A 63,588-nucleotide genomic window follows, 5' to 3' on the forward strand; every position below is an offset into this window, starting at 1 on the left:
CTCCATCTAGTGGACATGTTGGTACATTACAGTTGTCCACAGATCAGTAGATACAGTCTACAAATGTAAACAGTGTTGTTACTCCATCTAGTGGACATGTTGGTACATTACAGTTGAAACAGATCAGTTGATACAGTCTACAAATGTAAACAGTGTTGTTGCTCCATCTAGTGGACATGTTGGTACATTACAGTTGTCCACAGATCAGTAGATACAGTCTACAAATGTAAACAGTGTTGTTGCTCCATCTAGTGGACATGTTGGTACATTACAGTTGAAACAGATCAGTTGATACAGTCTACAAATGTAAACAGTGTTGTTGCTCCATCTAGTGGACATGTTGGTACATTACAGTTGTCCACAGATCAGTAGATACAGTCTACAAATGTAAACAGTGTTGTTGCTCCATCTAGTGGACATGTTGGTACATTACAGTTGTCCACAGATCAGTAGATACAGTCTACAAATGTAAACAGTGTTGTTGCTCCATCTAGTGGACATGTTGGTACATTACAGTTGTCCACAGATCAGTAGATACAGTCTACAAATGTAAACAGTGTTGTTGCTCCATCTAGTGGACATGTTGGTACATTACAGTTGAAAAAGATCAGTTGATACAGTCTACAAATGTAAACAGTGTTGTTGCTCCATCTAGTGGACATGTTGGTACATTACAGTTGTCCACAGATCAGTAGATACAGTCTACAAATGTAAACAGTGTTGTTGCTCCATCTAGTGGACATGTTGGTACATTACAGTTGTCCACAGATCAGTAGATACAGTCTACAAATGTAAACAGTGTTGTTGCTCCATCTAGTGGACATGTTGGTACATTACAGTTGAAAAAGATCAGTTGATACAGTCTACAAATGTAAACAGTGTTGTTGCTCCATCTAGTGGACATGTTGGTACATTACAGTTGTCCACAGATCAGTAGATACAGTCTACAAATGTAAACAGTGTTGTTGCTCCATCTAGTGGACATGTTGGTACATTACAGTTGTCCACAGATCAGTAGATACAGTCTACAAATGTAAACAGTGTTGTTGCTCCATCTAGTGGACATGTTGGTACATTACAGTTGAAAAAGATCAGTTGATACAGTCTACAAATGTAAACAGTGTTGTTGCTCCATCTAGTGGACATGTTGGTACATTACAGTTGAAAAAGATCAGTTGATACAGTCTACAAATGTAAACAGTGTTGTTGCTCCATCTAGTGGACATGTTGGTACATTACAGTTGTCCACAGATCAGTAGATACAGTCTACAAATGTAAACAGTGTTGTTGCTCCATCTAGTGGACATGTTGGTACATTACAGTTGTCCACAGATCAGTTGATAATGTCTACAAATGTAAACAGTGTTGTTGCTCCATCTAGTGGACATGTTGGTACATTACAGTTGTCCACAGATCAGTAGATACAGTCTGCAAATGTAAACAGTGTTGTTGCTCCATCTAGTGGACATGTTGGTACATTACAGTTGAAATACATCAGTAGATACAGTCTACAAATGTAAACAGTGTTGGTGCTCCATCTAGTGGACATGTTGGTACATTACAGTTGTCCACACATCAGTAGATACTGTCTACAAATGTAAACAGTGTTGTTGCTCCATCTAGTGGACATGTTGGTACATTACAGTTGTCCACAGATCAGTAAATACAGTCTACAAATGTAAACAGTGTTGTTGCTCCATCTAGTGGACATGTTGGTACATTACAGTTGTCCACACATCAGTAGATACAGTCTACAAATGTAAACAGTGCTGTTGCTCCATCTAGTGGACATGTTGGTACATTACAGTTGAAAAAGATCAGTTGATACAGTCTACAAATGTAAACAGTGTTGTTGCTCCATCTAGTGGACATGTTGGTACATTACAGTTGTCCACAGATCAGTAGATACAGTCTACAAATGTAAACAGTGTTGTTGCTCCATCTAGTGGACATGTTGGTACATTACAGTTGTCCACAGATCAGTAGATACAGTCTACAAATGTAAACAGTGTTGTTGCTCCATCTAGTGGACATGTTGGTACATTACAGTTGAAAAAGATCAGTTGATACAGTCTACAAATGTAAACAGTGTTGTTGCTCCATCTAGTGGACATGTTGGTACATTACAGTTGTCCACAGATCAGTAGATACAGTCTACAAATGTAAACAGTGTTGTTGCTCCATCTAGTGGACATGTTGGTACATTACAGTTGTCCACAGATCAGTAGATACAGTCTACAAATGTAAACAGTGTTGTTGCTCCATCTAGTGGACATGTTGGTACATTACAGTTGTCCACAGATCAGTAGATACAGTCTACAAATGTAAACAGTGTTGTTGCTCCATCTAGTGGACATGTTGGTACATTACAGTTGTCCACAGATCAGTAGATACAGTCTACAAATGTAAACAGTGTTGTTGCTCCATCTAGTGGACATGTTGGTACATTACAGTTGAAAAAGATCAGTTGATACAGTCTACAAATGTAAACAGTGTTGTTGCTCCATCTAGTGGACATGTTGGTACATTACAGTTGAAAAAGATCAGTTGATACAGTCTACAAATGTAAACAGTGTTGTTGCTCCATCTAGTGGACATGTTGGTACATTACAGTTGTCCACAGATCAGTAGATACAGTCTACAAATGTAAACAGTGTTGTTGCTCCATCTAGTGGACATGTTGGTACATTACAGTTGTCCACAGATCAGTTGATAATGTCTACAAATGTAAACAGTGTTGTTGCTCCATCTAGTGGACATGTTGGTACATTACAGTTGTCCACAGATCAGTAGATACAGTCTACAAATGTAAACAGTGTTGTTGCTCCATCTAGTGGACATGTTGGTACATTACAGTTGAAATACATCAGTAGATACAGTCTACAAATGTAAACAGTGTTGGTGCTCCATCTAGTGGACATGTTGGTACATTACAGTTGTCCACACATCAGTAGATACTGTCTACAAATGTAAACAGTGTTGTTGCTCCATCTAGTGGACATGTTGGTACATTACAGTTGTCCACAGATCAGTAGATACAGTCTACAAATGTAAACAGTGTTGTTGCTCCATCTAGTGGACATGTTGGTACATTACAGTTGTCCACACATCAGTAGATACAGTCTACAAATGTAAACAGTGCTGTTGCTTCATCTAGTGGACATGTTGGTACATTACAGTTGTCCACAGATCAGTAGATACAGTCTACAAATGTAAACAGTGTTGTTGCTCCATCTAGTGGACATGTTGGTACATTACAGTTGTCCACAGATCAGTAGTTACAGTCTACAAATGTAAACAGTGTTGTTGCTCCATCTAGTGGACATGTTGGTACATTACAGTTGTCCACAGATCAGTAGATACAGTCTACAAATGTAAACAGTGTTGTTGCTCCATCTAGTGGACATGTTGGTACATTACAGTTGAAAAAGATCAGTTGATACAGTCTACAAATGTAAACAGTGTTGTTGCTCCATCTAGTGGACATGTTGGTACATTACAGTTGTCCACAGATCAGTTGATAATGTCTACAAATGTAAACAGTGTTGTTGCTCCATCTAGTGGACATGTTGGTACATTACAGTTGTCCACAGATCAGTAGATACAGTCTACAAATGTAAACAGTGTTGTTGCTCCATCTAGTGGACATGTTGGTACATTACAGTTGAAATACATCAGTAGATACAGTCTACAAATGTAAACAGTGTTGGTGCTCCATCTAGTGGACATGTTGGTACATTACAGTTGTCCACACATCAGTAGATACTGTCTACAAATGTAAACAGTGTTGTTGCTCCATCTAGTGGACATGTTGGTACATTACAGTTGTCCACAGATCAGTAGATACAGTCTACAAATGTAAACAGTGTTGTTGCTCCATCTAGTGGACATGTTGGTACATTACAGTTGTCCACACATCAGTAGATACAGTCTACAAATGTAAACAGTGCTGTTGCTCCATCTAGTGGACATGTTGGTACATTACAGTTGAAAAAGATCAGTTGATACAGTCTACAAATGTAAACAGTGTTGTTGCTCCATCTAGTGGACATGTTGGTACATTACAGTTGTCCACAAATCAGTAGATACAGTCTACAAATGTAAACAGTGTTGTTGCTCCATCTAGTGGACATGTTGGTACATTACAGTTGTCCATAGATCAGTAGATACAGTCTACAAATGTAAACAGTGTTGTTGCTCCATCTAGTGGACATGTTGGTACATTACAGTTGTCCACAGATCAGTAGATACAGTCTACAAATGTAAACAGTGTTGTTGCTCCATCTAGTGGACATGTTGGTACATTACAGTTGAAAAAGATCAGTTGATACAGTCTACAAATGTAAACAGTGTTGTTGCTCCATCTAGTGGACATGTTGGTACATTACAGTTGAAAAAGATCAGTTGATACAGTCTACAAATGTAAACAGTGTTGTTGCTCCATCTAGTGGACATGTTGGTACATTACAGTTGAAAAAGATCAGTTGATACAGTCTACAAATGTAAACAGTGTTGTTGCTCCATCTAGTGGACATGTTGGTACATTACAGTTGTCCACAGATCAGTTGATAATGTCTACAAATGTAAACAGTGTTGTTGCTCCATCTAGTGGACATGTTGGTACATTACAGTTGTCCACAGATCAGTAGATACAGTCTACAAATGTAAACAGTGTTGTTGCTCCATCTAGTGGACATGTATGTACATTACAGTTGAAATACATCAGTAGATACAGTCTACAAATGTAAACAGTGTTGGTGCTCCATCTAGTGGACATGTTGGTACATTACAGTTGTCCACACATCAGTAGATACTGTCTACAAATGTAAACAGTGTTGTTGCTCCATCTAGTGGACATGTTGGTACATTACAGTTGTCCACAGATCAGTAGATACAGTCTACAAATGTAAACAGTGTTGTTGCTCCATCTAGTGGACATGTTGGTACATTACAGTTGTCCACACATCAGTAGATACAGTCTACAAATGTAAACAGTGCTGTTGCTCCATCTAGTGGACATGTTGGTACATTACAGTTGAAAAAGATCAGTTGATACAGTCTACAAATGTAAACAGTGTTGTTGCTCCATCTAGTGGACATGTTGGTACATTACAGTTGTCCACAAATCAGTAGATACAGTCTACAAATGTAAACAGTGTTGTTGCTCCATCTAGTGGACATGTTGGTACATTACAGTTGTCCATAGATCAGTAGATACAGTCTACAAATGTAAACAGTGTTGTTGCTCCATCTAGTGGACATGTTGGTACATTACAGTTGAAAAAGATCAGTTGATACAGTCTACAAATGTAAACAGTGTTGTTGCTCCATCTAGTGGACATGTTGGTACATTACAGTTGTCCACAGATCAGTTGATAATGTCTACAAATGTAAACAGTGTTGTTGCTCCATCTAGTGGACATGTTGGTACATTACAGTTGAAATACATCAGTAGATACAGTCTACAAATGTAAACAGTGTTGGTGCTCCATCTAGTGGACATGTTGGTACATTACAGTTGTCCACACATCAGTAGATACTGTCTACAAATGTAAACAGTGTTGTTGCTCCATCTAGTGGACATGTTGGTACATTACAGGTGTCCACAGATCAGTAGATACAGTCTACAAATGTAAACAGTGTTGTTGCTCCATCTAGTGGACATGTTGGTACATTACAGTTGTCCACACATCAGTAGATACTGTCTACAAATGTAAACAGTGTTGTTGCTCCATCTAGTGGACATGTTGGTACATTACAGGTGTCCACAGATCAGTAGATACAGTCTACAAATGTAAACAGTGCTGTTGCTCCATCTAGTGGACATGTTGGTACATTACAGTTGAAAAAGATCAGTTGATACGGTCTACAAATGTAAACAGTGTTGTTGCTCCATCTAGTGGACATGTTGGTACATTACAGTTGTCCACAGATCAGTAGATACAGTCTACAAATGTAAACAGTGTTGTTGCTCCATCTAGTGGACATGTTGGTACATTACAGTTGTCCACACATCAGTAGATAAAGTCTACAAATGTAAACAGTGTTGGTGCTCCATCTAGTGGACATGTTGGTACATTACAGTTGTCCACACATCAGTAGATACAGTCTACAAATGTAAACAGTGTTGTTGCTCCATCTAGTGGACATGTTGGTACATTACAGGTGTCCACAGATCAGTAGATACAGTCTACAAATGTAAACAGTGCTGTTGCTCCATCTAGTGGACATGTTGGTACATTACAGTTGAAAAAGATCAGTTGATACAGTCTACAAATGTAAACAGTGTTGTTGCTCCATCTAGTGGACATGTTGGTACATTACAGTTGTCCACAGATCAGTAGATACAGTCTACAAATGTAAACAGTGTTGTTGCTCCATCTAGTGGACATGTTGGTACATTACAGTTGTCCACAGATCAGTAGATACAGTCTACAAATGTAAACAGTGTTGTTGCTCCATCTAGTGGACATGTTGGTACATTACAGTTGTCCACAGATCAGTAGATACAGTCTACAAATGTAAACAGTGTTGTTGCTCCATCTAGTGGACATGTTGGTACATTACAGTTGAAAAAGATCAGTTGATACAGTCTACAAATGTAAACAGTGCTGTTGCTCCATCTAGTGGACATGTTGGTACATTACAGTTGAAAAAGATCAGTTGATACAGTCTACAAATGTAAACAGTGTTGTTGCTCCATCTAGTGGACATGTTGGTACATTACAGTTGTCCACAGATCAGTAGATACAGTCCACAAATGTAAACAGTGTTGTTGCTCCATCTAGTGGACATGTTGGTACATTACAGTTGTCCACAGATCAGTAGATACAGTCTACAAATGTAAACAGTGTTGTTGCTCCATCTAGTGGACATGTTGGTACATTACAGTTGTCCACAGATCAGTAGATACAGTCTAGAAATGTAAACAGTGTTGTTGCGCCTTCTAGTGACATGTTGGTACGTTGACTTCCGGTTCCGGGTCAACGTGAATGACTGCTCGCTGACTGCTCTTGTTGCAAAAAAAACAAGTATCGTTCTATCTGTGTGATTTTAACTGTTTTGCAGCTTTATTTACAACTTCTCGAACATATTTAATAGTTCAATTTAACTTGCAAATCACCCGATCTCTGTCTCACCACTTCGCCCTCAGCTAGCTAGCTGCTAAGCTAACGAGGCTAGCGGAGAAAGGCAGCGCCGGTCTGAAGGAAGCTTCTCCCCCGCCACCGTGACCATCACTTCCCGAAGACAGCTGGCACTCCACTCGGCGACGGAAAGTTTCTGTGAGTATGGCTTCCTGCGCTTCGTGCACTTTACTCATGGATAGGTTGGCTATGCTAGAGAGCCGTGTCCGCCAGTTAGAGCAGTGTAATTTCGTAACTTTAGATGTTGCGGACACATCTGCTAGCGTTAGCTGTAGCGAGCTAACTAGCCCAGCTTGTAGCAGCCCTAAGCGGCCTACAAGCTACGGTGTACCGGTTGAGACGCATAATAGATTTAGCCCTTTAGCTAGTCCTACACCCCAGTCTACCGGGCACCACACTTTAGTCATAGGGGACTACATCACCCGAAACATAAAGCTTAGCAAACCAGCCACAATTAAGTGTATTCCCGGGGGCAGAGCACCTGACATTGAAGCTAATCTTAAGGAGCTGACTCGCAACAGGTCTAGTAAACACGTACGGCAGGCTAACCGCACCACTAGTTATGCGAATATAGTAATACACGTTGGCTCCAATGATGTTAGGATGAGACAATCAGAGATTACAAAGAGAAACATAGCCAGGGCTTGTAATCTCGCCAGAAAGATGTCCAGGCATCGAGTAATTGTCTCTGGCCCCCTGCCTGGGAGAGGCAATGATGAGAGATATAGCAGATTAGTCTCTCTTAACAGGTGGCTGGATAGCTTCTGTAGACAACAGGGATTTACGTTTATTGATAATTAGCCCTCTTTCTGGGGCAAACCTGGCTTGCTGAGGAGAGACGGCCTTCACCCTAACCAGGAAGGTGCTATCCTCTTGTCTCGGAACATAGATTTCGCATTGAGCCACATTTGACTAACTGCACTAGAGCAAGCCCGGTCACAGGCAATTACAGAGCCTGCTAGCCTGGGTATGGAGTCAGTTAAGCTGGAACTAGCCAGCGCCAGGCTGGATGATCCTTGTACACATAGCAATTTTCGTAGAATAATACACAACTCACAAAATGTTTTTTCTACTGTGTCTATGACTACGTCAGAGTTAGACATGCGTTCTACTGAGGTGGCAAATTATGATGCGTTCAGTTTATCGCAGCGCCAAGTAGACAATCTGAAAATTCCCGTCATATCAATTCCTAGATATGGTCGTAATTATTTTAAGTACACTGCGCATAATAAACGCAACATTATTAATATTGCTACTACGGATAATTTCATCAACAACTCCTTAAAACAGCCCACTACCTATAATATGGGCTTTCTAAACATCAGATCTTTGTCTCCCAAAACGTTGTTAGTCAATGAGGTCATTAGAGACAACAACCTTAACGTCATCGGTCTTAGCGAAACCTGGCTTAAACCAGACGACTTTTTTGCGATAAATGAGGCATCCCCTCCTAACTATACGAATGCGCATATTGCCCGTCACCTCAAAAGGGGAGGGGGTGTCGCACTAATATACAACGAAAACTTTAACTTTAGTCCTAACTTAAATAATAAATATAAATCGTTTGAGGTGCTTACTATGAGGTCTGCCACACCTCTGCCTCTGTGCCTGGCCGTTATCTACCGCCCCCCAGGGCCCTATTCGAACTTTATTAGTGAATTCTCAGAGTTTGTTGCTGATCTAGTGACGCACGCCGAAATTTTAATTATAATGGGGGACTTTAATATCCATATGAATACCCCATCGGACCCACCGTGCGTGGCGCTCCAGACTATAATTGATAGCTGTGGACTTACACAAATAATAAATGAACCGACGCATCACAGCGGTAATACGATAGACCTAGTGCTTGTCAGAGGTATCACCGTTTCCAAAGTTATGATACTCCCGTATACTAAAGTAATGTCCGATCATTACCTTATAAAATTCGAAGTTCAGACTCATGTTCGGCAAGCTAATAATAATAATAACTGCTATAGCAGCCGCAACATTAATGCTGCCACGACAACTCTTGCTGACCTACTGCCCTCGGTAATGGCACCATTCCCAAAGTATGTGGGCTCTATTGATAACCTCACTAACAACTTTAACCACGCCCTGCGCGAAACCATTGATAACATAGCACCGCTAAAGTTAAAAAAGGCTCCAAAAAGGCGTACTCCGTGGTTTACAGAAGAAACTAGAGCTCAGAAATTATTATGTAGAAAGCTGGAACGCAAATGGCGCACGACTAAACTTGAGGTGCACCATCAAGCATGGAGTGATAGTTTAATAACTTATAAACGCATGCTTACCTTAGCTAAAGCTAAATATTACTCAAATCTCATCCGCATTAATAAAAACGATCCAAAATTTTTGTTTAGTACAGTAGCATCGCTAACCCAACAAGGGACTCCTTCCAGTAGCTCCACCCATTCGGCAGATGACTTTATGAAGTTCTTTAATAAGAAAATTGAACTTATTAGAAAGGAGATTAAAGACAATGCGTCCCAACTACAACGGGGTTCTATTAACACTGACACGATTGTATATACGGCGGATACTGCAAATATCAGAAATAGTTTCTCTCGTTTTGATGAAATAACATTAGAAGAATTGTTACAACGTGTAAATGGAATAAAACACTTAGCGTCTAACAATCTATGTGAAACCTTTCAATCCGGTTTCAGGGCAAATCACTCGACCGAGACAGCCCTCGCAAAATTGACTAATGATCTATTGCTAACGATGGATTCTGATGCGTCATCTATGTTGCTGCTCCTCCATCTTAGCGCTGCTTTCGATGCCGTCGATCATAATATTTTATTAGAGCGTATCAAAACACGAATTGGTATGTCAGACTCAGCCCTGTCTTGGTTTAACTCTTATCTTACTGATAGGATGCAGTGTGTCTCCCATAACAGTGTGACCTCGGACTACGTTAAGGTAACGTGTGGAGTTCCCCAGGGTTCGGTCCTTGGCCCTGCACTCTTCAGCATCTACATGCTGCCGCTAGGTGACATCATACGCAAATACGGTGTTAGCTTTCACTGTTATGCTAATGACACCCAACTCTACATGCCCCTAAAGCTGACCAACACGCCGGATTGTAGTCAGCTGGAGGCGTGTCTTAATGAAATTAAACAATGGATGTCCGCTAACTTTTTGCAACTCAACGCCAAAAAAACGGAAATGCTGATTATCGGTCCTGCTAGACACCGAACTCTATTTAATAATACAACTCTAACATTTGACAACCAAACAATTAAACAAGGCGACTCGGTAAAGAATCTGGGTATTATCTTCGACCCAACTCTCTCCTTTGAGGCACACATTAAAAGCGTTACTAAAACGGCCTTCTTTCATCTCCGTAATATCGCTAAATGTCGCTCCATTTTGTCCACTAAAGACGCTGAGATCATTATCCATGCGTTTGTTACGTCTCGTCTCGATTACTGTAACGTATTATTTTGGGGTCTCCCCATGTCTAGCATTAAAAGATTACAGTTGGTATAAAATGCGGCTGCTAGACTTTTGACAAGAACAAGAAAGTTTGATCACATTACGCCTGTACTGTATATACCTTTATATACATATATACATACATATATACCTATACTGTATATACCTTTATATACATATATACATACATATATACCTATACTGTATATACCTTTATATACATATATACATACATATATACCTATACTGTATATACCTTTATATACATATATACATACATATATACCTATACTGTATATACCTTTATATACATATATACATACATATATACCTATACTGTATATACCTTTATATACATATATACATACATATATACCTATACTGTATATACCTTTATATGCATATATACATACATATATACCTATACTGTATATACCTTTATATACATATATACATACATATATACCTATACTGTATATACCTTTATATACATATATACATACATATATACCTATACTGTATATACCTTTATATACATATATACATACATATATACCTATACTGTATATACCTTTATATGCATATATACATACATATATACCTATACTGGCTCACCTGCACTGGCTTCCTGTGCACTTAAGATGTGACTTTAAGGTTTTACTACTTACGTATAAAATACTACACGGTCTAGCTCCATCCTATCTTGCCGATTGTATTGTACCATATGTCCCGGCAAGAAATCTGCGTTCAAAAGACTCCGGCTTATTAGTGATTCCTAGAGCCCAAAAAAAGTCTGCGGGCTATAGAGCGTTTTCCGTTCGGGCTCCAGTACTCTGGAATGCCCTCCCGGTAACAGTTGGAGATGCTACCTCAGTAGAAGCATTTAAGTCTCACCTTAAAACTCATCTGTATACTCTAGCCTTTAAATAGACCTCCTATTTAGACCAGTTGATCTGCCGCTTCTTTTCTTTCTCCTATGTCCCCCCCTCCCTTGTGGAGGGGGTCCGGTCCGATGACCATGGATGAAGTACTGGCTGTCCAGAGTCGAGACCCAGGATGGACCGCTCGTCGGGACCCTGGATGGACCCCTCGCCTGTATCGGTTGGGGACATCTCTACGCTGCTGATCCGCCTCCGCTTGAGATGGTCTCCTGTGCACGGGACTCTCGCTGCTGTCTTGGATCCGCTTGAACTGAACTCTCGCGGCTGTGTTGGAGCCACTATGGATTGAACTTTCACAGTATCATGTTAGACCCGCTCCACATCCATTGCTTTCGGTCCCCTAGAGGGGGGGGGGGGGTTGCCCACATCTGAGGTCCTCTCCAAGGTTTCTCATAGTCAGCATTGTCACTGGCGTCCCACTGGATGTGAATTCTCTCTGCCCACTGGGTGTGAGTTTTCCTTGCCCTTTTGTGGGTTCTTCCGACGATGTTGTAGTCGTAATGATTTGTGCAGTCCTTTGAGACATTTGTGATTTAGGGCTATATAAATAAATATTGATTGATTGATTGATTACAGTTGTCCACAGATCAGTAGATACAGTCTACAAATGTAAATAGTGCTGTTGCTCCATCTAGTGGACATGTTGGTACATTACAGTTGAAAAAGATCAGTTGATACAGTCTACAAATGTAAACAGTGTTGTTGCTCCATCTAGTGGACATGTTGGTACATTACAGTTGTCCACACATCAGTAGATACAGTCTACAAATGTAAACAGTGTTGTTGCTCCATCTAGTGGACATGTTGGTACATTACAGTTGAAACACATCAGTAGATACAGTCTACAAATGTAAATAGTGCTGTTGCTCCATCTAGTGGACATGTTGGTACATTACAGTTGAAACACATCAGTAGATACAGTCTACAAATGTAAACAGTGTTGTTGCTCCATCTAGTGGACATGTTGGTACATTACAGTTGTCCACACATCAGTAGATACAGTCTACAAATGTAAACAGTGCTGGTGCTCCATCTAGTGGACATGTTGGTACATTACAGTTGAAAAAGATCAGTTGATACAGTCTACAAATGTAAACAGTGTTGTTGCTCCATCTAGTGGACATGTTGGTACATTACAGTTGTCCACAGATAGGTAGATACAGTCTACAAATGTAAACAGTGTTGTTGCTCCATCTAGTGGACATGTTGGTACATTACAGTTGTCCACAGATCTGGAGATACTGTCTACAAATGTAAACAGTGCTGGTGCTCCATCTAGTGGACATGTTGGTACATTACAGTTGTCCACAGATCAGTAGATACAGTCTACAAATGTAAACAGTGTTGTTGCTCCATCTAGTGGACATGTTGGTACATTACAGTTGTCCACACATCAGTAGATACAGTCTACAAATGTAAACAGTGCTGTTGCTCCATCTAGTGGACATGTTGGTACATTACAGTTGTCCACAGATCTGGAGATACTGTCTACAAATGTAAACAGTGTTGTTGCTCCATCTAGTGGACATGTTGGTACATTACAGTTGAAAAAGATCAGTTGATACAGTCTACAAATGTAAACTGTGTTGTTGCTCCATTGAGTGGACATGTTGGTACATTACAGTTGTCCACAGATCTGGAGATACTGTCTACAAATGTAAACAGTGTTGTTGCTCCATCTAGTGGACATGTTGGTACATTACAGGTGTCCACAGATCAGTAGATACAGTCTACAAATGTAAACAGTGCTGGTGCTCCATCTAGTGGACATGTTGGTACATTACAGTTGTCCACAGATCAGTAGATACAGTCTACAAATGTAAACAGTGTTGTTGCTCCATCTAGTGGACATGTTGGTACATTACAGTTGAAACACATCAGTAGATACAGTCTACAAATGTAAACAGTGCTGGTGCTCCATCTAGTGGACATGTTGGTACATTACAGTTGTCCACAGATCAGTAGATACAGTCTACAAATGTAAACAGTGTTGTTGCTCCATCTAGTGGACATGTTGGTACATTACAGTTGTCCACAGATCTGGAGATACAGTCTACAAATGTAAACAGTGTTGTTGCTCCATCTAGTGGACATGTTGGTACATTACAGTTGTCCACAGATCTGGAGATACAGTCTACAAATGTAAACAGTGTTGTTGCTCCATCTAGTGGACATGTTGGTACATTACAGTTGTCCACAGATCAGTAGATACAGTCTACAAATGTAAACAGTGCTGGTGCTCCATCTAGTGGACATGTTGGTACATTACAGTTGTCCACAGATCAGTAGATACAGTCTACAAATGTAAACAGTGTTGTTGCTCCATCTAGTGGACATGTTGGTACATTACAGTTGTCCACACATCAGTAGATACAGTCTACAAATGTAAACAGTGCTGTTGCTCCATCTAGTGGACATGTTGGTACATTACAGTTGTCCACAGATCTGGAGATACTGTCTACAAATGTAAACAGTGTTGTTGCTCCATCTAGTGGACATGTTGGTACATTACAGTTGAAAAAGATCAGTTGATACAGTCTACAAATGTAAACTGTGTTGTTGCTCCATCTAGTGGACATGTTGGTACATTACAGTTGTCCACAGATCTGGAGATACTGTCTACAAATGTAAACAGTGTTGTTGCTCCATCTAGTGGACATGTTGGTACATTACAGGTGTCCACAGATCAGTAGATACAGTCTACAAATGTAAACAGTGCTGGTGCTCCATCTAGTGGACATGTTGGTACATTACAGTTGTCCACAGATCAGTAGATACAGTCTACAAATGTAAACAGTGTTGTTGCTCCATCTAGTGGACATGTTGGTACATTACAGTTGTCCACAGATCAGTAGATACAGTCTACAAATGTAAACAGTGTTGTTGCTCCATCTAGTGGACATGTTGGTACATTACAGTTGTCCACAGATCTGGAGATACAGTCTACAAATGTAAACAGTGTTGTTGCTCCATCTAGTGGACATGTTGGTACATTACAGTTGTCCACAGATCTGGAGATACAGTCTACAAATGTAAACAGTGTTGTTGCTCCATCTAGTGGACATGTTGGTACATTACAGTTGTCCACAGATCAGTAGATACAGTCTACAAATGTAAACAGTGTTGTTGCTCCATCTAGTGGACATGTTGGTACATTACAGTTGAAACACATCAGTAGATACAGTCTACAAATGTAAACAGTGTTGTTGCTCCATCTAGTGGACATGTTGGTACATTACAGTTGTCCACAGATCTGGAGATACAGTCTACAAATGTAAACAGTGTTGTTGCTCCATCTAGTGGACATGTTGGTACATTACAGTTGTCCACACATCAGTAGATACAGTCTACAAATGTAAACAGTGTTGTTGCTCCATCTAGTGGACATGTTGGTACATTACAGTTGTCCACACATCAGTAGATACTGTCTACAATTGTAAACAGGGTTGTTGCTCCATCTAGTGGACATGTTGGTACATTACAGTTGTCCACAGATCAGTAGATACAGTCTACAAATGTAAACAGTGTTGTTGCTCCATCTAGTGGACATGTTGGCACATTACAGTTGTCCACACATCAGTAGATACAGTCTACAAATGTAAACGGTGTTGTTGCTCCATCTAGTGGACATGTTGGTACATTACAGTTGTCCACACATCAGTAGATACAGTCTACAAATGTAAACAGTGTTGTTGCTCCATCTAGTGGACATGTTGGTACATTACAGTTGAAAAAGATCAGTTGATACAGTCTACAAATGTAAACTGTGTTGTTGCTCCATCTAGTGGACATGTTGGTACATTACAGTTGTCCACAGATCTGGAGATACTGTCTACAAATGTAAACAGTGTTGTTGCTCCATCTAGTGGACATGTTGGTACATTACAGGTGTCCACAGATCAGTAGATACAGTCTACAAATGTAAACAGTGCTGGTGCTCCATCTAGTGGACATGTTGGTACATTACAGTTGTCCACAGATCAGTAGATACAGTCTACAAATGTAAACAGTGTTGTTGCTCCATCTAGTGGACATGTTGGTACATTACAGTTGTCCACAGATCAGTAGATACAGTCTACAAATGTAAACAGTGTTGTTGCTCCATCTAGTGGACATGTTGGTACATTACAGTTGTCCACAGATCTGGAGATACAGTCTACAAATGTAAACAGTGTTGTTGCTCCATCTAGTGGACATGTTGGTACATTACAGTTGTCCACAGATCTGGAGATACAGTCTACAAATGTAAACAGTGTTGTTGCTCCATCTAGTGGACATGTTGGTACATTACAGTTGTCCACAGATCAGTAGATACAGTCTACAAATGTAAACAGTGTTGTTGCTCCATCTAGTGGACATGTTGGTACATTACAGTTGAAACACATCAGTAGATACAGTCTACAAATGTAAACAGTGTTGTTGCTCCATCTAGTGGACATGTTGGTACATTACAGTTGTCCACAGATCTGGAGATACAGTCTACAAATGTAAACAGTGTTGTTGCTCCATCTAGTGGACATGTTGGTACATTACAGTTGTCCACACATCAGTAGATACAGTCTACAAATGTAAACAGTGTTGTTGCTCCATCTAGTGGACATGTTGGTACATTACAGTTGTCCACACATCAGTAGATACTGTCTACAAATGTAAACAGGGTTGTTGCTCCATCTAGTGGACATGTTGGTACATTACAGTTGTCCACAGATCAGTAGATACAGTCTACAAATGTAAACAGTGTTGTTGCTCCATCTAGTGGACATGTTGGTACATTACAGTTGTCCACACATCAGTAGATACAGTCTACAAATGTAAACGGTGTTGTTGCTCCATCTAGTGGACATGTTGGTACATTACAGTTGTCCACAGATCAGTAGATACAGTCTACAAATGTAAACAGTGTTGTTGCTCCATCTAGTGGACATGTTGGTACATTACAGTTGTCCACACATCAGTAGATACTGTCTACAAATGTAAACAGTGTTGTTGCTCCATCTAGTGGACATGTTGGTACATTACAGTTGTCCACACATCAGTAGATACAGTCTACAAATGTAAACAGTGTTGTTGCTCCATCTAGTGGACATGTTGGTACATTACAGTTGTCCACAGATCAGTAGATACAGTCTACAAATGTAAACAGTGTTGTTGCTCCATCTAGTGGACATGTTGGTACATTACAGTTGTCCACAGATCAGTAGATACAGTCTACAAATGTAAACAGTGTTGTTGCTCCATCTAGTGGACATGTTGGTACATTACAGGTGTCCACACATCAGTAGATACAGTCTACAAATGTAAACAGTGTTGTTGCTCCATCTAGTGGACATGTTGGTACATTACAGTTGTCCACAGATCAGTAGATACAGTCTACAAATGTAAACAGTGTTGTTGCTCCATCTAGTGGACATGTTGGTACATTACATTTGTCCACACATCAGTAGATACAGTCTACAAATGTAAACAGTGTTGTTGCTCCATCTAGTGGACATGTTGGTACATTACAGGTGTCCACACATCAGTAGATACAGTCTACAAATGTAAACAGTGTTGTTGCTCCATCTAGTGGACATGTTGGTACATTACAGTTGTCCACAGATCAGTAGATACAGTCTACAAATGTAAACAGTGTTGTTGCTCCATCTAGTGGACATGTTGGTACATTACAGTTGTCCACAGATCAGTAGATACAGTCTACAAATGTAAACAGTGTTGTTGCTCCATCTAGTGGACATGTTGGTACATTACAGTTGTCCACAGATCAGTAGATACAGTCTACAAATGTAAACAGTGTTGTTGCTCCATCTAGTGGACATGTTGGTACATTACAGGTGTCCACACATCAGTTGATACAGTCTACAAATGTAAACAGTGCTGTTGCTCCATCTAGTGGACATGTTGGTACATTACAGTTGTCCACACATCAGTAGATACAGTCTACAAATGTAAACAGTGTTGTTGCTCCATCTAGTGGACATGTTGGTACATTACAGTTGTCCACAGATCTGGAGATACAGTCTACAAATGTAAACAGTGTTGTTGCTCCATCTAGTGGACATGTTGGTACATTACAGTTGTCCACACATCAGTAGATACAGTCTACAAATGTAAACAGTGTTGTTGCTCCATCTAGTGGACATGTTGGTACATTACAGTTGTCCACACATCAGTAGATACTGTCTACAAATGTAAACAGGGTTGTTGCTCCATCTAGTGGACATGTTGGTACATTACAGTTGTCCACAGATCAGTAGATACAGTCTACAAATGTAAACAGTGTTGTTGCTCCATCTAGTGGACATGTTGGTACATTACAGTTGTCCACACATCAGTAGATACAGTCTACAAATGTAAACGGTGTTGTTGCTCCATCTAGTGGACATGTTGGTACATTACAGTTGTCCACACATCAGTAGATACAGTCTACAAATGTAAACAGTGTTGTTGCTCCATCTAGTGGACATGTTGGTACATTACAGTTGAAAAAGATCAGTTGATACAGTCTACAAATGTAAACTGTGTTGTTGCTCCATCTAGTGGACATGTTGGTACATTACAGTTGTCCACAGATCTGGAGATACTGTCTACAAATGTAAACAGTGTTGTTGCTCCATCTAGTGGACATGTTGGTACATTACAGGTGTCCACAGATCAGTAGATACAGTCTACAAATGTAAACAGTGCTGGTGCTCCATCTAGTGGACATGTTGGTACATTACAGTTGTCCACAGATCAGTAGATACAGTCTACAAATGTAAACAGTGTTGTTGCTCCATCTAGTGGACATGTTGGTACATTACAGTTGTCCACAGATCAGTAGATACAGTCTACAAATGTAAACAGTGTTGTTGCTCCATCTAGTGGACATGTTGGTACATTACAGTTGTCCACAGATCTGGAGATACAGTCTACAAATGTAAACAGTGTTGTTGCTCCATCTAGTGGACATGTTGGTACATTACAGTTGTCCACAGATCTGGAGATACAGTCTACAAATGTAAACAGTGTTGTTGCTCCATCTAGTGGACATGTTGGTACATTACAGTTGTTCACAGATCAGTAGATACAGTCTACAAATGTAAACAGTGTTGTTGCTCCATCTAGTGGACATGTTGGTACATTACAGTTGAAACACATCAGTAGATACAGTCTACAAATGTAAACAGTGTTGTTGCTCCATCTAGTGGACATGTTGGTACATTACAGTTGTCCACAGATCTGGAGATACAGTCTACAAATGTAAACAGTGTTGTTGCTCCATCTAGTGGACATGTTGGTACATTACAGTTGTCCACACATCAGTAGATACAGTCTACAAATGTAAACAGTGTTGTTGCTCCATCTAGTGGACATGTTGGTACATTACAGTTGTCCACACATCAGTAGATACTGTCTACAAATGTAAACAGGGTTGTTGCTCCATCTAGTGGACATGTTGGTACATTACAGTTGTCCACAGATCAGTAGATACAGTCTACAAATGTAAACAGTGTTGTTGCTCCATCTAGTGGACATGTTGGTACATTACAGTTGTCCACACATCAGTAGATACAGTCTACAAATGTAAACGGTGTTGTTGCTCCATCTAGTGGACATGTTGGTACATTACAGTTGTCCACAGATCAGTAGATACAGTCTACAAATGTAAACAGTGTTGTTGCTCCATCTAGTGGACATGTTGGTACATTACAGTTGTCCACACATCAGTAGATACTGTCTACAAATGTAAACAGTGTTGTTGCTCCATCTAGTGGACATGTTGGTACATTACAGTTGTCCACAGATCAGTAGATACAGTCTACAAATGTAAACAGTGTTGTTGCTCCATCTAGTGGACATGTTGGTACATTACAGTTGTCCACAGATCAGTAGATACAGTCTACAAATGTAAACAGTGTTGTTGCTCCATCTAGTGGACATGTTGGTACATTACAGTTGTCCACAGATCAGTAGATACAGTCTACAAATGTAAACAGTGTTGTTGCTCCATCTAGTGGACATGTTGGTACATTACAGTTGTCCACAGATCAGTAGATACAGTCTACAAATGTAAACAGTGTTGTTGCTCCATCTAGTGGACATGTTGGTACATTACAGTTGTCCACACATCAGTAGATACAGTCTACAAATGTAAACAGTGTTGTTGCTCCATCTAGTGGACATGTTGGTACATTACAGTTGTCCACAGATCAGTAGATACAGTCTACAAATGTAAACAGTGTTGTTGCTCCATCTAGTGGACATGTTGGTACATTACAGGTGTCCACACATCAGTAGATACAGTCTACAAATGTAAACAGTGTTGTTGCTCCATCTAGTGGACATGTTGGTACATTACAGTTGTCCACAGATCAGTAGATACAGTCTACAAATGTAAACAGTGTTGTTGCTCCATCTAGTGGACATGTTGGTACATTACAGTTGTCCACACATCAGTAGATACAGTCTACAAATGTAAACAGTGTTGTTGCTCCATCTAGTGGACATGTTGGTACATTACAGTTGTCCACAGATCAGTAGATACAGTCTACAAATGTAAACAGTGTTGTTGCTCCATCTAGTGGACATGTTGGTACATTACAGTTGTCCACACATCAGTAGATACAGTCTACAAATGTAAACAGTGTTGTTGCTCCATCTAGTGGACATGTTGGTACATTACAGGTGTCCACACATCAGTTGATACAGTCTACAAATGTAAACAGTGCTGTTGCTCCATCTAGTGGACATGTTGGTACATTACAGTTGTCCACACATCAGTAGATACTGTCTACAAATGTAAACAGTGTTGTTGGTGAGACACCGGTCGGTAGTTTACCATGAGGTCAGGATCGAGGTTAGGTCTTTTAAGGAGAGGATGAATAACCGCTTTTTTGAATGAAAGGTATGTGGTCAGGTTTAGGCCTGCCTCAGGGAAGAGGACGTCCCTGCCATGCACAGTCCACCACAGGTACCGGTGGAGGTGCGACAGGCTTAAGGCCCACGACAAGACCACCTTGCTGTAAAAAACTTGCCAAGGGACATATAACCGTTTTACTTACATGTCCCTTGGCAAGTTTCACTGCAATGAGGCTCTTTTGGTAGCCATCCACAAGCTTCTGGTAAGCTTCTGCTCCAATGTTTCAGCTAGATTTGTTGGATTTCTGACATGGACTTGTTTCTTCAGCATTGTCCACACCTTTAAGTCAGGACTTTGGGAAATCCCCACTAAGATGGCTGCCACATAGGCACGTCCCCACTGAGATGGGCGCTACACAGGCAGGTCTGACATATCTCCATGTGCTGCGTTCAAGTTACCTGGGAAGATAGAAGTCGGAGCTGGGAATGAGGTCTCAGCAGACTTGTGACATTCAAGATGGCCTCATCCACAAAAACTAATTTTGCACTTGCCAAATGTGTAAAGTATGAAGAACTTATTGGAAAATATGCAGTCTTTCGGTTGGATGGAGAAGGTGTCGACACGACAGTATGGTTAGCATACAGTATGCAAACACGACAGTATGGTTAGCATACAGTATGCAAACACGACAGTATGGTTAGCATACAGTATGCAAACACGACAGTATGGTTAGCATACAGTATGCAAACACGACAGTATGGTTAGCATACAGTATGCAAACACGACAGTATGGTTAGCATACAGTATGCAAACACGACAGTATGGTTAGCATACAGTATGCAAACACGACAGTATGGTTAGCATACAGTATGCAAACACGACAGTATGGTTAGCATACAGTATGCAAACACGACAGTATGGTTAGCATACAGTATGCAAACACGACAGTATGGTTAGCATACAGTATGCAAACAATACATATCTCATGGAGGGCCCCAAAAACTTATCAGAGTTACTGTAACGGAAATAATGTGTTTGTTTATATTTAGATGAGTCTTCTTTAAAAACAACTCGGGTGTGATGGGAATGAGGAAACCCGGCCTCAGGGGCGTTCCAGTAGAAAATAGACAACAGTAACGTGGAAATTCCTGCTAACGTTAGCATGATAGCATGGACATTTTTTAAAAATGTTGACACCGTACAACTCATATTCATACAACTTGCCATGTGACATGCGAGTACTTTGGTAATTGTCAAGTAATTTGGTACTTGACATATGATAACTGTTGGCATGTAAACACTAGCATGATAGGATGCTAACATTTTTAGCAAATTTTGCTGCCGTACAGTCATAACTTGGTACGTGACGTACATCATCTGTTAGCATAGATCTATGATTCAAACCTCGAGAGGCGTCCCAGTTGAAACTTCCAACTCGGAAGTCGGAAATTCCGACTTCCCAATATAAATGGAATGCATTATAACTTGCTAATTGACACATGCTAACTGTTGGCCTTTTAACGTTAGCATAATGCTAACTGCTGGCCTTCCAACGTTAGCATGATGCCATGCTAAGTTTTGTGCCATATTTGCTGCCGTACCCCTCAGTCATACAACTTGGTATATGCTAACTGTTGGCATGCCATTGTTAGCATGATAACTTGCTAACATTTACACCAAACTCACTTTTATTTACACCAAACTCACTTTTATTCACTCCGGCTTTATTTTGACAACCAGAAAAAAAACATTTTGAGGGCTAACCTGACATCCACAAGAAGAAAAGACAAGAAATGTGTTTTTTTCTGACATGTCCCAGATTGTTTTTCATCAACACAAGAAAGGTTTCTCTTGGAGTTGACAAAATAAGAGAAGTAGCAAAGCGGATGCTGCAGCATGTTGGTGAGTAGTTAGCAACATTGCTACAAGTAAAGAATGTGCTTATATTCAACCTTCTTCTTCGTTTAAGTCCTCAAGCGCTTTAGTTGGCCTTCATAACTCAGGTTTGATTCTTTCAGCAGGTGTCTGTGCTCACTGGCAAATTGTCTGCCAAGAAAGCAAGCAGGCGATTGCAGGAAAAGTAAAGCAGGACATGAGCGTTGACGCCAAGCAACAGTTAAACATCTGGCCTGCTGCTGGAGCCACTTGAGGAAAAGTCAAACATCTGGCCTGCTGCTCATGGTCCTGCTGGAGCCACTCTGCACGACCTTGAGGAAAAGGGCGTCTGCGTAGAGAAGAACTGTCAGGAGTGAGGTCAGGAACAACAATCAGGGGACAACTCACCGTTCCTGAAGCTTCCCACGTCCGATTGCTGCACAGAAGACAAAACATGGAGTTAAATAGTCACCGGTCTACTCAGATCCAAACATGGTCTGTACTATTAGTTAGCCTGTGATTTACTAAGACCAGGTACAACTCGGAGCGCCTTACTTAAATGAAGCTTTTGTGTGGGCTTCGCCATGGAAACACTCATTTACTGCACATGCATGTAATCATGCTGTGGAGTTGTATTGTTTCTAAACATGCAGGAGACATTTACCACTTTTTGTGGACATTTTAGAAGCACACTTTCAGTGCAGCTACAATTTATTTTTATTACCGCGAATGGTGCGCTAGACACATTTCTAAATACCTCCCTTTTTGCATTGCTTTCAAACTACTAAACTATGATACCCCCCATGGACCAAACTAGCAGAAGTTGTGTTACCTGGCCCGGAGGAGGGCCGAGCTTGTCAGCTCAGCGAGCATCTGGTCGACGGGCTAGCCACGGATCCCGGCCGGGCTCAGCCCGAAGAAGCTACTTGGACACACAATTTTCTCCGCCACGTGGGCCTAACACCCACAGTCGGAACCAGTGGGGTCAGGTGCGCTGCCAATTGGACGGCAGTGAAAGTGGAGGCTCCAGACGGACCAATTCGGGGCAGCAGAGGCTGAGTTTTGGGACGTGGAACATCTTGACCCTGGTGGAGAAGGAGCCTGAGCTGGTGCGCTACCGGTTGGATCTGGTAGGGCTTACCTCTATGCATCGCAGGTGCTCTGAAACCCCAGTCCTGGACAAGGGCTGGATCTTGTTCACTTCTAGAGTTGCTCAGGGTGTGAGGGCCCAGGCGGTTGTGGAGATATCCACGAGTCCCCGGCTGAGTGCCTGTACGTTGGAGTTTACCCCGGAAGACAGGAAGGTCACATCCCTTCGCCTTAGGGTTGGTGGGGGGGAAATTCTGACTGTTGTTTGTGTGTACGCACCAAAAAAGAGTTCAGAGTATTTGGCTTTCTTGGATACCTTGCGTGGGGTCCTGTATGGGGTGCTGGTAGGATATTCTATAGTTTTCCTGGGGGGCTTCGCATGTGGGCATTGACAGTGATACTTGGACTGGCGTGATTGGGAAGAACGGTCTCCCTGATCTGAACCTGAGTGGTGGATTGTTATTGGACTTCTGTGCTACTCATGGACTTGTGATAACAAACACCACGTTCAAGCATAAGGATGCTCATAGGTGTACCTAGTACCAGAGCACCCTAGGCCAAAGATCAATGATCTATTTTGTAATCGTATCAGCTGATCTGAGGCCGTATGTTTTGGACACTCAGGTGAGGAGAGGGGCTGAACTGTCAACTGATCACCATCTGGTGGCGGGTTGGGTCAGATGGAAGGGGAAACCTCTGGACAGACCTGGCAAACCCAAGCGTGTAGTGTTGGTGAACTGGGAATGTTTGGAGAGTCCTTTGTTCGGAGTGACTTCAACTCCCACCTCCGACGGGACTTTTCTGCCATCCCTGTGGAGGTGGGAGACATTGAACAGGACTGGGGAATGTTCAAAGCCTCTTTTGCTAAAGCTGAGAGCTGTGGCCAGGAGGTCTTAGGTGCCTAAAGGGGCGGTAACCCTCAAACACCCTGGTGGACAGCGGTGGTCAGTGAAGCAATCCTACTGAAGTATGTTATCCCGGGGGACTCTGGAGGCAGTCGCAAGGTACCGACAGGACAGTGGCTGTGGCTGTGGACGAGGCTAAGGGTGTGGGAGCAGTTCAGGGAGTCCATGGAGACGGATTATCGGGCGGAATCAAAACTGTCTGGGAAGACCATACCCCACCTCAGAAGGGTGAAGCAGGGAACCATCCAAGCTATGTACAGCAAGAATGGGACTCTGCTGACTTCAAGTGAGGAAGTCGTGGGGCGTTGGAAAGAGCACTTTGAGGAACTCCTGAACCCAACTATATCAGACACACTCTCTGACAGGAGCGTAGCCTGAGGATGATGGGGGATTGACATCGATCTCTCGGAGTGAAGTCACTGAGGTAGATGGACAACTCCACAGGTGCAAAGTTCCGGGGGTTGACGAGATTCGTCCAGAAATGCTGAAGGCTCTGGGTGTTGAGGGACTGTCATGGTTGATACGCCTTTACAACATTGCGTGGACGTCTGGGACAGTGCCGAGAGAGTGGCAGACTTGGGTGGTGGTTCTTCTATTCAAAAAGGGGGACCAGAGGGTCATCCAATCTCTGTACAACCAAAGCGAGAGTTGTGTCTCTGTTACCTATCCTGTTTGTGATTTTCATTGTCAGCATTTCTAGGCAGAGTTGTGACCATGGCGGAGAGGGGATGCGTCTCGGGGGGTATAAGGTTGTGTCACTGCTGTTTGCAGAGGATGTGGCACCATCGGTTTGTGAACTTTGACTCTCACTGGATGGTTTCGCAGCCGAGTGAAGGAAAGATGGAAAAGGAAATCAGTCAGAGAATGGGAGCAGCTAGGGCAGTATTGCAGTCCATCTGCCGCGTTGGTGTGACCAAACGAGAGCTGAGCCAGAAGGCAAAGCTCTCGGTCTACTGAGCTATGTACATTCCTACTCTCACCTACGGTCATGAAATGTGGGTCATGAATGTGGGTCCAAATAATAAAATGGCGGATACAAGCGGCCGAAATGAGTTTCACCAGAAGGGTGGCTGGCATCTCCCTTAGCGATAGGGTGAGAAGTTCAGTCACCCGAGAGAGACTCGGAGTAGAGCCGCTGCTCCTTCGCCTGGAAAGGAGTCAGCTTAGGCGGTGCGGGCATCTTGTGCGGATACCTCAACAGCGTCTCTCTGGGTAGGTCCTCCTTGCACGTCCCACTGGGAGGGGCCCCCACTGCAGGCCCAGGACCGGATGGGGGGATTACATCTCCTTTCTGGCCTGGAAACGCTTGGGAATCCCCCAGGAGGAAGTTGCTAATGTTGCTCTGGAGAGGCAAGTCTGGGGGTCTCTGCTGGAGCTGTTGTCCCCACCACCACATTCCAGATAAGTGGTTGAAGATGGATGGATGGATCCTGCATGTGCTAAATAAATGGGTTGTACTTGTATAGCGCTTTTCTACCTTCAAGGTACTCAAAGCGCTTTGATCATGATGTTTTCCTCCCAGTGTTGTGGGCTTTTCTATGTTTGCACATGCTAAATGAAATACTAACTAGTGCTGACAAAACAATGTAATAAATCACATTGCGTGTGCAAAATCATGATATTTTCCTCCCAGTATTGTGGGCCTTTCCACGATCAGCAAATATTTGCCATATTTCTGTAGATAGGTTGTTTGGCAACACTAAATGGTCCCTAGTGTGTGAATGTTGTCTATCTGTGTTGGCCCTGCCATGAGGTGGCGACTTGTCCAGGGTGTACCCCGCCTTCCGCCCGATTGTAGCTGAGATAGGCACCAGCGACCCCAAAAGGGAATAAGCGGTAGAAATGGATGGATGTAGACAGAGGCAAGATGGATTGCATGCCTTATTTTGCTCACTTAACAGATCCTCTGCTCACGAGTTAAGTAGATCATCAGGTGATTTAGTACATGCAAACATTTAGCAGCTCAGTGTTTGAGTCATGTATCAAGTATTTAAAAACCTGTGCAAAGTGTCAAGCAGGCTTTTATGTACATGCATAACAACCAAGCTGCAGCCACTTTGCAGAGGAACTACTTTTTGTGGCGCAGTCACACCAAGCTTAATTAGCTACTGTGTTGCCTTCCAGTTTGGAATGTTCATGCGAGTCCAGACCTGGACCAAACAGGGTCCACAGGCCACATGCAGCCCATTAAGCTTGTGGATGCGGCCCGCAGGACGTTCTTGTTTTACATCTTTAACATGAAAAGTGTATTGGTCGTCATGATGTGCAGTCTGGTTTGGAAATGACTAAGACTTGAAATAGACTAAGTATATCAATGGTTGAAGTCTGCACTTTCCATCCATCCATCCATCCATCTTCTTCCACTCACCCGAGGTCGGGTCGCGGGGGCAGCAGCCTAAGCAGGGATGCCCAGACTTCTCTCTCCCCAGCCACTTGGTCCAGCTCTTCCCGGGGGATCCCGAGGCGTTCCCAGGCCAGCCGGGAGACATAGTCTTCCCAACATGTCCTGGGTCTTCCCCGTGGCCTCCTACCGTTCGGACGTGCCCTAAACACCTCCTTAGGGAGGCGTTCGGGTGGCATCCTGAGCAGATGGCCAAACCACCTCATCTGGCTCCTCTCCACGTGGAGGAGCAGCGGCTTTACTTTGAGTTCCTCCCGGATGGCAGAGCTTCTCACCCTATCTCTAAGGGAGAGACCTGGAAACTCATTTGGGCCGCTTGTACCCGTGATCTTGTCCTTTCGGTCATGACCCACAGCTCATGACCATAGGTGAGGATGGGAACGTAGATCGACCGGTAAATAGTTGAAGACTAAGGTGAGATCATTAGAAGAAAATGTCATAACGGTAGCTACAGTGTTGATGTTCAAGATGTAAAAAATGATGTAGAATATCTGACGGGTCAGCTTGAAAAGCTTAATGGACTTAACTAGTCCAGGTGTGGACTAAAAGATTAGGACTTGTCTTGGGGCGTGTGGTGGGTGGTGGGTGTTGCGTTCAAGGTCTCACCCTGGCCGGCCCGTCAGCTTGTTCTGGGTCCACCTTGGGAGCTGCAAACAGACATACTGTATGACCTCATGTTGGCTGATGTCCAAACAGGAAGTGAAAGTTGGACTCACGCAGTGGCTTGACCATGCTGTCCATGCCGTGAACCACGCCGTTGGTGGCCATCAGGTCAGCGTGTGCCACCGCCACTCGGTTGACAAAGACCGTGTAGTTTTTCTGAAGGGGGGGGATGGGGGGGTCATGAGTGTGGACCAGCATTTAGGACCAATGCTGGATGAAGTGTGACCACTGACCACGCCCAACTCCAACCTGTCACCCTGCAGAGGTTTGACTCGGGTGTGAGACCCCACCCCGCCGCTGACCAGCATCCCGTCGCCAAGATGGTATCTGAGGGTGGCCGCCAGCTGCTCGCCGTTTCCTGGTGAGGACAACAGCACTTGAAACATTCTCCTTCCCGCTGATGACATTTCACTTCTTTATACGTTAGTAAACATTCTCCTTCCCGCTGATGACATCTAACTTGTTTATACGTTAGTAAACATTCTCCTTCCCGCTGATGACATCTAACTTCTTTATACGTTAGTAAACATTCTCCTTCCCGCTGATGACATTTCACTTCTTTATACGTTAGTAAACATTCTCCTTCCTGGAGGGAAATGTTTTCCAACACTTGAAGAAGGTCACAGCCAAAGAAGGAGACACTTTGCTATCTTAAAGAAGAAGAGTCACACATCTTGTTGAGCACAATCCACAGAAACTTAGCTGGACTTTCTTGTCATGGGCCACAATGAGGGCAATATGTAGTAGTATGAATACTAGCACACCATGTCTCAGGTGTGCTAGTCAGGAACACATGTGTTTGGGGCTGAAAACAAGCCACGCCTACTCTGCTGTCTTCCTGGTGTGAGCTGCTGTGACCTAGATTACAGTAATAACTAGATTACAGTAATAACTAGATTACAGTAATAACTAGATCACAGTAATAACTAGATTACAGTAATAACTAGATTACAGTAATAACTGGATTACAGTAATAACTAGATTACAGTAATAACTAGATTACAGTAATAACTAGATTACAGTAATAACTGGATTACAGTAATAACTAGATTACAGTAATAACTAGATTACAGTAATAACTAGATTACAGTAATAACTGGATTACAGTAATAACTAGATTACAGTAATAACTAGATTACAGTAATAACTAGATCACAGTAATAACTAGATTACAGTAATAACTAGATCACAGTAATAACTAGATTACAGTAATAACTAGATTACAGTAATAACTAGATCACAGTAATAACTACATTACAGTAATAACTAGATTACAGTAATAACTAGATTACAGTAATAACTGGATTACAGTAATAACTAGATTACAGTAATAACTAGATCACAGTAATAACTAGATTACAGTAATAACTAGATTACAGTAATAACTAGATTACAGTAATAACTAGATCACAGTAATAACTAGATTACAGTAATAACTAGATTACAGTAATAACTGGATTACAGTAATAACTGGATTACAGTAATAACTAGATTACAGTAATAACTAGATTACAGTAATAACTATATTACAGTAATAACTAGATCACAGTAATAACTAGATTACAGTAATAACTAGATTACAGTAATAACTGGATTACAGTAATAACTGGATTACAGTAATAACTAGATTACAGTAATAACTAGATCACAGTAATAACTATATTACAGTAGTAACTCCTGTAAAAGTGCTGACTTCAACCATTGATATACTTAGTCTAGTTCAAGACTTACTCATTTCAAACCAAGACTGCACATCATGACGACAAATACACTTTTCATGTAAAAGGTGTGTGTGTCAATCAATCAATCAATCAATCAATGTTTACTTCTATAACCCTGAATCATGAGGGTCTTAAAGGGCTGCACAAATAAAGATAATAATGTAGAACGAACGAAAATGTTAACGGGCTGCATGTGGCCCTCGTATTTTGCCCAGGTCTGTAAAATTAGCAAAAAAGCAAGCATGGGAATATCAGAATGCTAACAACAGGCCGTGCATGCATGCAGTCTAAAAATGAACAAGATTGTGCATGCATTCAGTCTAAAAGGAGCAAGATTGTGCATGCATGCAGTCTAAAATGAGCAAGATTGTGCATGCATGCAGTCTAAAATGAGCAAGATTGTGCATGCATGCAGTCTAAAAGGAGCAAGATTGTGCATGCAGTCTAAAATGAACAAGATTGTGCATGCATTCAGTCTAAAATGAGCAAGATTGTGCATGCATGCAGTCTAAAAGGAGCAAGATTGTGCATGCATGCAGTCTAAAATGAGCAAGATTGTGCATGCATGCAGTCTAAAATGAGCAAGATTGTGCATGCATGCAGTCTAAAAGGAGCAAGATTGTGCATGCAGTCTAAAATGAGCAAGATTGTGCATGCATTCAGTCTAAAATGAGCAAGATTGTGCATGCATGCAGTCTAAAATGAGCAAGATTGTGCATGCATGCAGTCTAAAATGAGCAAGATTGTGCATGCATGCAGTCTAAAATGAGCAAGATTGTGCATGCAGTCTAAAATGAGCAAGATTGTGCATGCAAGCAGTCTAAAATGAGCAAGATTGTGCATGCATGCAGTCTAAAGTGAGCAAGATTGTGCATGCATGCAGTCTAAAAGGAGCAAGATTGTGCATGCATGCAGTCTAAAAGGAGCAAGATTGTGCATGCATGCAGTCTAAAAGGAGCAAGATTGTGGATGCATGCAGTCTAAAATGAGCAAGATTGTGCATGCAGTCTAAAATGAGCAAGATTGTGCATGCATGCAGTCTAAAATGAGCCAGATTGTGCATGCAGTCTAAAATGAGCAAGATTGTGCATGCAGTCTAAAATGAGCAAGATTGTGCATGCATGCAGTCTAAAATGAGCCAGATTGTGCATGCAGTCTAAAATGAGCAAGATTGTGCATGCAGTCTAAAATGAGCAAGATTGTGCAAGCATGCAGTCTAAAATGAGCAAGATTGTGCATGCATGCAGTCTAAAATGAGCAAGATTGTGCATGCAGTCTAAAATGAGCAAGATTGTGCATGCATGCAGTCTAAAATGAGCAAGATTGTGCATGCATGCAGTCTAAAGTGAGCAAGATTGTGCATGCATGCAGTCTAAAAGGAGCAAGATTGTGCATGCATGCAGTCTAAAATGAGCAAGATTGTGCATGCATGCAGTCTAAAAGGAGCAAGATTGTGGATGCATGCAGTCTAAAATGAGCAAGATTGTGGATGCATGCAGTCTAAAATGAGCAAGATTGTGCATGCATGCAGTCTAAAATGAGCAAGATTGTGCATGCATGCAGTCTAAAATGAGCAAGATTGTGCATGCATGCAGTCTAAAATGAGCAAGATTGTGCATGCATGCAGTCTAAAAGGAGCAAGATTGTGCATGCATGCAGTCTAAAATGAGCAAGATTGTGCATGCATGCAGTCTAAAAGGAGCAAGATTGTGGATGCATGCAGTCTAAAATGAGCAAGATTGTGGATGCATGCAGTCTAAAATGAGCAAGATTGTGCATGCATGCAGTCTAAAATGAGCAAGATTGTGCATGCATGCAGTCTAAAATGAGCAAGATTGTGCATTCATGCAGTCTAAAAGGAGCAAGATTGTGCATGCATGCAGTCTAAAATGAGCAAAAATTGTGCATGCATGCAGTCTAAAATGAGCAAGATTGTGCATGCATGCAGTCTAAAATGAGCAAGATTGTGCATGCATGCAGTCTAAAATGAGCTAGATTGTGCATGCATGCAGTCTAAAGTGAGCAAGATTGTGCATGCATGCAGTCTAAAATGAGCAAGATTGTGCATGCATGCAGTCTAAAATGAGCAAGATTGTGCATGCATGCAGTCTAAAGTGAGCAAGATTGTGCATGCATGCAGTCTAAAAGGAGCAAGATTGTGCATGCATGCAGTCTAAAATGAGCAAGATTGTGCATGCATTCAGTCTAAAAGGAGCAAGATTGTGCATGCATGCAGTCTAAAATGAGCTAGATTGTGCATGCATGCAGTCTAAAATGAGCAAGATTGTGCATGCATGCAGTCTAAAGTGAGCAAGATTGTGCATGCATGCAGTCTAAAAGGAGCAAGATTGTCCATGCATGCAGTCTAAAATGAGCTAGATTGTGCATGCATGCAGTCTAAAATGAGCAAGATTGTGCATGCATGCAGTCTAAAGTGAGCAAGATTGTGCATGCATGCAGTCTAAAATGAGCAAGATTGTGCATGCATGCAGTCTAAAATGAGCAAGATTGTGCATACATGCAGTCTAAAAGGAGCAAGATTGTGCATGCATGCAGTCTAAAAGGAGCTAGATTGTGCATGCATGCAGTCTAAAATGAGCAAGATTGTGCATATATGCAGTCTAAAGTGAGCAAGATTGTGCATGCATGCAGTCTAAAAGGAGCAAGATTGTGCATGCATGCAGTCTAAAATGAGCAAGATTGTGCATGCATGCAGTCTAAAAGGAGCAAGATTGTGCATGCATGCAGTCTAAAATGAGCTAGATTGTGCATGCATGCAGTCTAAAATGAGCAAGATTGTGCATGCATGCAGTCTAAAGTGAGCAAGATTGTGCATGCATGCAGTCTAAAGTGAGCAAGATTGTGCATGCATGCAGTCTAAAAGGAGCAAGATTGTCCATGCATGCAGTCTAAAATGAGCTAGATTGTGCATGCATGCAGTCTAAAATGAGCAAGATTGTGCATGCATGCAGTCTAAAGTGAGCAAGATTGTGCATGCATGCAGTCTAAAGTGAGCAAGATTGTGCATGCATGCAGTCTAAAGTGAGCAAGATTGTGCATGCATGCAGTCTAAAAGGAGCAAGATTGTGCATGCATGCAGTCTAAAAGGAGCAAGATTGTGCATGCATGCAGTCTAAAAGGAGCAAGATTGTGCATGCATGCAGTCTAAAACGAGCTAGACTGTGCATGCATGCAGTCTAAAATGAGCAAGATTGTGCATGCATGCAGTCTAAAATGAGCAAGATTGTGCATGCATGCAGTCTAAAATGAGCAAGATTGTGCATGCATGCAGTCTAAAGTGAGCAAGATTGTGCATGCATGCAGTCTAAAAGGAGCAAGATTGTGCATGCATGCAGTGTAAAATGAGCAAGATTGTGCATGCATGCAGTCTAAAATGAGCTAGATTGTGCATGCATGCAGTCTAAAAGGAGCAAGATTGTGCATGCATGCAGTCTAAAGTGAGCAAGATTGTGCATGCATGCAGTCTAAAAGGAGCAAGATTGTGCATGCATGCAGTCTAAAATGAGCAAGATTGTGCATGCATGCAGTCTAAAAGGAGCAAGATTGTGGATGCATGCAGTCTAAAATGAGCAAGATTGTGGATGCATGCAGTCTAAAATGAGCAAGATTGTGCATGCATGCAGTCTAAAATGAGCAAGATTGTGCATGCATGCAGTCTAAAATGAGCAAGATTGTGCATTCATGCAGTCTAAAAGGAGCAAGATTGTGCATGCATGCAGTCTAAAATGAGCAAAAATTGTGCATGCATGCAGTCTAAAATGAGCAAGATTGTGCATGCATGCAGTCTAAAATGAGCAAGATTGTGCATGCATGCAGTCTAAAATGAGCTAGATTGTGCATGCATGCAGTCTAAAGTGAGCAAGATTGTGCATGCATGCAGTCTAAAATGAGCAAGATTGTGCATGCATGCAGTCTAAAATGAGCAAGATTGTGCATGCATGCAGTCTAAAGTGAGCAAGATTGTGCATGCATGCAGTCTAAAAGGAGCAAGATTGTGCATGCATGCAGTCTAAAATGAGCAAGATTGTGCATGCATTCAGTCTAAAAGGAGCAAGATTGTGCATGCATGCAGTCTAAAATGAGCTAGATTGTGCATGCATGCAGTCTAAAATGAGCAAGATTGTGCATGCATGCAGTCTAAAGTGAGCAAGATTGTGCATGCATGCAGTCTAAAAGGAGCAAGATTGTCCATGCATGCAGTCTAAAATGAGCTAGATTGTGCATGCATGCAGTCTAAAATGAGCAAGATTGTGCATGCATGCAGTCTAAAGTGAGCAAGATTGTGCATGCATGCAGTCTAAAATGAGCAAGATTGTGCATGCATGCAGTCTAAAATGAGCAAGATTGTGCATACATGCAGTCTAAAAGGAGCAAGATTGTGCATGCATGCAGTCTAAAAGGAGCTAGATTGTGCATGCATGCAGTCTAAAATGAGCAAGATTGTGCATATATGCAGTCTAAAGTGAGCAAGATTGTGCATGCATGCAGTCTAAAAGGAGCAAGATTGTGCATGCATGCAGTCTAAAATGAGCAAGATTGTGCATGCATGCAGTCTAAAAGGAGCAAGATTGTGCATGCATGCAGTCTAAAATGAGCTAGATTGTGCATGCATGCAGTCTAAAATGAGCAAGATTGTGCATGCATGCAGTCTAAAGTGAGCAAGATTGTGCATGCATGCAGTCTAAAGTGAGCAAGATTGTGCATGCATGCAGTCTAAAAGGAGCAAGATTGTCCATGCATGCAGTCTAAAATGAGCTAGATTGTGCATGCATGCAGTCTAAAATGAGCAAGATTGTGCATGCATGCAGTCTAAAGTGAGCAAGATTGTGCATGCATGCAGTCTAAAGTGAGCAAGATTGTGCATGCATGCAGTCTAAAGTGAGCAAGATTGTGCATGCATGCAGTCTAAAAGGAGCAAGATTGTGCATGCATGCAGTCTAAAAGGAGCAAGATTGTGCATGCATGCAGTCTAAAAGGAGCAAGATTGTGCATGCATGCAGTCTAAAACGAGCTAGACTGTGCATGCATGCAGTCTAAAATGAGCAAGATTGTGCATGCATGCAGTCTAAAATGAGCAAGATTGTGCATGCATGCAGTCTAAAATGAGCAAGATTGTGCATGCATGCAGTCTAAAGTGAGCAAGATTGTGCATGCATGCAGTCTAAAAGGAGCAAGATTGTGCATGCATGCAGTGTAAAATGAGCAAGATTGTGCATGCATGCAGTCTAAAATGAGCTAGATTGTGCATGCATGCAGTCTAAAAGGAGCAAGATTGTGCATGCATGCAGTCTAAAATTAGCAAGATTGTGCATGCATGCAGTCTAAAGTGAGCAAGATTGTGCATGCATGCAGTCTAAAATGAGCAAGATTGTGCATGCATGCAGTCTAAAGTGAGCAAGATTGTGCATGCATGCAGTCTAAAAGGAGCAAGATTGTGCATGCATGCAGTCTAAAACGAGCTAGACTGTGCATGCATGCAGTCTAAAATGAGCAAGATTGTGCATGCATGCAGTCTAAAATGAGCAAGATTGTGCATGCGTGCAGTCTAAAATGAGCAAGATTGTGCATGCATGCAGTCTAAAGTGAGCAAGATTGTGCATGCATGCAGTGTAAAATGAGCAAGATTGTGCATGCATGCAGTCTAAAATGAGCTAGATTGTGCATGCATGCAGTCTAAAAGGAGCAAGATTGTGCATGCATGCAGTCTAAAATGAGCAAGATTGTGCATGCATGCAGTCTAAAGTGAGCAAGATTGTGCATGCATGCAGTCTAAAAGGGGCAAGATTGTGCATGCATGCAGTCTAAAATGAGCTAGATTGTGCATGCATGCAGTCTAAAAGGAGCAAGATTGTGCATGCATGCAGTCTAAAAGGAGCAAGATTGTGCATGCATGCAGTCTAAAATGAGCTAGATTGTGCATGCATGCAGTGTAAAATGAGCAAGATTGTGCATGCATGCAGTCTAAAATGAGCTAGATTGTGCATGCATGCAGTCTAAAAGGAGCAAGATTGTGTATGCATGCAGTCTAAAATGAGCAAGATTGTGCATGCATGCAGTCTAAAATGAGCTAGATTGTGCATGCAGTGTAAAATGAGCAAGAGAACCTGATTTCCTTCAAGGTAGGTAAAACTACTTTGATGGATGAAGATGGACTTGGTGTTTAGTGGAGGCTCCACATTCCAACATGGGACGAGGACTCACGCATCATCTGGCTGACTTCTGTCTGCGGCAGGGCGTTGAATGCGTGGTTGGTTGGGGCGAAGAAGGTCAACGCTCCGGGCTGGTTGAGCATCTCCGTCATTCCGGCCGTCTGGATGGCTCCCACCAGAAGGCTGAAAGACAGCGCTTGTGGACGTCTCCTCGCTGGCCGTGCAGCTAAGTGTTTCGTGCTCACCTGAAGCGGTCGTCCGCCTTCAAGACGTCCATGACGGTCCCCATGGGCGGAGTCACCACTTTGTCCACGGTCAACATGGTCCCGTAGCGCCCGGTCTTGTCGTGGGCAGCGAGGCAGGCGTTCTCGATGCACAAGTTCTACACAATATCCATCAAGGAGTAAATGAGTTAGGGTCAGAGGCTCCAATGTTGAAGTGAAATGCTGACACAAAGCAGCATGAACGGAGGCATACTTGCACTTCTCCTAACATGCTCACTGCTGCCTACTTTCTCTTCTTATATTTTACCCTCGTATTTGTATTCTTATTGTTATATTTTTTATACCCCTATTATTAGGGACCGATGTCCCTTTGGGACAGAGGACTCTATTGAATTTCTAGTGTTTTATTATTCTTTATTATTATTATTATACCGCCGCCTCTTTGAGCTGTAATTTGACCGCCTTAGCGTGCTTCAAAACTCTGTTAGACCTATATTTCATAGCCTAATACCCCCCAGCTAAAATCAACAAGAAGTTTGCAATTCCCCCTTCAATAATAACAAAAGTTGGCTAACAAAATGTCGCTTTTTTTCAAACATGATCTCCTCTGAGGCCGTTTGTCGTTTCAGCTTCAAATAAACACAGAAAAGAGATTAAACCCTTCTGATTAAAAGTTAAAGAAAGAGTTTAAATTAATACCCCGGTTTGGATTTAATGAGCCCGCAAAGAACCGCTGCGCTGGTGCTGTTGTGCTACTTCTGTCACAAAATGGCGGCTTCCTAATCAAACAAAACTGCTTGTAACTCACTGTAGGACTGTCATCTACACATGAAACAAAAACCTCAATGTAGGTCTCACTGAGACCTATATTTTTACTTGACCCTCTTCCTGGGAAACTGATCAAGGAGCTCTTTGTATTATTAGGTCCATCAGTGCTAAATATTATAAACTTATCACTTTCCTCGGGCACTGTTCCCCTAGCATTCAAAAAAGCGGTTATTCATCCTCTTCTTAAAAGACCTAACCTCGATCCTGACCTCATGGTAAACTACCGACCGGTGTCTCACCTTCCCTTTATTTCAAACATCCTCGAAAAAATTGTTGCGGGGCAGTTAAATGAACACTTAGTGTCTAACAATCTATGTGAAACCTTTCAATCCGGTTTCAGGGCAAATCACTCGACCGAGACAGCCCTCGCAAAAATGACTAATGATCTATTGCTAACGATGGATTCTGATGCGTCATCTATGTTGCTGCTCCTCCATCTTAGCGCTGCTTTCGATACAGTCGATCATAATATTTTATTAGAACGTATCAAAACACGAATTGGTAAGTCAGACTTAGCCCTGTCTTGGTTTAACTCTTATCTTACTGATAGGATGCAGTGTGTCTCCCATAACAGTGTGACCTCGGACTATGTTAAGGTAACGTGTGGAGTTCCCCAGGGTTCGGTCCTTGGCCCTGCACTCTTCAGCATCTACATGCTGCCGCTAGGTGACATCATACGCAAATACGGTGTTAGCTTTCACTGTTATGCTGATGACACCCAACTCTACATGCCCCTAAAGCTGACCAACACGCCGGATTGTAGTCAGCTGGAGGCGTGTCTTAATGAAATTAAACAATGGATGTGTTGTGGGACATGCGCATTCTGCGTCTCCCTCCGCTACGAGTCCAACCTGAGGACCCGCTGACAGCGCATTCCAGACACGCTCCTGCACTCATCAAGCGGACCGCGCCCACTCTTTGCCGCAGCACACCTGTGACTGATGACGAGGAGCTGCTTAAGAGACCAGTGGACCTAGGGATCCTTGCGGGAACTTAGTTCTCTGTTGAAGTACAGTAAGCGATCATCCTGCATTATGCAAATCCTGTTTTCCTTGTGTTCAAGTCTCTCCGTGGTTCTCAGTGTCTTTTCCCGTGTCCCCGCAGAACTCTCCGTCACCTGCAAAGTGAGCTGTGCATCTCACTCTTCCCCGGATCTCCTTCGTCCTCGGATTGCTTCCTTCGTCCCTCGACTCCTCGCTTCCTTGCACGGACTGCCCTGCCTGTCTTGCCCTTATTGGACTGCATCGCTTCTCTCAACACGCACCTCCAACACTTTGGTAAGACACTCCAGTTAACCTACACACATAGCCTCACACCACATACACTTTTGAATCTATAGTTCACTTTCCATTCCCTTAGTTCGTTTTCTATTGTTTGATTATTATAGATATGTGATTTAACATTTATATATATATATATTAAATCTCTGTACACTACTGCCACCTGGTGTCCGTTTGCCGTCACGTCCTTAGTAAACCATAACAGGATGTCCGCTAACTTTTTGCAACTCAACGCCAAAAAAACGGAAATGCTGATTATCGGTCCTGCTAGACACTGACCTCTATTTAATAATACAACTCTAACATTTGACAACCAAACAATTAAACAAGGCGACACGGTAAAGAATCTGGGTATTATCTTCGACCCAACTCTCTCCTTTGAGGCACACATTAAAAGCGTTACTAAAACGGCCTTCTTTCATCTCTGCAATATCGCTAAAATTCGCTCCATTTTGTCCACTAAAGACGCTGAGATCATTATCCATGCGTTTGTTACGTCTCGTCTCGATTACTGTAACGTATTATTTTGGGGTCTCCCCATGTCTAGCATTAAAAGATTACAGTTGGTACAAAATGCGGCTGCTAGACTTTTGACAAGAACAAGAAAGTTTGATCACATTACGCCTGTACTGTATATACCTTTATATACATATATACATACATATATACCTATACTGTATATACCTTTATATACATATATACATACATATATACCTATACTGTATATACCTTTATATACATATATACATACATATATACCTATACTGTATATACCTTTATATACATATATACATACATATATACCTATACTGTATATACCTTTATATACATATATACATACATATATACCTATACTGTATATACCTTTATATACATATATACATACATATATACCTATACTGGCTCACCTGCACTGGCTTCCTGTGCACTTAAGATGTGACTTTAAGGTTTTACTACTTACGTATAAAATACTACACGGTCTAGCTCCATCCTATCTTGCCGATTGTATTGTACCATATGTCCCGGCAAGAAATCTGCCTTCAAAGGACTCCGGCTTATTAGTGATTCCCAAAGCCCAAAAAAAGTCTGCGGGCTATAGAGCGTTTTCTGTTCGGGCTCCAGTACTCTGGAATGCCCTCCTGGTAAAAGTTCGAGATGCTACCTCAGTAGAAGCATTTAAGTCTCACCTTAAAACTCATTTGTATACTCTAGCCTTTAAATAGACCTCCTTTGTAGACCAGTTGATCTGCCGTTTCTTTTCTTTTTTCTCCTATGTCCCACTCTCCCTTGTGGAGGGGGTCCGGTCCGATCCGGTGGCCATGTACTGCTTGCCTGTGTATCGGCTGGGGACATCTCTGCGCTGCTGATCCGCCTCCGCTTGGGATGGTTTCCTGCTGGCTCCGCTGTGAACGGGACTCTCGCTGCTGTGTTGGATCCACTTTGGACTGGACTCTCGCGGCTGTATTGGATCCATTATGGATTGAACTTTCACAGTATCATGTTAGACCCGCTCGACATCCATTGCTTTCGTCCTCTCCAAGGTTTCTCATAGTCATCATTGTCACCGACGTCCCACTGGGTGTGAGTTTTCCTTGCCCTTATGTGGGCCTACCGAGGATGTCGTAGTGGTTTGTGCAGCCCTTTGAGACACTAGTGATTTAGGGCTATATAAGTAAACATTGATTGATTGATATTTCATCCACTGACCACCCCCAACTAAAATCAACAGGAATTTTGCTATTCCCCCTTCAATACAACAGCTGCATTCCTTTCACAATGCATTAGAGTCTCAAAATGGCGTCCTTCTAAAATGCCCAAGCCACTTTACAACTGTTATTGCTATGAGACTGATGTATAACACATGTGTATACAACTTTTTCTCTGTGTAATAATCCATCCATCCAACCATCCATCTTTTACCGCTTATCCGGGCTTGGGTCGCGGGGGCAGCAGCCCAAGTGGTCCCATCCATCGCTGCTTGCAGCTTTAATTGACTTTTTAAATCCGATCTCAATTCTGTACACTGCTGCTGGAATATTAATCTTAATTTTGCTGAGGGAACTTTCCAGAAGGGACCAATACGGTACTATCTGTTTACCGAGCAATGTTGGAAGGTTGAACAGTTCGCATTTCCAGGAAAAACGGAATTTGGTTTGGAACTTGTGAAAGTGTTGGATGAGTGGAATGTGTTGATGTTGGAATGCTTTGAATAGCTTGAAAAATGTGGCAATTGTGCAACTTGGAAAAATGTCCCATTCATTTCAATGGAAACTTCCTGGAAATTTGGGAAAAGCGTGATTTTTTTGAAAATGATTAGGAGCACGAATGTCCTGAATGAGCTGCTGCCTTGGTTGGTGTTGGGATTGTTTCAATTGGTTCAGAAATGTTGAATTACTAACACTTTTTAATTGAGAAATGGTATGATGGAATTCTGGGAAATGTTCCAATTCTTAAACCAACTTGTTCTTTTGTCCTGACTAAAAGGAATGTTTTGACAGTGGAACGGTCGAAATGGGTTGAAAAATGTGAAAGGAATCATTGCAGGAAAAAAAGTTGGAAATAAGGTTAAAAAGCAAACTGGAATTTCTGGAATTTAGTTGAACAAGAAAAAATGGTTGTTTGAATTTCCCAGATAAGTGGAATGTGTTGATGCTTTGAATCTATTGAAAAATGTGGGGATTGTGCAATTTTGACAAATGGATCATTCATTTTGAATGGGAAAATGTACCGGAAAACCTGGAATTCTGGAAAATCTGGCAATTTTGGGAATTTGTCGAGGGAAATTCCCAAATAACCTGAACAGTTTGAAGTTGGAATGGTTTGAATGGGGTGAAAAATGGGGAAGGTGGAGAGCGGGAAAGTCTGGAGAAGAAGAAGAAGAAGAAGAAAGAAGAATTTTGGTGTAGAAAAGCCTATTATGTGAATATATATACAACTTAGATTTATATGTTTCAAACATTCACATAATCATAATCATAATAAGCTTTCTAGCGATCACCACCTGGTGGTGAGTTGGCTGCGATGGTGGGAGAGGATGCCGGACAGACCTGGCAGACCCAAACACATTGTGAGGGTCGGCTGGGAACGTCTGGCAGAGTCTCCTGTCAGACAAAGTTTCAATTCCCACCTCCGGAGGAACTTTGAACATGTCACGAGGGAGGTGCTGGACATTGAGTCCGAGTGGACCATGTTCCGCACCTCTATTGTCGAGGCGGCTGATCGGAGCTGTGGCCGCAAGGAAGTTGGTGCTTGTCGGGGCGGCAATCCTAAAACCCCTTGGTGGACACCAGCGGTGAGGGATGTCGTCAAGCTGAAGAAGGAGTCCTATCGGGTCCTTTTGGCTCATAGGACTCCGGAGGCAGCAGACAGGTACCGACAGGCCAAGCGGTGTGCAGCTTTAGCGGTCGCGGAGGCAAAAACTCGGACATGGGAGGAGTTCAGGGAAGCCATGGAAAACGACTTCCGGACGGCTTCGAAGCGATTCTGGACCACCGTCCGCCGCCTCAGGAAGGGGAAGCAGTGCACTGTCAACACCGTGTATGGTGCGGATGGTGTTCTGTTGACCTCAACTGTGGATGTTGTGGATAGGTGGAAGGAATAATTCGAAGACCTCCTCAATCCCACCAACACGTCTTCCTTTGAGGAAGCAGTGCCTGGGGAATCTGTGGTGGACTCTCCTATTTCTGGGGCTGAGGTTGCTGAGGTAGTTAAAAAGCTCCTCGGTGGCAAGAACCCGGGGGTGGATGAGATCCGCCCGGAGTTCCTTAAAGCTCTGGATGCTGTGGGGCTGTCTTGGTTGACAAGACTCTGCAGCATCGCGTGGACATCGGGGGCGGTACCTCTGGATTGGCAGACCGGGGTGGTGGTTCCTCTCTTTAAGAAGGGGGACCGGAGGGTGTGTTCCAACTATCGTGGGATCACACTCCTCAGCCTTCCCGGTAAGGTTTATTCAGGTGTACTGGAGAGGAGGCTACGTCGGATAGTCGAACCTCGGATTCAGGAGGAACAGTGTGGTTTTCGTCCTGGTCGTGGAACTGTGGACCAGCTCTATACTCTCGGCAGGGTTCTTGAGGGTGCATGGGAGTTTGCCCAACCAGTCTACATGTGCTTTGTGGACTTGGAGAAGGCATTCGACCGTGTCCCTCGGGAAGTCCTGTGGGGAGTGCTCAGAGAGTATGGGGTATCGGACTGTCTTATTGTGGCGGTCCACTTCCTGTATGATCAGTGTCAGAGCTTGGTCCGCATTGCCGGCAGTAAGTCGGACACATTTCCAGTGAGGGTTGGACTCCGCCAAGGCTGTCCTTTGTCACCGATTCTGTTCATAACTTTTATGGACAGAATTTCTAGGCGCAGTCAAGGCGTTGAGGGGTTCCGGTTTGGTGAACGCAGGATAAGGTCTCTGCTTTTCGCAGATGATGTGGTCCTGATGGCTTCATCTGACCGGGATCTTCAGCTCTCACTGGATCGGTTCGCAGCCGAGTGTGAAGCGACCGGAATGAGAATCAGCACCTCCAAGTCCGAGTCCATGGTTCTCGCCCGGAAAAGGGTGGAGTGCCATCTCCGGGTTGGGGAGGAGACCCTGCCCCAAGTGGAGGAGTTCAAGTACCTAGGAGTCTTGTTCACGAGTGAGGGAAGAGTAGATGGTGAGATCGACAGGCGGATCGGTGCGGCGTCTTCAGTAATGCGGACGTTGTATCGATCCGTTGTGGTGAAGAAGGAGCTGAGCCGGAAGGCAAAGCTCTCAATTTACCGGTCGATCTACGTTCTCATCCTCACCTATGGTCATGAGCTTTGGGTCATGACCAAAAGGATAAGATCACGGGTACAAGCGGCCGAAATGAGTTTCCTCCGCCGGGTGGCGGGGCTCTCCCTTAGAGATAGGGTGAGAAGCTCTGCCATCCGGGAGGAACTCAAAGTAAAGCCGCTGCTCCTCCTCATGGAGAGGAGCCAGATGAGGTGGTTCGGGCATCTGGTCAGGATGCCACCTGAACGCCTCCCTAGGGAGGTGTTTAGGGCACGTCCATCCGGTAGGAGGCCACGGGGAAGACCCAGGGCACGTTGGGAAGACTATGTCTCCCGGCTGGCCTGGGAACGCCTTGGGATCCCCCGGGAAGAGCTAGACGAAGTGGCTGGGGAGAGGGAAGTCTGGGCTTCCCTGCTTAGGCTGTTGCCCCCGCGACCCGACCTCAAATAAGCGGAAGAAGATGGATGGATGGATGGATGGATGGATAATCATAATAAATTGATGACTTTAGGTGTAGAAAAGCATATTGTGGAATGTTTGGAACATTCACACAATAATAATAATATAATAATAATAGTTATTAATAAACACAATTATTATTATTATTATTGTGTGAATGTTTTCACACAGTAATAATAATAATAATGATAATAATATTAATATCAATAATAATAACAATAATAATACATGAATTAATTTCGGTGCAGAAAAGCATATTGTGTGAATGTTTGGAACATTCACACAAATCATAATAATAATAATACATTTATGAATTTTGGTGTAGAAAAACATATAGTGTGAAAGTTTTCACACAGTAAAAATAACATTGATAATAATAATAGTAATATCAATAATAATAATAATATAGATTAATTTTGATGAATTGTGGTGGAGAAAAGCATATTGTGTGAATGTTCACACAATAAGAAACAGGAAGTGCTGCGAAGTTGGACTTTGTTTCCAAGTTCTCACATTTCTGTAGACAAAGACTCGAAGTGTCACATCTCCCAGTGTCTGCAGCTCCTGGTTGTGGTACAAGGACTTGGAGGACAGCTGACCCTTCACCACGTGGTTGCTCATCACCTTGCTCATGTCGCCCGGGCTGCTCACACCTGCTGGCGCACGCACACACACACACACACACACACAGAGAGACAGACAGACAGACAGACAGACAGACAGAGAGAGAGACAGCAGTCACCTGACAAGGCAGGGCCAAGAGCGGGCTGGTGCAGAGGTGACTTACCTGTGAAGGCGTGGTCCACAGGTGCCAGCACGGTCAGAGGTTGGGAGCCCTTCAGTTGTGGGCTCAGACCCGCCTCCACAAACATTCTGGTCGCCGTAGCAACATTGGAGCTTTCCGTTAGCTCCAGCAGAGTTTTTGCTGCACGACAAAGAGGTGTTGTTTGGTTTTTTAGTTTATAAAAAAAGATGGATTCAGTCCACTTTTTAGCAAAATAAGAGTTTTTTTCATAGAAGCATCCCTCATATGGCCAGAAATCTTTCTTCTTTTGCAACAAAGCCTCTTTTTTTCCAGTTAAGACTCAATTTCAATCTTGTGGGCGGGGCCTCCTCTGAACAACATGCCAGAAGCCTTTGGCGAGACCATATGGGCGTGGCTACCTGCCACTTCCACACCTGGACGTAGAATACCCAAGACCGGGGTGATAGAGCAAATAAAAGGCCTCCGACACGAGGGAGGCCCCGCCCACAACACTGAGTCCGCATCCTAACCAAAAATAAGAATCTTCACCAAGACGTGACTTGACTGACGTCGACAACACCTGAGGAACTTGTGAGATGACGCTGGCTGCCGCCTCATCCTGATGAAGACAAAATGGCCGACAGGAAGGCCAGAAACACTTTTTATTTCGGCAGATTCTAAAGACCGACTGCACAGTTCCTGTCTTCACAATAAAAGCGCTGCTTCATCCTGCCTGCGCTAACAAAATAAGAGTCTCAGAGAGCTAGCGCACACAAGCTTGCAAGCTAGGGAGTTTATTGCCAATGTATTTCTTGTCAAGTGTGTAAAAAGGAGTATTTCTTGTCAAGTGTGTAAAAAGGAGTATTTCTTGTCAAGTGTGTAAAAAGGAGTATTTCTTGTCAAGTGTGTAAAAAGGAGTATTTCTTGTCAAGTGTGTAAAAAGGAGTATTTCTTGTCAAGTGTGTAAAAAGGAGTATTTCTTGTCAAGTGTGTAAAAAGGAGTATTTCTTGTCAAGTGTGTAAGGAGGAGTATTTCTTGTCAAGTGTGTAAGGAGGAGTATTTCTTGTCAAGTGTGTAAGGAGGAGCATTTCTTGTCAAGTGTGTAAGGAGGAGTATTTCTTGTCAAGTGTGTAAAAAGGAGTATTTCTTGTCAAGTGTGTAAAAAGGAGTATTTCTTGTCAAGTGTGTAAAAAGGAGTATTTCTTGTCAAGTGTGTAAAAAGGAGTATTTCTTGTCAAGTGTGTAAAAAGGAGTATTTCTTGTCAAGTGTGTAAAAAGGAGTATTTCTTGTCAAGTGTGTAAAAAGGAGTATTTCTTGTCAAGTGTGTAAAAAGGAGTATTTCTTGTCAAGTGTGTAAGGAGGAGTATTTCTTGTCAAGTGTGTAAAAAGGAGTATTTCTTGTCAAGTGTGTAAGGAGGAGCATTTCTTGTCAAGTGTGTAAGGAGGAGTATTTCTTGTCAAGTGTGTAAAAAGGAGTATTTCTTGTCAAGTGTGTAAAAAGGAGTATTTCTTGTCAAGTGTGTAAAAAGGAGTATTTCTTGTCAAGTGTGTAAAAAGGAGTATTTCTTGTCAAGTGTGTAAAAAGGAGTATTTCTTGTCAAGTGTGTAAAAAGGAGTATTTCTTGTCAAGTGTGTAAAAAGGAGTATTTCTTGTCAAGTGTGTAAAAAGGAGTATTTCTTGTCAAGTGTGTAAGGAGGAGTATTTCTTGTCAAGTGTGTAAAAAGGAGTATTTCTTGTCAAGTGTGTAAGGAGGAGCATTTCTTGTCAAGTGTGTAAGGAGGAGTATTTCTTGTCAAGTGTGTAAAAAGGAGTATTTCTTGTCAAGTGTGTAAAAAGGAGTATTTCTTGTCAAGTGTGTAAAAAGGAGTATTTCTTGTCAAGTGTGTAAAAAGAAGTATTTCTTGTCAAGTGTGTAAAAAGGAGTATTTCTTGTCAAGTGTGTAAGGAGGAGTATTTCTTGTCAAGTGTGTAAAAAGGAGTATTTCTTGTCAAGTGTGTAAAAAGGAGTATTTCTTGTCAAGTGTGTAAAAAGGAGCATTTCTTGTCAAGTGTGTAAGGAGGAGTATTTCTTGTCAAGTGTGTAAAAAGGAGTATTTCTTGTCAAGTGTGTAAAAAGGAGTATTTCTTGTCAAGTGTGTAAAAAGGAGTATTTCTTGTCAAGTGTGTAAAAAGGAGTATTTCTTGTCAAGTGTGTAAGGAGGAGTATTTCTTGTCAAGTGTGTAAAAAGGAGTATTTCTTGTCAAGTGTGTAAGGAGGAGTATTTCTTGTCAAGTGTGTAAAAAGGAGTATTTCTTGTCAAGTGTGTAAAAAGGAGTATTTCTTGTCAAGTGTGTAAAGAGGAGTATTTCTTGTCAAGTGTGTAAGGAGGAGTATTTCTTGTCAAGTGTGTAAAAAGGAGTATTTCTTGTCAAGTGTGTAAAAAGGAGTATTTCTTGTATGTACTAATTTACGTCAATAGTACTTGGGGTGTAGAGCAGAAGAACTTGGGTTCCAATAGCAGTCGTGGTTGAAAATGTAGTATGTTTATAGATTTATGTTTGGATGCTGTTTAAGTGCTTTAATATGCTAAAGTTGAGGGTTAGAATAAAAAAGTCAGCTGTCAGTTATAGTTCAATGACAGCTCTTGTTATTCTAGAACTTCATTGTGTGGATATCATGTCTACGGTGCTGCGATACTCATGATTGTTATTCTAGAACTTCATTGTGTGGATATCATGTCTGCATTGCTGCGATATTCATGATTGTTATTCTAGAACTTCATTGTGTGGATATCATGTCTAGGATGCTGCGATACTCATGATTGTTATTCTAGAACTTCATTGTGTGGATATCATGTCTGCATTGCTGCGATATTCATGATTGTTATTCTAGAACTTCATTGTGTGGATATCATGTCTAGGATGCTGCGATACTCATGATTGTTATTCTAGAACTTCATTGTGTGGATATCATGTCTGCATTGCTGCGATATTCATGATTGTTATTCTAGAACTTCATTGTGTGGATATCATGTCTATGGTGCCGCGATACTCATGATTGTTATTCTAGAACTTCATTGTGTGGATATCATGTCTACGGTGCCGCGATACTTATGATTGTTATTCTAGAACTTCATTGTGTGGATATCATGTCTACGGTGCTGCGATACTCATGATTGTTATTCTAGAACTTCATTGTGTGGATATCATGTCTACGGTGCCGCGATACTTATGATTGTTATTCTAGAACTTCATTGTGTGGATATCATGTCTGCATTGCTGCGATATTCATGATTGTTATTCTAGAACTTCATTGTGTGGATATCATGTCTACGGTGCCGCGATACTTATGATTGTTATTCTAGAACTTCATTGTGTGGATATCATGTCTACGGTGCCGCGATACTTATGATTGTTATTCTAGAACTTCATTGTGTGGATATCATGTCTGCATTGCTGCGATATTCATGATTGTTATTCTAGAACTTCATTGTGTGGATATCATGTCTAGGATGCTGCGATACTCATGATTGTTATTCTAGAACTTCATTGTGTGGATATCATGTCTGCATTGCTGCGATATTCATGATTGTTATTCTAGAACTTCATTGTGTGGATATCATGTCTGCATTGCTGCGATATTCATGATTGTTATTCTAGAACTTCATTGTGTGGATATCATGTCTAGGATGCTGCGATACTCATGATTGTTATTCTAGAACTTCATTGTGTGGATATCATGTCTGCATTGCTGCGATATTCATGATTGTTATTCTAGAACTTCATTGTGTGGATATCATGTCTAGGATGCTGCGATACTCATGATTGTTATTCTAGAACTTCATTGTGTGGATATCATGTCTGCATTGCTGCGATATTCATGATTGTTATTCTAGAACTTCATTGTGTGGATATCATGTCTATGGTGCCGCGATACTCATGATTGTTATTCTAGAACTTCATTGTGTGGATATCATGTCTACGGTGCCGCGATACTTATGATTGTTATTCTAGAACTTCATTGTGTGGATATCATGTCTACGGTGCTGCGATACTCATGATTGTTATTCTAGAACTTCTTTGTGTGGATATCATGTCTACGGTGCTGTGATACTCATGATTGTTATTCTAGAACTTCATTGTGTGGATATCATGTCTGCATTGCTGCGATATTCATGATTGTTATTCTAGAGCTTCATCGTGTGGATATCATGTCTACATTGCTGCGATACTCATTATTGTTATTCCAGAACTTCATCGTGTGGATATCATGTCTACGGTGCTGTGATGCTCATGATTGTTATTCTAGAACTTCATTGTGTGGATATCATGTCTACGGTGCTGCGGTACTCATGATTGTTATTCTAGAACTTCGTTGTGTGGATATCATGTCTGCATTGCTGCGATATTCATGATTGTTATTCTAGAGCTTCATCGTGTGGATATCATGTCTACATTGCTGCGATATTCATGATTGTTATTCTAGAACTTCATCGTGTGGATATCATGCTACGGTGCTGCGATACTCATGATTGTTATTCCAGAACTTCATCGTGTGGATATCATGTCTACGGTGCTGTGATACTCATGATTGTTATTCTAGAACTTCATCGTGTGGATATCATGTCTACGGTGCTGCGGTACTCATGATTGTTATTCTAGAACTTCGTTGTGTGGATATCATGTCAACAGTGCTGTGACACTCATGATTGTTATTCTAGAACTTCATTGTGTGGATATCATGTCTGCATTGCTGCGATATTCATGATTGTTATTCTAGAACTTCATTGTGTGGATATCATGTCTATGGTGCCGCGATACTCATGATTGTTATTCTAGAGCTTCATTGTCTGGATATCATGTCTACGGTGCTGTGATACTCATGATTGTTATTCTAGAACTTCATCGTGTGGATATCATGTCTAGGATGCTGCGATACTCATGATTGTTATTCTAGAACTTCATTGTGTGGATATCATGTCTGCATTGCTGCGATATTCATGATTGTTATTCTAGAACTTCATTGTGTGGATATCATGTCTATGGTGCCGCGATACTCATGATTGTTATTCTAGAGCTTCATTGTGTGGATATCATGTCTGCATTGCTGCGATACTCATGATTGTTATTCTAGAACTTCATCGTGTGGATATCATGTCTAGGATGCTGCGATACTCATGATTGTTATTCTAGAACTTCATTGTGTGGATATCATGTCTGCATTGCTGCGATATTCATGATTGTTATTCTAGAACTTCATTGTGTGGATATCATGTCTATGGTGCCGCGATACTCATGATTGTTATTCTAGAACTTCATTGTGTGGATATCATGTCTGCATTGCTGCGATATTCATGATTGTTATTCTAGAACTTCATTGTGTGGATATCATGTCTATGGTGCCGCGATACTCATGATTGTTATTCTAGAACTTCTTTGTGTGGATATCATGTCTGCATTGCTGCGATACTCATGATTGTTATTCTAGAGCTTCATCGTGTGGATATCATGTCTACGGTGCTGCGATACTCATGATTGTTATTCTAGAACTTCTTTGTGTGGATATCATGTCTACGGTTCTGTGATACTCATGATTGTTATTCTAGAACTTAATGGTGTGGATATCATGTCTACATTGCTGCGATACTCATGATTGTTATTCTAGAACTTCATTGTGTGGATATCATGTCTATGGTGCCGCGATACTCATGATTGTTATTCTAGAACTTCATTGTGTGGATATCATGTCTACGGTGCTGTGATACTCATGATTGTTATTCTAGAGATTCATTGTGTGGATATCATGTCTACGGTGCTGCGATACTCATGATTGTTATTCTAGAACTTCATTGTGTGGATATCATGTCCGCATTGCTGCGATATTCATGATTGTTATTCTAGAACTTCATTGTGTGGATATCATGTCTAGGATGCTGCGATACTCATGATTGTTATTCTAGAACTTCATTGTGTGGATATCATGTCTGCATTGCTGCGATATTCATGATTGTTATTCTAGAACTTCATTGTGTGGATATCATGTCTATGGTGCCGCGATACTCATGATTGTTATTCTAGAACTTCATTGTGTGGATATCATGTCTACGGTGCCGCGATACTCATGATTGTTATTCTAGAACTTCATTGTGTGGATATCATGTCTGCATTGCTGCGATATTCATGATTGTTATTCTAGAACTTCATTGTGTGGATATCATGTCTGCATTGCTGCGATATTCATGATTGTTATTCTAAAAACTTCATTGTGTGGATATCATGTCTAGGATGCTGCGATACTCATGATTGTTATTCTAGAACTTCATTGTGTGGATATCATGTCTGCATTGCTGCGATATTCATGATTGTTATTCTAGAACTTCATTGTGTGGATATCATGTCTATGGTGCCGCGATACTCATGATTGTTATTCTAGAACTCCATTGTGTGGATATCATGTCTACGGTGCCGCGATACTCATGATTGTTATTCTAGAACTTCATTGTGTGGATATCATGTCTACGGTGCTGCGATACTCATGATTGTTATTCTAGAACTTCTTTGTGTGGATATCATGTCTACGGTGCTGTGATACTCATGATTGTTATTCTAGAACTTAATGGTATGGATATCATGTCTACATTGCTGCGATACTCATGATTGTTATTCTAGAACTTCATTGTCTGGATATCATGTTTATGGTGCCGCGATACTCATGATTGTTATTCTAGAACTTTGTTGTGTGGATATCATGTCTACTGTGCTGTGATACTCATGATTGTTATTCTAGAGCTTCATCGTGTGGATATCATGTCTACATTGCTGCGATATTCATGATTGTTATTCTAGAACTTCATCGTGTGGATATCATGTCTACGGTGCTGCGATACTCATGATTGTTATTCTAGAACTTCATCGTGTGGATATCATGTCTACGGTGCTGTGATACTCATGATTGTTATTCTAGAGCTTCATCGTGTGGATATCATGTCTACGGTGCTGCGATACTCATGATTGTTATTCTAGAACTTCGTTGTGTGGATATCATGTCAACGGTGCTGTGACACTCATGATTGTTATTCTAGTACTTCATTGTGTGGATATCATATCTGCATTGCTGCGATATTCATGATTGTTATTCTAGAACTTCATTGTGTGGATATCATGTCTATGGTGCCGCGATACTCATGATTGTTATTCTAGAACTTCATTGTGTGGATATCATGTCTACGGTGCTGCGATACTCATGATTGTTATTCTAGAGCTTCATCGTGTGGATATCATGTCTACGGTGCTGCGATACTCATGATTGTTATTCTAGAACTTCTTTGTGTGGATATCATGTCTACGGTTCTGTGATACTCATGATTGTTATTCTAGAACTTAATGGTGTGGATATCATGTCTACATTGCTGCGATACTCATGATTGTTATTCTAGAACTTCATTGTGTGGATATCATGTCTATGGTGCCGCGATACTCATGATTGTTATTCTAGAACTTCGTTGTGTGGATATCATGTCTACTGTGCTGTGATACTCATGATTGTTATTCTAGAGCTTCATCATGTGGATATCATGTCTGCATTGCTGCGATATTCATGATTGTTATTCTAGAACTTCATTGTGTGGATATCATGTCTATGGTGCCGCGATACTCATGATTGTTATTCTAGAACTTCATTGTGTGGATATCATGTCTACGGTGCTGTGATACTCATGATTGTTATTCTAGAGATTCATTGTGTGGATATCATGTCTGCATTGCTGCGATACTCATGATTGTTATTCTAGAGCTTCATCGTGTGGATATCATGTCTACGGTGCTGCGATACTCATGATTGTTATTCTAGAACTTCTTTGTGTGGATATCATGTCTACGGTTCTGTGATACTCATGATTGTTATTCTAGAACTTAATGGTGTGGATATCATGTCTACATTGCTGCGATACTCATGATTGTTATTCTAGAACTTCATTGTGTGGATATCATGTCTATGGTGCCGCGATACTCATGATTGTTATTCTAGAACTTCGTTGTGTGGATATCATGTCTACTGTGCTGTGATACTCATGATTGTTATTCTAGAGCTTCATCATGTGGATATCATGTCTGCATTGCTGCGATATTCATGATTGTTATTCTAGAACTTCATTGTGTGGATATCATGTCTATGGTGCCGCGATACTCATGATTGTTATTCTAGAACTTCATTGTGTGGATATCATGTCTACGGTGCTGTGATACTCATGATTGTTATTCTAGAGATTCATTGTGTGGATATCATGTCTGCATTGCTGCGATACTCATGATTGTTATTCTAGAACTTCATTGTGTGGATATCATGTCTACGGTGCTGCGATACTCATGATTGTTATTCTAGAACTTCATTGTGTGGATATCATGTCTGCATTGCTGCGATACTCATGATTGTTATTCTAGAACTTCATTGTGTGGATATCATGTCTGCATTGCTGCGATACTCATGATTGTTATTCTAGAACTTCATTGTGTGGATATCATGTCTACGGTGCTGCGATACTCATGATTGTTATTCTAGAACTTCATTGTGTGGATATCATGTCCATGGTGCTGTGATACTCATGATTGTTATTCTAGAACTCAATGGTGTGGATATCATGTCTACATTGCTGCGATACTCATGATTGTTATTCTAGAACTTCATTGTGTGGATATCATGTCTGCATTGCTGCGATACTCATGATTGTTATTCTAGAACTTCATTGTGTGGATATCATGTCTACGGTGCTGCGATACTCATGATTGTTATTCTAGAACTTCATTGTGTGGATATCATGTCTACATTGCTGCGATACTCATGATTGTTATTCTAGAACTTCATTGTGTGGATATCATGTCTGCATTGCTGCGATACTCATGATTGTTATTCTAGAGCTTCATTGTGTGGATATCATGTATGCATTGCTGCGATACTCATGATTGTTATTCTAGAACTTCATTGTGTGGATATCATGTCTGCATTGCTGCGATACTCATGATTGTTATTCTAGAACTTCATTGTGTGGATATCATGTCTACGGTGCTGCGATACTCATGATTGTTATTCTAGAACTTCATTGTGTGGATATCATGTCTACGGTGCTGCGATACTCATGATTGTTATTCTAGAACTTCATTGTGTGGATATCATGTCCATGGTGCTGTGATACTCATGATTGTTATTCTAGAACTTCATTGTGTGGATATCATGTCTGCATTGCTGCGATACTCATGATTGTTATTCTAGAACTTCATTGTGTGGATATCATGTCTGCATTGCTGCGATATTCATGATTGTTATTCTAGAACTTAATTGTGTGGATATCATGTCTGCATTGCTGCGATACTCATGATTGTTATTCTAGAACTTCATTGTGTGGATATCATGTCTACGGTGCTGCGATACTCATGATTGTTATTCTAGAGCTTCATTGTGTGGATATCATGTCTGCATTGCTGCGATACTCATGATTGTTATTCTAGAACTTCATTGTGTGGATATCATGTCTGCATTGCTGCGATACTCATGATTGTTATTCTAGAACTTCATTGTGTGGATATCATGTCTGCATTGCTGCGATATTCATGATTGTTATTCTAGAACTTAATTGTGTGGATATCATGTCTGCATTGCTGCGATACTCATGATTGTTATTCTAGAACTTCATTGTGTGGATATCATGTCTACGGTGCTGCGATACTCATGATTGTTATTCTAAAGCTTCATCGTGTGGATATCATGTCTACGGTGCTGCGATACTCATGATTGTTATTCTAGAACTTCATTGTGTGGATATCATGTCTGCATTGCTGCGATATTCATGATTGTTATTCTAGAACTTCATTGTGTGGATATCATGTCTACGGTGCTGTGATACTCATGATTGTTATTCTAGAACTTAATGGTGTGGATATCATGTCTACATTGCTGCGATACTCATGATTGTTATTCTAGAACTTCATTGTGTGGATATCATGTCTGCATTGCTGCGATACTCATGATTGTTATTCTAGAACTTCATTGTGTGGATATCATGTCTGCATTGCTGCGATATTCATGATTGTTATTCTAGAACTTCATTGTGTGGATATCATGTCTATGGTGCCGCGATACTCATGATTGTTATTCTAGAACTTCATTGTGTGGATATCATGTCTGCATTGCTGCGATACTCATGATTGTTATTCTAGAACTTCATTGTGTGGATATCATGTCTACGGTGCTGCGATACTCATGATTGTTATTCTAGAACTTCATTGTGTGGATATCATGTCTGCATTGCTGCGATATTCATGATTGTTATTCTAGAACTTCATTGTGTGGATATCATGTCTACGGTGCTGTGATACTCATGATTGTTATTCTAGAACTTAATGGTGTGGATATCATGTCTACATTGCTGCGATACTCATGATTGTTATTCTAGAACTTCATTGTGTGGATATCATGTCTACGGTGCTGCGATACACATGATTGTTATTCTAGAGCTTCATCGTGTGGATATCATGTCTGCATTGCTGCGATACTCATGATTGTTATTCTAGAACTTCATCGTGTGGATATCATGTCTACGGTGCTGTGATACTCATGATTGTTATTCTAGAGCTTCATCGTGTGGATATCATGTCTACGGTGCTGCGATACTCATGATTGTTATTCTAGAACTTTGTTGTGTGGATATCATGTCTACGGTGCTGCGATACTCATGATTGTTATTCTAGAACTTCATTGTGTGGATATCATGTCTACGGTGCTGTGATACTCATGATTGTTATTCTAGAACTTTGTTGTGTGGATATCATGTCAACGGTGCTGCGATACTCATGATTGTTATTCTAGAGCTTCATCGTGTGGATATCATGTCTACGGTGCTGTGATACTCATGATTGTTATTCTAGAACTTCATTGTGTGGATATCATGTCTATGGTTCCGCGATACTCAGGATTTCAGCCTTTTCTAAGTTCCTCTGTTGACCCGGGTGTTGTTAAATCCAAGTCAGGGCTCCGGTGGTACCTGAGTCCGGGATGAGCAGTTGGTTGATGTAATGGATGACCCCGTTGGTTCCCAGCTGGTCCTTCTTGGTGATGACGGCCTTCCCGTTCAGAGTGATCTCCTGTCCGTCACATCCCACTTCCAGAACCGTGCCCTGCAGCGTCTCCATGGGCGTCCCAGACACGATGGACTCTGCACAGCGCATGTTCTTCAGGATGTGGTAGTTGAGCAGGTCTAAAGGGTTGGAACCAGAACCACAACCATGAGAGAACCGTTCCAACGGGGCCAGGTTTCCTGCTGGTTACCTCGAAGAGACACGGGGTCCCCCAAGATCCTGTTTAAGGTTTCTGGAGGAATTTTCTGGAAGGCCTCATTGGTAGGAGCAAAGATGGTGTACTGACCCTCGCTCTCCAGAATGCTGGTGAGACCGGCGGCCGCAATGGCCGTCTTGAAGCCGCACAGGAAGTCAGCAGAGAAGAGAGCAGTTCCTTCCACTGTAACCTTTGAGTGGTGGACTTACACGCAGGGTTTCCAGGTCCTCGTCCACGTCGATGAGAACGTGCACGTTGTTGGAGATGGCAGTGATCACACGGTCCACCACGTGCACGATCCCGTTGGTGGCGTGCTGGTCGGCTTTGATCAGCCGGGCGCAGTTCACCGTCACGATCTGAAGGTGAAAGGTTCTTTGTTTGTCAACAATGTGGAACCCTGCCTTGTCCCCTCTGCACTAACCCTAACCTACCAAGGTGCACATCCAGTGACACTAACTAGGGAGGGTGACCTACCAAGGTGCACATCCAGTGACACTAACTAGGGAGGGTGACCTACCAACGTGCACATCCAGTGACACTAACTAGGGAGGGTGACCTACCAACGTGCACATCCAGTGACACTAACTAGGGAGGGTGACCTACCAAGGTGCGCATCCAGTGACACTAACTAGGGAGGGTGACCTACCAACGTGCACATCCAGTGACACTAACTAGGGAGGGTGACCTACCAAGGTGCACATCCAGTGACACTAACTAGGGAGGGTGACCTACCAACGTGCACATCCAGTGACACTAACTAGGGAGGGTGACCTACCAACGTGCACATCCAGTGACACTAACTAGGGAGGGTGACCTACCAAGGTGCACATCCAGTGACACTAACTAGGGAGGGTGACCTACCAACGTGCACATCCAGTGACACTAACTAGGGAGGGTGACCTACCAACGTGCACATCCAGTGACACTAACTAGGGAGGGTGACCTACCAAGGTGCACATCCAGTGACACTAACTAGGGAGGGTGACCTACCAACGTGCACATCCAGTGACACTAACTAGGGAGGGCGACCTACCAACGTGCACATCCAGTGACACTAACTAAGGAGGGTGACCTACCAAGGTGCACATCCAGTGACACTAACTAGGGAGGGTGACCTACCAAGGTGCACATCCAGTGACACTAACTAGGGAGGGTGACCTACCAACGTGCACATCCAGTGACACTAACTAGGGAGGGTGACCTACCAAGGTGCACATCCAGTGACACTAACTAGGGAGGGTGACCTACCAAGGTGCACATCCAGTGACACTAACTAGGGAGGGTGACCTACCAAGGTGCACATCCAGTGACACTAACTAGGGAGGGTGACCTACCAACGTGCACATCCAGTGACACTAACTAGGGAGGGTGACCTACCAAGGTGCACATCCAGTGACACTAACTAGGGAGGGTGACCTACCAAGGTGCACATCCAGTGACACTAACTAGGGAGGGTGACCTACCAAGGTGCACATCCAGTGACACTAACTAGGGAGGGTGACCTACCAAGGTGCACATCCAGTGACACTAACTAGGGAGGGTGACCTACCAACGTGCACATCCAGTGACACTAACTAGGGAGGGTGGCCTACCAAGGTGCACATCCAGTGACACTAACTAGGGAGGGTGACCTACCAACGTGCACATCCAGTGACACTAACTAGGGAGGGTGACCTACCAAGGTGCACATCCAGTGACACTAACTAGGGAGGGTGACCTACCAAGGTGCACATCCAGTGACACTAACTAGGGAGGGTGACCTACCAAGGTGCACATCCAGTGACACTAACTAGGGAGGGTGACCTACCAAGGTGCACATCCAGTGACACTAACTAGGGAGGGTGACCTACCAAGGTGCACATCCAGTGACACTAACTAGGGAGGGTGACCTACCAAGGTGCACATCCAGTGACACTAACTAGGGAGGGTGACCTACCAACGTGCACATCCAGTGACACTAACTAGGGAGGGTGACCTACCAAGGTGCACATCCAGTGACACTAACTAGGGAGGGTGACCTACCAACGTGCACATCCAGTGACACTAACTAGGGAGGGTGACCTACCAACGTGCACATCCAGTGACACTAACTAGGGAGGGTGACCTACCAAGGTGCACATCCAGTGACACTAACTAGGGAGGGTGACCTACCAAGGTGCACATCCAGTGACACTAACTAGGGAGGGTGACCTACCAACGTGCACATCCAGTGACACTAACTAGGGAGGGTGACCTACCAACGTGCACATCCAGTGACACTAACTAGGGAGGGTGACCTACCAAGGTGCGCATCCAGTGACACTAACTAGGGAGGGTGACCTACCAACGTGCACATCCAGTGACACTAACTAGGGAGGGTGACCTACCAAGGTGCACATCCAGTGACACTAACTAGGGAGGGTGACCTACCAACGTGCACATCCAGTGACACTAACTAGGGAGGGTGACCTACCAACGTGCACATCCAGTGACACTAACTAGGGAGGGTGACCTACCAAGGTGCACATCCAGTGACACTAACTAGGGAGGGTGACCTACCAACGTGCACATCCAGTGACACTAACTAGGGAGGGTGACCTACCAACGTGCACATCCAGTGACACTAACTAGGGAGGGTGACCTACCAAGGTGCACATCCAGTGACACTAACTAGGGAGGGTGACCTACCAACGTGCACATCCAGTGACACTAACTAGGGAGGGGCGACCTACCAACGTGCACATCCAGTGACACTAACTAAGGAGGGTGACCTACCAAGGTGCACATCCAGTGACACTAACTAGGGAGGGTGACCTACCAAGGTGCACATCCAGTGACACTAACTAGGGAGGGTGACCTACCAACGTGCACATCCAGTGACACTAACTAGGGAGGGTGACCTACCAAGGTGCACATCCAGTGACACTAACTAGGGAGGGTGACCTACCAAGGTGCACATCCAGTGACACTAACTAGGGAGGGTGACCTACCAAGGTGCACATCCAGTGACACTAACTAGGGAGGGTGACCTACCAACGTGCACATCCAGTGACACTAACTAGGGAGGGTGACCTACCAAGGTGCACATCCAGTGACACTAACTAGGGAGGGTGACCTACCAAGGTGCACATCCAGTGACACTAACTAGGGAGGGTGACCTACCAAGGTGCACATCCAGTGACACTAACTAGGGAGGGTGACCTACCAAGGTGCACATCCAGTGACACTAACTAGGGAGGGTGACCTACCAACGTGCACATCCAGTGACACTAACTAGGGAGGGTGGCCTACCAAGGTGCACATCCAGTGACACTAACTAGGGAGGGTGACCTACCAACGGTGCACATCCAGTGACACTAACTAGGGAGGGTGACCTACCAAGGTGCACATCCAGTGACACTAACTAGGGAGGGTGACCTACCAAGGTGCACATCCAGTGACACTAACTAGGGAGGGTGACCTACCAAGGTGCACATCCAGTGACACTAACTAGGGAGGGTGACCTACCAAGGTGCACATCCAGTGACACTAACTAGGGAGGGTGACCTACCAAGGTGCACATCCAGTGACACTAACTAGGGAGGGTGACCTACCAAGGTGCACATCCAGTGACACTAACTAGGGAGGGTGACCTACCAACGTGCACATCCAGTGACACTAACTAGGGAGGGTGACCTACCAAGGTGCACATCCAGTGACACTAACTAGGGAGGGTGACCTACCAACGTGCACATCCAGTGACACTAACTAGGGAGGGTGACCTACCAACGTGCACATCCAGTGACACTAACTAGGGAGGGTGACCTACCAACGTGCACATCCAGTGACACTAACTAGGGAGGGTGACCTACCAAGGTGCACATCCAGTGACACTAACTAGGGAGGGTGACCTACCAACGTGCACATCCAGTGACACTAACTAGGGAGGGTGACCTACCAACGTGCACATCCAGTGACACTAACTAGGGAGGGTGACCTACCAACGTGCACATCCAGTGACACTAACTAGTGAGGGTGACCTACCAACGTGCACATCCAGTGACACTAACTAGGGAGGGTGGCCTACCAAGGTGCACATCCAGTGACACTAACTAGGGAGGGTGACCTACCAAGGTGCACATCCAGTGACACTAACTAGGGAGGGTGACCTACCAAGGTGCACATCCAGTGACACTAACTAGGGAGGCTGGCCTACCAACGTGCACATCCAGTGACACTAACTAGGGAGGGTGACCTACCAACGTGCACATCCAGTGACACTAACTAGGGAGGGTGACCTACCAAGGTGCACATCCAGTGACACTAACTAGGGAGGGTGACCTACCAACGTGCACATCCAGTGACACTAACTAGGGAGGGTGACCTACCAACGTGCACATCCAGTGACACTAACTAGGGAGGGTGACCTACCAACGTGCACATCCAGTGACACTAACTAGGGAGGGTGACCTACCAACGTGCACATCCAGTGACACTAACTAGGGAGGGTGACCTACCAACGTGCACATCCAGTGACACTAACTAGGGAGGGTGACCTACCAACGTGCACATCCAGTGACACTAACTAGGGAGGGTGACCTACCAACGTGCACATCCAGTGACACTAACTAGGGAGGGTGACCTACCAACGGTGCACATCCAGTGACACTAACTAGGGAGGGTGACCTACCAACGTGCACATCCAGTGACACTAACTAGGGAGGGTGACCTACCAACGTGCACATCCAGTGACACTAACTAGGGAGGGTGACCTACCAACGTGCACATCCAGTGACACTAACTAGGGAGGGTGACCTACCAACGTGCACATCCAGTGACACTAACTAGGGAGGGTGACCTACCAACGTGCACATCCAGTGACACTAACTAGGGAGGGTGACCTACCAACGTGCACATCCAGTGACACTAACTAGGGAGGGTGACCTACCAAGGTGCACATCCAGTGACACTAACTAGGGAGGGTGACCTACCAAGGTGCACATCCAGTGACACTAACTAGGGAGGGTGACCTACCAACGTGCACATCCAGTGACACTAACTAGGGAGGGTGACCTACCAACGTGCACATCCAGTGACACTAACTAGGGAGGGTGACCTACCAAGGTGCACATCCAGTGACACTAACTAGGGAGGGTGACCTACCAAGGTGCACATCCAGTGACACTAACTAGGGAGGGTGACCTACCAAGGTGCACATCCAGTGACACTAACTAGGGAGGGTGACCTACCAACGTGCACATCCAGTGACACTAACTAGGGAGGGTGACCTACCAACGTGCACATCCAGTGACACTAACTAGGGAGGGTGACCTACCAACGTGCACATCCAGTGACACTAACTAGGGAGGGTGACCTACCAACGTGCACATCCAGTGACACTAACTAGGGAGGGTGACCTACCAACGTGCACATCCAGTGACACTAACTAGGGAGGGTGACCTACCAACGTGCACATCCAGTGACACTAACTAGGGAGGGTGACCTACCAACGTGCACATCCAGTGACACTAACTAGGGAGGGTGACCTACCAACGTGCACATCCAGTGACACTAACTAGGGAGGGTGACCTACCAACGTGCACATCCAGTGACACTAACTAGGGAGGATGACCTACCAACGTGCACATCCAGTGACACTAACTAGGGAGGGCGACCTACATACACACACATGCATGTGTGCGTGTGTGTGTGTGTGTGTGTGTGTTTGTGTGTATGTGTGTGTGTGCGTGTGTGTGTGTGTGTAAGTGCGTGTTACCCCGTTGGAGTAGTGCTGCAGGTGCACGTGGAAGTCTTGGTACATGGAGGAGAAGGAGGATCCATGTTTGAGCTCCTCAGAGGTGAGTCTGCGGTTGATCATGTGATAGTGGAGAGCATTGAGGAGCTCGATGTTGACGTTGCTCACCAGTGCATCCAATATCTCCTGTGAGGAGCACACACTCCATCAGGTCAAAGAGCACACACTCCATCAGGTCAAAGAGCACACACTCCATCAGGTCAAAGAGCACACACTCCATCAGGTCAAAGAGCACACACTCCATCAGGTCAAAGAGCACACACTCCATCAGGTCAAAGAGCACACACTCCATCAGGTCAAAGAGCACACACTCCATCAGGTCAAAGAGCACACACTCCATCAGGTCAAAGAGCACACACTCCATCAGGTCAAAGAGCACACACTCCATCAGGTCAAAGAGCACACACTCCATCAGGTCAAAGAGCACACACTCCATCAGGTCAAAGAGCACACACTCCATCAGGTCAAAGAGCACACACTCCATCAGGTCAAAGAGCACACACTCCATCAGGTCAAAGAGCACACACTCCATCAGGTCAAAGAGCACACACTCCATCAGGACAAAGAGCACACACTCCATCAGGTCAAGAGCACACACTCCATCAGGCCAAAGAGCACACACTCCATCAGGTCAAAGAGCACACACTCCATCAGGTCAAAGAGCACACACTCCATCAGGTCAAAGAGCACACACTCCATCAGGTCAAAGAGCACACACTCCATCAGGTCAAAGAGCACACACTCCAACAGGTCAAAGAGCACACACTCCATCAGGTCAAGGAGCACACACTCCATCAGGTCAAGGAGCACACACTCCATCAGGTCAAAGAGCACACACTCCATCAGATCAAAGAGCACACACTCCATCAGGTCAAAGAGCACACACTCCATCAGGTCAAAGAGCACACACTCCATCAGGTCAAAGAGCACACACTCCATCAGGTCAAAGAGCACACACTCCATCAGGTCAAGGAGCACACACTCCATCAGGTCAAAGAGCACACACTCCATCAGGTCAAAGAGCACACACTCCAGTCAGGTCAAAGAGCACACACTCCATCAGGTCAAGGAGCACACACTCCATCAGGTCAAAGAGCACACACTCCATAGGTCAAATAGCACACACTCCATCAGGTCAAAGAGCACACACTCCATCAGGTCAAAGAGCACACACTCCATCAGGTCAAAGAGCACACACTCCAACAGGTCAAAGAGCACACACTCCATCAGGTCAAGGAGCAAACACTCCATCAGGTCAAGGAGCACACACTCCATCAGGTCAAAGAGCACACACTCCATCAGGTCAAAGAGCACACACTCCATAAGGTCAAAGAGCACACACTCCATCAGGTCAAAGAGCACACACTCCATCAGGTCAAGGAGCACACACTCCATCAGGTCAAAGAGCACACACTCCATCAGGTCAAGGAGCACACACTCCATCAGGTCAAAGAGCACACACTCCATCAGGTCAAAGAGCACACACTCCAACAGGTCAAAGAGCACACACTCCATCAGGTCAAAGGAGCACACACTCCATCAGGTCAAGGAGCACACACTCCATCAGGTCAAAGAGCACACACTCCATCAGGTCAAAGAGCACACACTCCAACAGGTCAAAGAGCACACACTCCATCAGGTCAAAGGAGCACACACTCCATCAGGTCAAGGAGCACACACTCCATCAGGTCAAAGAGCACACACTCCATCAGGTCAAAGAGCACACACTCCATCAGGTCAAAGAGCACACACTCCATCAGGTCAAAGAGCACACACTCCATCAGGTCAAAGAGCACACACTCCATCAGGTCAAAGAGCACACACTCCATCAGGTCAAGGAGCACACACTCCATCAGGTCAAAGAGCACACACTCCATCAGGTCAAAGAGCACACACTCCATCAGGTCAAAGAGCACACACTCCATCAGGTCAAGGAGCACACACTCCATCAGGTCAAAGAGCACACACTCCATCAGGTCAAAGAGCACACACTCCATCAGGTCAAAGAGCACACACTCCATCAGGTCAAAGAGCACACACTCCATCAGGTCAAAGAGCACACACTCCATCAGGTCAAAGAGCACACACTCCATCAGGTCAAAGAGCACACACTCCATCAGGTCAAAGAGCACACACTCCATCAGGTCAAAGAGCACACACTCCATCAGGTCAAAGAGCACACACTCCATCAGGTCAAAGAGCACACACTCCATCAGGTCAAAGAGCACACACTCCATCAGGTCAAAGAGCACACACTCCATCAGGTCAAAGAGCACACACTCCATCAGGTCAAAGAGCACACACTCCATCAGGTCAAAGAGCACACACTCCATCAGGTCAAAGAGCACACACTCCATCAGGTCAAAGAGCACACACTCCATCAGGTCAAAGAGCACACACTCCATCAGGTCAAAGAGCACACACTCCATCAGGTCAAAGAGCACACACTCCATCAGGTCAAAGAGCACACACTCCATCAGGTCAAAGAGCACACACTCCATCAGGTCAAAGAGCACACACTCCATCAGGTCAAAGAGCACACACTCCATCAGGTCAAAGAGCACACACTCCATCAGGTCAAAGAGCACACACTCCATCAGGTCAAAGAGCACACACTCCATCAGGTCAAGGAGCACACACTCCATCAGGTCAAAGAGCACACACTCCATCAGGTCAAAGAGCACACACTCCATCAGGTCAAAGAGCACACACTCCATCAGGTCAAAGAGCACACACTCCATCAGGTCAAAGAGCACACACTCCATCAGGTCAAAGAGCACACACTCCATCAGGTCAAGAGCACACACTCCATCAGGGTCAAAGAGCACACACTCCATCAGGTCAAAGGAGCACACACTCCATCAGGTCAAAGAGCACACACTCCATCAGGTCAAAGAGCACACACTCCATCAGGTCAAAGAGCACACACTCCATCAGGTCAAAGAGCACACACTCCTATCAGGTCAAAGGAGCACACACTCCATCAGGTGTCAAAGAGCTACACACTCCATCAAGGTACAAGTAAGAGACACACACGCAC

General features: G+C 43.2%; 1 protein-coding gene across 2 annotated transcripts; it reads right to left on the reverse strand.

Moving 5' to 3' along the window:
- Nucleotides 1-22,052: 22,052 nt before the first annotated feature.
- Nucleotides 22,053-60,697, reverse strand: tgfbi (transforming growth factor, beta-induced). 2 transcript variants are annotated; one of them, XM_061893331.1, is made up of 13 exons: nt 60,510-60,697; nt 54,985-55,131; nt 54,770-54,911; nt 54,486-54,698; nt 43,513-43,650; nt 43,239-43,381; nt 35,436-35,572; nt 35,243-35,373; nt 27,533-27,657; nt 27,353-27,455; nt 27,243-27,283; nt 22,650-22,677; nt 22,053-22,590 (listed from the first exon to the last, which is right to left on the reverse strand). In XM_061893331.1, exons 1-13 carry the CDS (start codon nt 60,609-60,611, stop codon nt 22,523-22,525), a joined length of 1,518 nt encoding a protein of 505 aa, XP_061749315.1. In that variant the 5' UTR covers nt 60,612-60,697; the 3' UTR covers nt 22,053-22,522. The 2 variants fall into 2 exon arrangements, with proteins under 2 accessions (XP_061749315.1, XP_061749316.1); XM_061893332.1 differs by having other exon boundaries at nt 43,239-43,378; nt 60,510-60,696.
- Nucleotides 60,698-63,588: the final 2,891 nt, after the last annotated feature.

Source organism: Nerophis ophidion, unplaced genomic scaffold (assembly GCF_033978795.1).
Source record: "Nerophis ophidion isolate RoL-2023_Sa unplaced genomic scaffold, RoL_Noph_v1.0 HiC_scaffold_205, whole genome shotgun sequence".
Taxonomy (NCBI): Eukaryota; Metazoa; Chordata; class Actinopteri; order Syngnathiformes; family Syngnathidae; genus Nerophis; species Nerophis ophidion.

What these genes read in the sequence shown, in the direction of transcription:
- tgfbi (XM_061893331.1), bottom strand. Translation starts at nt 60,611, where the DNA reads ATGATCAACCGCAGACTCACCTCTGAGGAGCTCAAACATGGATCCTCC. An exon ending in TGTGGACCACGCCTTCACAG is followed by an intron (nt 43,382 to 43,512) that starts GTAAGTCACCTC and finishes TGCGTGCGCCAG; the next exon opens with CAGGTGTGAGCAGCCCGGGC. An exon ending in AGAAGTCAGCCAGATGATGC is followed by an intron (nt 27,658 to 35,242) that starts GTGAGTCCTCGT and finishes TGTCCTCACCAG; the next exon opens with GAAACGGCGAGCAGCTGGCG.